A 72,089-nucleotide genomic window follows, 5' to 3' on the forward strand; every position below is an offset into this window, starting at 1 on the left:
GTTTCTGATTTTTTAATTAGTGCATGCGTTTAATCTTGTGTGTCTTGCGTTTCTGATTTCATTTAGTTTATGCTTCTAAGTTTGTTTAATTTGTGTTTCTGATTTCCGTTAACAATCATGAATTGGGACTTTATTTATTTGTTGCTGTTTTGTTTCTTTTATTTGTTTTATTTAATTATGTAGGTTAGTTATTCTATCTTGCATGTTAGTTGTAGGTCGATTAATGGATTTGCATGTTCTAACAAATCGTTTATCCGTCTCTAATATCAATGAATTGGTGTAATTAGTCATTAGAATTAGGTTATATTAGCTAGATTTCAGTTTTTGTTAATTTTTAGTTTTTAATAAATGCCATGCCTTTATATGCATTCTTTCTACTGATTGTGTGTTCTCTCTTGATTAGGTGTGTTTTATGAACCCTGAACTTGTTGCTAGGTTGGAGAGGCTCAAGGACGAAGCTTTAGGTGCATCACAAGTCAGCCCGCAACCTAGTGCATCAGATTCGAGTAGTGAAGAGACTGAGAGTGTCGACATGGCTGAAGCAAATGAGATAGTGCCGCAGCCCCTGAGCCACTTTTCAGCACCTTCGCTGCCCACTCAACCATCGTGCATTCGGTATGCCACCATAGCCACTGATTTCGAAATCAAGAGTGGTCAGATTCACTTGTTGCCGAGCTACCATGGGCTGAATGGGGAGGATCCGATCCACTTTTTGAAGGAGTTTTCTGGGGTTTGTGAAGCCGCACAATTGAGGGGCCTGAATGCCGATCAGTACCGTTTGAGGATGTTCCCTTTTGCGCTTAAGGACAAGGCAAAGAGGTGGTTGTATTCGCTGCCCAGTGGTTCCATTTCGACATGGGATGATCTTTCGAGCAAGTTTTTGAACAAGTTCTATTCCATTTCCAAGACTAATTCGATTCGGAAGGAGATCCTTGGATTTGTGCAGAAGGCGGACGAACCATTCCATGAGACTTGGGACAGATTCAATGAGTTACTTACTAGCTGCCCACACCACAACTTATCTCCTTGGTATGTGATTTGCTGTTTTTATCAGGGATTGTTGGAGAGAGACCAAGCCAAGGTGGATTCAGCATGTGGTGGTGCGTTTATGTCAAAAACGGAGGATGAGGCTACAGAATTGTTTGAGTCGCTTTCTTTGAGTTCTCAACAATGGGATTCCAATCGTGGAAGAGGAGGACCAAAGAGAGGGTTATATGAGGTGGCTGATGTGCCAAACACCATGGAGGGACAGATTATGGAAATCAAGACTATGGTGCAGAAGTTATCTTTGGCTCAAGAGAAGATGATGAGTGCGCAAGGACAAGGGGGTGACGTGGAACAAGTAAACCAGGTTGGGAGCTATCCTAGGGTGCCATATGATCCATTTTCTAACACTTATAACCCTGGATGGAAGAACAACCCGAATTTCAGATGGAGCAACAACAATGGACAGCAAGCTAGTGGGAGCACCAACAAGCCGTATGTGCACCCTAATGCCGAGAGGTCTAGTTTGGAGGACAAGATTGCTCAGATTGCTCAAAGCACCACTTCCCTTGCCCAAAGCACCAATGCCTTCATGAACCGTACCGAGCAGCAGATGCAAGCCAATTCGAAGGCTATTGCACACTTGGAGAGTCAAATGGGTCAGATTGCCACTACTTTGGGTCAGAGAGAGAAGGGGAAGTTGCCAAGTCAGCCCATCGTCAACCCGAAGAATGAGGAGCATGTAAATGCTATTTTGAGGACTACTGCGAGAAAAAGAGTTAGAGTGGTCAAGACTAAGGAGGTGAAGGAAGTGATTGAGATCAGTGATAGTGAGGAAGAGGAGGATCCAGAAATGATTGAAGAGGAAGCTGATACACGTGTGATTCCCCTCATTCCGGACATTGACATCACCAAATTTCCAGCAACCATGAGGGAGTTGAAGTCTATTGAGAAGAAGGTTGAGGAGCAAGGGCATAGTCACAATGTTCCTAGGGAGATTTGTGGTTATCTCTTTGCATCTTTTCCAAGCAAGAAGAAGGATCCGGGCTCGTTGGTCATATCATGCAGCATAGGGGAGCATAAGATCACCAATGCCTTAGTTGACAGTGGTTCAGCTATCAATGTCATGCCGCTGGTTGTGTTCGAGAGGCTTGGATTTAAGGAGGCTGATTTGCAACCATTTGATGTGGACATTCGTTTCGCCAACTCTTCAGCCCAAAAAGCTTGTGGTATGCTTGTGGATGTTTTGGTTAAATGTCGTAAATTACTAATCCCCTCTGATTTCATAGTGCTAGATATGCCGACAATTCCGGGCGATGTCTCTATTATTCTTGGAAGACCATTTTTGTGCACCTCTAACATGGAGTACAAAGCATTGGAGAGCGCCATGACAATTCGGCACTACACCAAGCGAGAGCTGTATGTGCTCACTTCCGAGATGCCAGAAAACGAGGAGGTCACTTTTTATGGAGAGGAGAAGTCCGAGATGGAGAGCTTCCTCAGTTCGTTCCTAGGGAATGCCGAGAGTAGCAATGGCAAGAGGAAGAGGAAAGGACGTAAGTAAAGGAGATGGCAATGTCAGGCTGAAGACAGAAAAACAAGCGCTTATTGGGAGGCAACCCAAGTTTTTGTTTCGAATAATGGAGGAGAAGTCATTGAGGACCAAGGAGGCCGCGCCTACCCTTGGAGTGTCCACGCTTGCGTACGCAAGTAAACAGTTTCTTTATTTCGCTTCATAAGACAATTTTTCATTTTGGTGTGTTTATTTGGTTTTGGATGTTTGCTATTTCCCGTTTCGCTTAATGTGATCATTCTTGCATTTATTTCATATACATTGAGGGCAATGTATCATTTAAGTGTGGGGGGAAGGGCAATTGTCATTTGTTAGTGTTTTTAGGTTAGAACAAGTGTTTAGAGTGTTTTAAGTGTTTTTGAGTGTTTTTAGAAAAAGAAAAAAAAAAATTTTCGTTTTTAGTGTTTTTAGGTTAGGAAAAAACTTTTTCTTTTGTTTTTAAACTTAGGGTGTCAAAACCCACATCAAAATGCACGTTTTCATGAGATCTCATTCACCTTAGTGATGGATGTGATTCTTTTGAAGTGTGCGACATCGTTTTAAAAACAAAAAGTTTTTGAGTCATTTTGGTTGTTTCAGGTCGTTTTGAGTCCCCAACTAATTGATTTGAGTGTGCATGATTGTTATGAACATGTTTTAGTATTGTGTGTATATTTGGTGTTCTTTTCATTCTAATAGTGTTCCATAGCATATCTTGCAATTCTATGTCATTTGGCCTTGTTGATATGAATTTAGGTTGTGATTAGCATTACTAATGATTATATGCATAATAGAGTAGACTTGCATGACCTAAGTGAGCTTTTGAGCCCTGTTCTTCAATTCTTGAGTGTTGCGCGCCACTCTGATTCTATCATTGTCATATAAGTCGTTGTTTTGATCTCATTGTCTTTCATTTGGTCATTTGCTTGGAATATGCATAATCTTGAATCAATGAGCTAGAACTCTTTTCTTGTGTACACAAAGCATGCCGTATTTGCATAACTCTTGAGAAATGAATTTAGCCCTGTTTGTATACCCCATAGCCTGAAAGCCTACCCATTACATGTTTTATCCTTAGTTACCCACTTTGAGCCGTTTAAGCCGTTTTCTTTGTTACCCCATACCAAACCCTAAGTTTGGGGGTGTACCACCCCTTTCATCCGTTTTACCCTTTGCATGGTATTGCAAGTTGTTTATATGTTGATTGAGGTGAAAAAGAAGTGAAAATGCACAGCTTATACAAAAATGTGCTAGAAAAGTATGTATGCCGTACCCAAAGAAAAAGAAAAAAGAAAAAGAAAAGAAATCAAAGAAAAGAGATGGGACGGTTTCAAAAGAAAAAAAAAAGAGAGAAGAAAAAAAAAAATGAGCAAAAAGAGTTCAAAGTAAGCTATGAAGTGCAAAGAAGCAAAGTGTACCTCAGAATGTGCTATTGATGCTTGCAATTCCATGAAATTAGCTCTTTGTGTTTCCTTTTCATTTCAATACCCTATCCTAGCCTAAGCCTTCATTATAACCCTATTAAAAGCCCTAGCTGATCTCAAGAGTGTGTATTATACTTATGTGGAGTCTATTCAAGAAAGGGAGCCTATGGCTATTGATTCTATTTCAAGCATTTGTATTCCTTTCATGAGATCAGTATTTCTTTCTAAATGTGCCTTTATTTCATGTACATATGTGAGCTAATTGCTTTTGTTATATATTTCCTCTCACATATACTTTTGAGTGCACATAACAACCCAATTCTTGAGTGTTTATCATTGAGAGTATGCCATAGTGAGGATTGGAGTTGAATCTATTATGTATGTACTGTTTTAGTCTTGTTTGTCTAAATACTTGGATTTGTGTCAAGGATGGCCTATATGACAATAGAGGAGCGAGGTATGTTATTTGAAATGTTATTAGAAGATGTTAGAGTCAGTCTTGAGTCTTTTCTTTCTTTTATTTGCTCGAGGACTAGCAAAATCTAAGTTTGGGGGTGTGATGAGTGTGCATTTTGCATCACTTTATGATACTAATTCCTTAACCTAGAGTGTTAGAACTCGCTATTTTGTGTTTCTTGTCTTGTTTTTGTGTTTTCAGGTCAAATGAAGCAGAAATGAGAAAAAGAAGCAAATGGAGCCATTTTGGGACATTTCCTGGTTAAACCAGGAAAAGTGCAGAAATCCTAGTCAAATGAGGATTCCTAGTCACACTAGGAAACATCAAGTCCAGAACCATCATTGCGGAGCCAGAAATGTGAAATCCTGATTCAAACAGGAAATCCTGGTTGAACTAGGAAACCTAACCCAACTAGGGAAAGGAGTCCTAGTGACACTAGGAGACCCCAGGGGCAATATGGTCATTACGAGAAGTCGAAATGGATAAGGAATCTCTCATTCTCAAGAAATCCTAGTTGCACCAGGAAATGTTTTTCAAGGTTCCAGAAGCTTCCAGAAGGTGGTGGACATCCATGGAAATGAATGGAGGGAAGAAATGAATTTGAATTCAAATGGAAATGAGGGGCAAAATGGGAAGTCAAAAGTGGAGGGCCCATGGGCCCTAGGGATGCCGAACCAAGTGGGTCATGCATGCACATGCATGGGCCCAAACCCTAGCAGCCCAAAAGCCACACGCAAGGAGGAAGATGGCAGCCCATGCATGCGCATGCATGCCATGCAAACCCTAGCAAGACAAGGGGCCATGCGCAAGCCCAAAGTGACAAGCCCAAGGTGGAAGCCCATGGAGTGAAACCCTAGCCCATCTTGTGCAAGCTACTGAAGCCCAACATGGAAGCCCAACATGCAAGCCCAAAGCCCAAGGCTACCAGCCCATGCGCCAAGGAGGGACCCTAGCTAGGCTAGGCGTGAGCAACTTAAGCCCAAAGGGGGAAGCCCATGCCGCAAGGCCCTAGTCAGCTAACCCTAGCTGAAGCCGCAAGGCACTAGGAAAAGGAAAACCCTATGCAGCCGCAAGTCTCTTCCTTGCCTCTCAAGGAAGGCTTCTCCTATTTAAACCCCCTCATTCAGACTTTTAGAGAACATTATTTTCTCTCCTCCTCCAGCCGAAATCACTCTCTCTCTCCCTCTTAGTTTTATTTTGCTGTTTTAGGGTTTTAGTTTCAGACTTTTATTCTTGTAAGGTGAGTCGAATTCAGAGAGAGGTTTAGGAAGAGGGTGGCGTGACAAGTGAGAGGGAAGGACCACCTGCTGCCGCAAGCCCAAGCTCACCTTGCCGTGAGCCAATTGCTTGTGCTAGGTGCTTCCTTCTTCCTCCCTCCTTGCCGCAGCCCCCATTTGTTGCACCTCTGATTTTTGTTTTCCTTTTCCTTCTAGTATCTATTCTTATTGTTGGATCATGTTACTGATTTTATTTAATTAGTTTGCTGTTTTATTTAGTTGTCTCTTTAATTCCTTTATAGCTTTGGTTCTGAAATTATTTAGCTATTTATGTTTATGCAATTTAATTTATGTGATCTCATTTAATTGTGTAGTTGTTCTAGTTGCTTTATGTTTCTGATTTTTTAATTAGTGCATGCGTTTAATCTTGTGTGTCTTGCGTTTCTGATTTCATTTAGTTTATGCTTCTAAGTTTGTTTAATTTGTGTTTCTGATTTCCGTTAACAATCATGAATTGGGACTTTATTTATTTGTTGCTGTTTTGTTTCTTTTATTTGTTTTATTTAATTATGTAGGTTAGTTATTCTATCTTGCATGTTAGTTGTAGGTCGATTAATGGATTTGCATGTTCTAACAAATCGTTTATCCGTCTCTCGGTCTGTTAGTTTGATGTTTGCGCATATTAAATTTCCACTATCTATTAAAACCCCCGTCACTAGTTGTTTGCATCCTTTGACTGGCCACCTTAGGGTAATTGCATCTAGTTTATCCGTTAGGTTTAGCTGTGAAATAGTCAAAGACACTAAACCACAAGTAACAAGGGAATAAGGGATTATTCTTGGTAGTGGGGTTGGGCGACCTCTATAAGGAAATAGTCAAAGCTTATATGTTGTGCATGTTTGACGTTCTCATAAAACTTAATGACTCCTGCATGGGTAACAGCTGCCCTAGCTTGAACTAGGGAACATGTAGGTTAACTAGCTAAGGAAGGCCCAAGAAGCTCTTAGTTTATGCATTAGGAGAACAATGGCGAGAAAGTAACTAGCCAAACCTTTTTAGCTGTCAAACTTTAATATGTTGTGTTCAAATTAACTGTCATTAGCCTTGGATGGTTATTGCATGCTTATCTGATTTGAAACTGAAAACTTAACATTGCAAGATAGAATAAAGTGTGTGTGCGTGTGGTGATGTGTGCGTGTGTTTCCATCTTCCAAAACCCCCCATTTAGTTATTCTAGTGATTAACTGCATTGATTTATTGTATATTAACCATTCCCTGTGGGATCGACCTCGTGCTTGTACGCTTTGCTACTGATGCGATTCGTGCACTTGCGAGTAAACTTAGAATGAGATAATTGTTTATTTTATTCTAAGAAAACACATCAACAAGTTTTTGGCGCCGTTGCCGGGGAATGGTGTCTAATATCAATGAATTGGTGTAATTAGTCATTAGAATTAGGTTATATTAGCTAGATTTCAGTTTTTGTTAATTTTTAGTTTTTAATAAATGCCATGCCTTTATATGCATTCTTTCTACTGATTGTGTGTTCTCTCTTGATTAGGTGTGTTTTATGAACCCTGAACTTGTTGCTAGGTTGGAGAGGCTCAAGGACGAAGCTTTAGGTGCATCACAAGTCAGCCCGCAACCTAGTGCATCAGATTCGAGTAGTGAAGAGACTGAGAGTGTCGACATGGCTGAAGCAAATGAGATAGTGCCGCAGCCCCTGAGCCACTTTTCAGCACCTTCGCTGCCCACTCAACCATCGTGCATTCGGTATGCCACCATAGCCACTGATTTCGAAATCAAGAGTGGTCAGATTCACTTGTTGCCGAGCTACCATGGGCTGAATGGGGAGGATCCGATCCACTTTTTGAAGGAGTTTTCTGGGGTTTGTGAAGCCGCACAATTGAGGGGCCTGAATGCCGATCAGTACCGTTTGAGGATGTTCCCTTTTGCGCTTAAGGACAAGGCAAAGAGGTGGTTGTATTCGCTGCCCAGTGGTTCCATTTCGACATGGGATGATCTTTCGAGCAAGTTTTTGAACAAGTTCTATTCCATTTCCAAGACTAATTCGATTCGGAAGGAGATCCTTGGATTTGTGCAGAAGGCGGACGAACCATTCCATGAGACTTGGGACAGATTCAATGAGTTACTTACTAGCTGCCCACACCACAACTTATCTCCTTGGTATGTGATTTGCTGTTTTTATCAGGGATTGTTGGAGAGAGACCAAGCCAAGGTGGATTCAGCATGTGGTGGTGCGTTTATGTCAAAAACGGAGGATGAGGCTACAGAATTGTTTGAGTCGCTTTCTTTGAGTTCTCAACAATGGGATTCCAATCGTGGAAGAGGAGGACCAAAGAGAGGGTTATATGAGGTGGCTGATGTGCCAAACACCATGGAGGGACAGATTATGGAAATCAAGACTATGGTGCAGAAGTTATCTTTGGCTCAAGAGAAGATGATGAGTGCGCAAGGACAAGGGGGTGACGTGGAACAAGTAAACCAGGTTGGGAGCTATCCTAGGGTGCCATATGATCCATTTTCTAACACTTATAACCCTGGATGGAAGAACAACCCGAATTTCAGATGGAGCAACAACAATGGACAGCAAGCTAGTGGGAGCACCAACAAGCCGTATGTGCACCCTAATGCCGAGAGGTCTAGTTTGGAGGACAAGATTGCTCAGATTGCTCAAAGCACCACTTCCCTTGCCCAAAGCACCAATGCCTTCATGAACCGTACCGAGCAGCAGATGCAAGCCAATTCGAAGGCTATTGCACACTTGGAGAGTCAAATGGGTCAGATTGCCACTACTTTGGGTCAGAGAGAGAAGGGGAAGTTGCCAAGTCAGCCCATCGTCAACCCGAAGAATGAGGAGCATGTAAATGCTATTTTGAGGACTACTGCGAGAAAAAGAGTTAGAGTGGTCAAGACTAAGGAGGTGAAGGAAGTGATTGAGATCAGTGATAGTGAGGAAGAGGAGGATCCAGAAATGATTGAAGAGGAAGCTGATACACGTGTGATTCCCCTCATTCCGGACATTGACATCACCAAATTTCCAGCAACCATGAGGGAGTTGAAGTCTATTGAGAAGAAGGTTGAGGAGCAAGGGCATAGTCACAATGTTCCTAGGGAGATTTGTGGTTATCTCTTTGCATCTTTTCCAAGCAAGAAGAAGGATCCGGGCTCGTTGGTCATATCATGCAGCATAGGGGAGCATAAGATCACCAATGCCTTAGTTGACAGTGGTTCAGCTATCAATGTCATGCCGCTGGTTGTGTTCGAGAGGCTTGGATTTAAGGAGGCTGATTTGCAACCATTTGATGTGGACATTCGTTTCGCCAACTCTTCAGCCCAAAAAGCTTGTGGTATGCTTGTGGATGTTTTGGTTAAATGTCGTAAATTACTAATCCCCTCTGATTTCATAGTGCTAGATATGCCGACAATTCCGGGCGATGTCTCTATTATTCTTGGAAGACCATTTTTGTGCACCTCTAACATGGAGTACAAAGCATTGGAGAGCGCCATGACAATTCGGCACTACACCAAGCGAGAGCTGTATGTGCTCACTTCCGAGATGCCAGAAAACGAGGAGGTCACTTTTTATGGAGAGGAGAAGTCCGAGATGGAGAGCTTCCTCAGTTCGTTCCTAGGGAATGCCGAGAGTAGCAATGGCAAGAGGAAGAGGAAAGGACGTAAGTAAAGGAGATGGCAATGTCAGGCTGAAGACAGAAAAACAAGCGCTTATTGGGAGGCAACCCAAGTTTTTGTTTCGAATAATGGAGGAGAAGTCATTGAGGACCAAGGAGGCCGCGCCTACCCTTGGAGTGTCCACGCTTCCGTACGCAAGTAAACAGTTTCTTTATTTCGCTTCATAAGACAATTTTTCATTTTGGTGTGTTTATTTGGTTTTGGATGTTTGCTATTTCCCGTTTCGCTTAATGTGATCATTCTTGCATTTATTTCATATACATTGAGGGCAATGTATCATTTAAGTGTGGGGGGAAGGGCAATTGTCATTTGTTAGTGTTTTTAGGTTAGAACAAGTGTTTAGAGTGTTTTAAGTGTTTTTGAGTGTTTTTAGAAAAAGAAAAAAAAAAATTTTCGTTTTTAGTGTTTTTAGGTGTTTTTAGGTTAGGAAAAAACTTTTTCTTTTGTTTTTAAACTTAGGGTGTCAAAACCCACATCAAAATGCACGTTTTCATGAGATCTCATTCACCTTAGTGATGGATGTGATTCTTTTGAAGTGTGCGACATCGTTTTAAAAACAAAAAGTTTTTGAGTCATTTTGGTTGTTTCAGGTCGTTTTGAGTCCCCAACTAATTGATTTGAGTGTGCATGATTGTTATGAACATGTTTTAGTATTGTGTGTATATTTGGTGTTCTTTTCATTCTAATAGTGTTCCATAGCATATCTTGCAATTCTATGTCATTTGGCCTTGTTGATATGAATTTAGGTTGTGATTAGCATTACTAATGATTATATGCATAATAGAGTAGACTTGCATGACCTAAGTGAGCTTTTGAGCCCTGTTCTTCAATTCTTGAGTGTTGCGCGCCACTCTGATTCTATCATTGTCATATAAGTCGTTGTTTTGATCTCATTGTCTTTCATTTGGTCATTTGCTTGGAATATGCATAATCTTGAATCAATGAGCTAGAACTCTTTTCTTGTGTACACAAAGCATGCCGTATTTGCATAACTCTTGAGAAATGAATTTAGCCCTGTTTGTGTACCCCATAGCCTGAAAGCCTACCCATTACATGTTTTATCCTTAGTTACCCACTTTGAGCCGTTTAAGCCGTTTTCTTTGTTACCCCATACCAAACCCTAAGTTTGGGGGTGTACCACCCCTTTCATCCGTTTTACCCTTTGCATGGTATTGCAAGTTGTTTATATGTTGATTGAGGTGAAAAAGAAGTGAAAATGCACAGCTTATACAAAAATGTGCTAGAAAAGTATGTATGCCGTACCCAAAGAAAAAGAAAAAAGAAAAAGAAAAGAAATCAAAGAAAAGAGATGGGACGGTTTCAAAAGAAAAAAAAAAAAGAGAGAAGAAAAAAAAAAATGAGCAAAAAGAGTTCAAAGTAAGCTATGAAGTGCAAAGAAGCAAAGTGTACCTCAGAATGTGCTATTGATGCTTGCAATTCCATGAAATTAGCTCTTTGTGTTTCCTTTTCATTTCAATACCCTATCCTAGCCTAAGCCTTCATTATAACCCTATTAAAAGCCCTAGCTGATCTCAAGAGTGTGTATTATACTTATGTGGAGTCTATTCAAGAAAGGGAGCCTATGGCTATTGATTCTATTTCAAGCATTTGTATTCCTTTCATGAGATCAGTATTTCTTTCTAAATGTGCCTTTATTTCATGTACATATGTGAGCTAATTGCTTTTGTTATATATTTCCTCTCACATATACTTTTGAGTGCACATAACAACCCAATTCTTGAGTGTTTATCATTGAGAGTATGCCATAGTGAGGATTGGAGTTGAATCTATTATGTATGTACTGTTTTAGTCTTGTTTGTCTAAATACTTGGATTTGTGTCAAGGATGGCCTATATGACAATAGAGGAGCGAGGTATGTTATTTGAAATGTTATTAGAAGATGTTAGAGTCAGTCTTGAGTCTTTTCTTTCTTTTATTTGCTCGAGGACTAGCAAAATCTAAGTTTGGGGGTGTGATGAGTGTGCATTTTGCATCACTTTATGATACTAATTCCTTAACCTAGAGTGTTAGAACTCGCTATTTTGTGTTTCTTGTCTTGTTTTTGTGTTTTCAGGTCAAATGAAGCAGAAATGAGAAAAAGAAGCAAATGGAGCCATTTTGGGACATTTCCTGGTTAAACCAGGAAAAGTGCAGAAATCCTAGTCAAATGAGGATTCCTAGTCACACTAGGAAACATCAAGTCCAGAACCATCATTGCGGAGCCAGAAATGTGAAATCCTGATTCAAACAGGAAATCCTGGTTGAACTAGGAAACCTAACCCAACTAGGGAAAGGAGTCCTAGTGACACTAGGAGACCCCAGGGGCAATATGGTCATTACGAGAAGTCGAAATGGATAAGGAATCTCTCATTCTCAAGAAATCCTAGTTGCACCAGGAAATGTTTTTCAAGGTTCCAGAAGCTTCCAGAAGGTGGTGGACATCCATGGAAATGAATGGAGGGAAGAAATGAATTTGAATTCAAATGGAAATGAGGGGCAAAATGGGAAGTCAAAAGTGGAGGGCCCATGGGCCCTAGGGATGCCGAACCAAGTGGGCCATGCATGCACATGCATGGGCCCAAACCCTAGCAGCCCAAAAGCCACACGCAAGGAGGAAGATGGCAGCCCATGCATGCGCATGCATGCCATGCAAACCCTAGCAAGACAAGGGGCCATGCGCAAGCCCAAAGTGACAAGCCCAAGGTGGAAGCCCATGGAGTGAAACCCTAGCCCATCTTGTGCAAGCTACTGAAGCCCAACATGGAAGCCCAACATGCAAGCCCAAAGCCCAAGGCTACCAGCCCATGCGCCAAGGAGGGACCCTAGCTAGGCTAGGCGTGAGCAACTTAAGCCCAAAGGGGGAAGCCCATGCCGCAAGGCCCTAGTCAGCTAACCCTAGCTGAAGCCGCAAGGCACTAGGAAAAGGAAAACCCTATGCAGCCGCAAGTCTCTTCCTTGCCTCTCAAGGAAGGCTTCTCCTATTTAAACCCCCTCATTCAGACTTTTAGAGAACATTATTTTCTCTCCTCCTCCAGCCGAAATCACTCTCTCTCTCCCTCTTAGTTTTATTTTGCTGTTTTAGGGTTTTAGTTTCAGACTTTTATTCTTGTAAGGTGAGCCGAATTCAGAGAGAGGTTTAGGAAGAGGGTGGCGTGACAAGTGAGAGGGAAGGACCACCTGCTGCCGCAAGCCCAAGCTCACCTTGCCGTGAGCCAATTGCTTGTGCTAGGTGCTTCCTTCTTCCTCCCTCCTTGCCGCAGCCCCCATTTGTTGCACCTCTGATTTTTGTTTTCCTTTTCCTTCTAGTATCTATTCTTATTGTTGGATCATGTTACTGATTTTATTTAATTAGTTTGCTGTTTTATTTAGTTGTCTCTTTAATTCCTTTATAGCTTTGGTTCTGAAATTATTTAGCTATTTATGTTTATGCAATTTAATTTATGTGATCTCATTTAATTGTGTAGTTGTTCTAGTTGCTTTATGTTTCTGATTTTTTAATTAGTGCATGCGTTTAATCTTGTGTGTCTTGCGTTTCTGATTTCATTTAGTTTATGCTTCTAAGTTTGTTTAATTTGTGTTTCTGATTTCCGTTAACAATCATGAATTGGGACTTTATTTATTTGTTGCTGTTTTGTTTCTTTTATTTGTTTTATTTAATTATGTAGGTTAGTTATTCTATCTTGCATGTTAGTTGTAGGTCGATTAATGGATTTGCATGTTCTAACAAATCGTTTATCCGTCTCTTGGTCTGTTAGTTTGATGTTTGCGCATATTAAATTTCCACTATCTATTAAAACCCCCGTCACTAGTTGTTTGCATCCTTTGACTGGCCACCTTAGGGTAATTGCATCTAGTTTATCCGTTAGGTTTAGCTGTGAAATAGTCAAAGACACTAAACCACAAGTAACAAGGGAATAAGGGATTATTCTTGGTAGTGGGGTTGGGCGACCTCTATAAGGAAATAGTCAAAGCTTATATGTTGTGCATGTTTGACGTTCTCATAAAACTTAATGACTCCTGCATGGGTAACAGCTGCCCTAGCTTGAACTAGGGAACATGTAGGTTAACTAGCTAAGGAAGGCCCAAGAAGCTCTTAGTTTATGCATTAGGAGAACAATGGCGAGAAAGTAACTAGCCAAACCTTTTTAGCTGTCAAACTTTAATATGTTGTGTTCAAATTAACTGTCATTAGCCTTGGATGGTTATTGCATGCTTATCTGATTTGAAACTGAAAACTTAACATTGCAAGATAGAATAAAGTGTGTGTGCGTGTGGTGATGTGTGCGTGTGTTTCCATCTTCCAAAACCCCCCATTTAGTTATTCTAGTGATTAACTGCATTGATTTATTGTATATTAACCATTCCCTGTGGGATCGACCTCGTGCTTGTACGCTTTGCTACTGATGCGATTCGTGCACTTGCGAGTAAACTTAGAATGAGATAATTGTTTATTTTATTCTAAGAAAACACATCAACATTGGGCGACCTCTATAAGGAAATAGTCAAAGCTTATATGTTGTGCATGTTTGACGTTCTCACGAATCTTAATGACTCTTACATGGGTAACAGCTGCCTTAGCTTGAACTAGGGAGCATGTAAGTTAACTGATTAAGGAAGGCCCAATAAGCTCTTAGTTTATGCATTAGGAGAACAATTGCGAGAAAGTAACTAGCCAAACCTTTTTAGCAGTCAAACTTTAATACAAATTAACTGTCATTAGCCTTGGATGGTTATTGCATGCTGTTGATGTGTTTTCTTAGAACAAAATAAATAATTACGTTATTCTAAGTTTACTCGCAAGTGCACGAATCGCATCAGTAGCAAAGCGTACAAGCACGAGGTCGATCCCACAGGGAATGGTTAATATACAACAAATCAGTGCAAATAATCACTAGAATAACTAAATGGGGGGTTTTGAAAGATGGAAACACACGCACACATCACCACACGCACACACACTTTATTCTATCTTGCAATGTTAAGTTTTCGGTTTCAAATCAGATAAGCATGCAATAACCATCCAAGGCTAATGACAGTTAATTTGAACACAACATATTAAAGTTTGACAGCTAAAAAGGTTTGGCTAGTTACTTTCTCGCCATTGTTCTCCTAATGCATAAACTAAGAGCTTCTTGGGCCTTCCTTAGCTAGTTAACCTACATGTTCCCTAGTTCAAGCTAGGGCAGCTGTTACCCATGCAGGAGTCATTAAGTTTTATGAGAACGTCAAACATGCACAACATATAAGCTTTGACTATTTCCTTATAGAGGTCGCCCAACCCCACTACCAAGAATAATCCCTTATTCCCTTGTTACTTGTGGTTTAGTGTCTTTGACTATTTCACAGCTAAACCTAACAGATAAACTAGATGCAATTACCCTAAGGTGGCCAGTCAAAGGATGCAAACAACTAGTGACGGGGGTTCTAATAGATAGTGGAAATTTAATACGTGCAAACATCAAACTAACAGACCAAGAGACGGATAAACGATTTGTTAAAGCATACGAATCCATTAATCAACCTACGACTAACATGCAAGATAGAATAACTAACCTACATAATTAAATAAAACAAATAAAAGAAACAAAACAGCAACAAATAAATGAAATCCCAATTCATGCTTGTTAACGGAAATCAGAAACGCAAATTAAACAAACTTAGAAGCATAAACTAAACAACTAATTTAAAGTGCATAAACTAAATGAAATCAGAAACGCAAGACACACAATATTAAACGCATGCACTAATTAAAAATCAGAAACATAACGCAACTGAAACAACTACACAATTAAATTAGATTACATAAATTAAATTGCATAAACATAAATAACTAAATAAATTCAGAATCAAAGCTATAAAAGAAATAAAGAGACAACTAAATAAAACAGCAAATTAATTAAATAAAATCAGTAACATAATCCAACAATAAGAATAGAAACTAGAAGGAGAAGGAAAACAAAAATCAGAGGTGCAACAAATGGGGGCTGCGGCAAGGAGAGAGGAAGAAGGAGGCACCCAACACAAGCAATTGGCTCGCGGCAAGGTGAGCTTGGGCTTGCGGCAGCAGGTGGTCCTTCCCTCTCACTTGTCACGCCACCCTCTCTCTAAGTCTCTCTCTGAATTTGGCTCACCTTACAAGAGAAATAAAAGCTGAAAATAAAACCCTAAAACAGAAAAATAAAACTAGGAGGGAGAGAGGTTTCGGCTGGAGTAGGAGGAAAAATAATGATTAAAAGGTTGTCTCTAAAAGTCTGAATGAGGAGGTTTAAATAGGAGAAGCCTTCCTTGAGAGGCAAGGAAGAGGAAACATGCGGCTGCTAGGTTTCCCTTTCCTAGTGCCTTGCGGCTTCAGCTAGGGTTATCTGACCCTTGGGCTTGCGGCATGGGCTGGTCCCTTTGGGCTTGAGTGGCTCACGCCTAGCCTAGCTAGGGTCCCTCCTTGGCGCATGGGCTGATAGTCTTGGGCTTCCATGTTGGGCTTCAGCTGCTTGCACAAGATGGGCTAGGGTTTCACTCCATGGGTTTCCATCTTGGGCTTGTCACCTTGGGCTTGCGCATGGCCCCTTGTCTTGCTAGGGTTTGCATGGCATGCATGCGCATGCATGGGCTGCCATCTTCCTCCTTGCGTGTGGCTTTTGGGCTGCTAGGGTTTGGGCCCATGCATGTGCATGCATGGCCCACTTGGTTCGGCATCCCTAGGGCCCATGGGCCCTCCACTTTTGACATCCCATTTTGCCCCTCATTTCCATTTGAATTCAAATTCATTTCTTCCCTCCATTCATTTCCATGGATTTCCACCACCTTCTGGAAGCTTCTGGAACCTTGAAAAACATTTCCTGGTGCAACTAGGATTTCTTGAGAATGAGAGATTCCTTATCCATTTCGACTTCTCGTAATGACCATATTGCCCCTGGGGTCTCCTAGTGTCACTAGGACTCCTTTCCCTAGTTGGGTTAGGTTTCCTAGTTCAACCAGGATTTCCTGTTTGAATCAGGATTTCACATTTCTGGCTCCGCAATGATGGTTCTGGACTTGATGTTTCCTAGTGTGACTAGGAATCCTCATTTGACTAGGATTTCTGCACTTTTCCTGGTTTAACCAGGAAATGTCCCAAAATGGCTCCATTTGCTTCTTTTTCTCATTTCTGCTTCATTTGACCTGAAAACACAAAAACAAGACAAGAAACACAAAATAGCGAGTTCTAACACTCTAGGTTAAGGAATTAGTATCATAAAGTGATGCAAAATGCACACTCATCACATGCTTATCTGATTTGAAACTGAAAACTTAACATTGCAACATAGAATAAAGGGTGTGTGCGTGTGGTGATGTGTGCGTGTGTTTCATCTTCTAAACCCCCCCCCCCCCCATTTAGTTATTCTATTGATTATTTGAATTGATTTGTTGTTTACTAACCATTCCCTGTGGGATCGACCTCGTGCTTGTACGCTTTGCTACCGATGCTATTCGTGCACTTGCGAGTATACTTGGAATGAAATAGATGTTTATTTTGTTCTACGAAAACATTCAACAGGTAGCCCATTGCATAGTATATCAACTTCAGAATGAGCCTCGCTTCCAGCCAGCCACCCAAAGGTAATGGGGAAAGAAAGCAATTAGCCTACAGACCTCTGACTTCCCTAATGATGGAATTGAATCCTTAGAATCTTGTTGCAACATCATTTTCAAATAAAAACAAAGTTTAGAGTCTTTTTGTTTTAATTGTGGTTTTAGAGTCCCCAACAAGTTGATTGATTGTTTATGGTCATTGAGAAGCATGTTTAGCATTGAGTTTATGATATGTATTCTTCTTTTTCTAATAGTGTTCCATAACCTATTTTATGATTCTATGTGATTAGGTCTTGTTTTCAAAAACTTGAGTTGTGATTTGCATGATTTAGTGAATCATATACATCTTAGAGTAGACTTATGTGACCCATGTAAAATTTTGAGCATTGTCCTTCATTTCGCGAGTGTTGTACATGACTCTATTCTTTTCTTGTCATTTAAGTCGTTGTATGATCTCATTGTTTTTGATCAAAAACTTGAAATTTATATATATTTTTTAATCAATGAACTAGAACTTCTTTCTTATTCTAGGCAAAGCATGTTTATAACTACATGAATCTTAGAAGATGATTTTAGGCCATGTTTGTTTTACCTATAGCCGAAAAGCCTACCCATTATTTGTTTTATCCTTAGTAACCCATTTTGAGCCTTTTTAAGCCGTATTCTTTGTTGCCCCACACCAAACCCTATGTTTGGGGGTGCTATACCCATTCTACCCGTTTACCCTTATCTATGGTTTTGCATTAATTAAGATTGAGGTTGTAAATAAATGATTATGATTAGCTTGAAGGAGAAGAAAATGAAATGTGCTTAATTGTATATGTCGTGCCCTAAGAAAAAAAAATAATAAATTAAAAAAAAAAAAAAAAAAGAAAGGAGTAGGGACGGTTTCAAAAGAAGAAGTAAGCAAAAGCATTCAAGCTCAAGCTATGATGTGTTAAAAAGCAAGGTATGCCTCAGAATGATCTATTGTTCTTGCAATTCTATAGTTTATAGCCCTTTGTTTATCCCTTTCATTTCAATATCTTACCTTACCCTAAGCCTTCATTATAACCCCTATGAAGCCCTAATTGATTTTAGGAGAAGTGTAGTTCTTAATGTGGAGTCTAGGAGAGAAGGGAGCTTATGGTTATTGATTTTATTTCAAGTATTTTGATTTTCCTTTCCATGAGATCGTGTTCCCTTTCGAATGTGCCTTTGTTTCATGCTAATATGTGAGCTATTTGTCTTTGATTACATATTTCCTCTCACATATCCTTTTGAGTGCACAAATCAATCCAATTCTTGAGTGCTTTATTGTTGAGAGTATGCCTTGGTAAGGATTGGAGTTGAATCTACACTACTACAGAAAGTGTCATAGATGACACCCAATATTTAGATATAATGACTCATCTTTTTTAATAAGTCATTAAACCCTTTTTATGACAGTTCAGTCCACACTTAAAACATATTTCACTTGAAAAAGTGAAATATTTTTTCACTTTCCCCCGCAACCCCATATCTCTCTCTTCTCTTTCTTCTCTCTCCTCTCTCTCTCTCCCCGAGTTCTCTCTTCAATCTGCAACAGTTCTGCAGCGGCTGGCAACGGGACCGGCACCAGGCTGCTTGCCTCCTCCTCCCCTTCTCCCTCTGGTCTTCGTCTCCTCGACCACCCAGCCAAGGACCCGATTTGAACCCAAACAGCGTCAAACCCCTTTCTAGCGATCCACCGTTTTCGGCGACGGCAAGGTGTCGCGCCACCACCAACCTTCTCTCCTCGGTGCCCTGAACCTCCTAATACATTTCTTTTGTTCCGACGACGACGCATGGCGGCGCATCGAAACAAAGAAGCTCGTGGGTTTTCCGGCGAGTTTACAGCGACTCCGGCAGCTGTTGGCCTCAACCCAGGTATCAATCTTGGTCCCATCTTTTTTCTCTACATCTCTGTGTACTGGGATTGATCTGAAATTTAAAGGAATGAAAAACCCTAAATCCGAACCCACAACTACTGCGAGCTTTGTCGTGATGTATGGTTTTGATATGTGTGTGGATAATTGGTTTAAGTTTTCTCTCTCAATTCACTATCAGTCATTGTTTATAAAATATCTATTTATGTTCTCCATGAATTTGATATTGGGTTGGGGGTGATTAGTATTTCTGTATGTCTTGGTGAATCTGATATTGGGTTTTTCAATATTTGATATTCTCATAATCTAGGTTAATTTGATTTTTTTTTCTTCTTATAAATCTACTTATCCTCTCTAATTAGAGTTTATAAATTTCTGCCTTATGTAGTAATCTTCGTGCTTATCTGTTGAATTATTGAGAAGAAGCAGTACTCTATGGATATCTCTTCTAAGTTGGAATCAGTTTCTCTTTGGTGCCTTCCATCATTGTGGTGGTCAGTCTTCTGCCATTGTCTCTGTTTTCTAATTAATCAGCAATCCCTAATCAACCTTCTTAAATTATTGGCTATTGTTAGTTTTAGCTGAATGAATCCTATATCAAGAGAATTAGTTTATTTGATTTCAGCTTCTGTTCTAAAGCTAATATAATCTAAGGTTAAAACTTTGCAGGCGGTGTGCATCCTCATGGCTATGATTGCAACCCTGCCACACATAATTCCGCTGCAAATTATAACCTGAAGTTTCAGATTTTGATATGTTTCCCAAGTTCCTAATTATAGACCTGAAGTTTCAAATTTTGATATGTTTCCCAAGTTCCTAATTATTTGTCTAAAACTATCAGATTCCTAGTATATATTAATCTAAAATTTTTAAACATGACACTCGTACCTCTACAACATGGGCTCCTGAGGGTCAGTCATTATGTATCAAACATTTTATAACTTTGTATTTAGAATTTATTCTGTCTTTGTAGGTAAAAAAAAATGACTTTGCGGATCCAATTTTTATGACTTTGTATTTAAATTCTTTCCTTTTTGGTCTGTTTCTTAACTCACTATAGTGCAAGTGAGTGAATGATGGCAACAGAGAAGGTGGTGAAGACAGTGATAGTGGGAAATTATGTGGAGATGGAGACTGAAGGGAAGCCCAAGAGCTTCAGGACTAAGCTCTCCAAGTTCTTTTGGGATGGTGGCTCTGCTTATGATGCTTGGTTCAGCTGTGCTTCAAATCAAGTAATTTGAAATGGGTCATCTTTGTTTTGTTCATTATGTGTTTGTTTTTTGGTGGGTTCTAATGGATTGAATGTGTGTGATCAAGTGGCTCAAGTTTTGCTTACTCTGCCATACTCATTCTCACAGCTGGGGATGCTCTCAGGCACACTTTTTTTAGCTCTTCTATGGCTTGTTGGGAAGCTGGACAGCTTACCTCATTAGCACACTCTATGTAGATGAATACAGAACAAGAAAAGAAAGAGAACAAGTTGATTTTAGAAACCATGTCATCCAGGTTAGTTTAACACTTTAACTCACCCTCTAACCCCACAACTTCGTACTGAATGACATACCTGACTGATGATTAGCATATATATATAATAATGTTCTTTTAATATCTGATTGCATTGTTTATATACATATGTTATATGTGGTTTTGCAATTTGATTTAGCTAAGTTCTGACATGCACTAGCTACTACAAAAAAGCTTAATAGAGGAGCAGTTATTCTTACTAACATGATTGGTCTTGGAAACAAGGCATGCAGCAAACAAGGTAAGTCTTATTTCATTAATTTCCTTCCCTATATCTTTTTTGAGGTCTTTCGTTTACTTGTTGCTATGTCGTTCAAATGGTATGTAGGTATGCAAGTACCTATTATCAATTCTCAAGAGTGGTTCTTTTTATTTTTTACTATCTAAATTTATGAATTTAAAACTGGGGATGAGACAAGTCTTCCATTCTTAGATTTTGGTTTCCATTGAACAAGGTTTCCATTGAACAAGTCTTATGTCTTTGTAGGTAAAGAAATCTGTCTTTGGAGGTCCAATTTTTATGACTGTGTATTTAAAATTTTGTTTTTTTGGTATGTTTCTTAACTTAGTTGTATCTTGATGATTGTCAAGGTAGGGCTGTCTACATACGTGACCAAGTAAATTGCACAGTTTGGACTCTCAAGGTTTTTCCAAAGTTTTACAACCTTTTTCTTCTAGCTATATGTATTTCTTTTTATTGGTTATATGGTTTGTTGGTATCAGTTGTCTTAGGTTGCTTGATTTTCACTGATGTTTGCTTTTTTTTTTTTTTTTTTTTTAAGTACTTAAAGTTGTGTTATGTTTAATTTTTGTTTGTTGCTTGGGCACAGGTACTCTGTTATTGGCTAGGGTGATTGCAGTGTGACCTTAGCTAGGGTGATTGCAGTGACTTGTACCATCAGCCATGCTTTAGTAATATTTTGTTTATTTATTTCTTTAACAACAAATTACTTGTTTAATTGTAATTTGTTCATTTAGTAAATTCGAAATTGGTTTTGTATTCCTATTCATAGTATTTTGGTCACTAATATATAAGTTTTGGCTAGTAATACCTTTTTGTGGTGTGTATTCGAAGGATGTTATTTTATTTTATTTTTTGGATAATTTTAAAGTTTCAATGACTCATTTTAGCTGTCATCTTTGCTATAAAATGACTCTTTTTTGGGTTTTAATGACTCTTTTTATTTGTCATCTTTTAGATTTAATGACACATTTATAAGATTTAATGACACATAAATTGTGTCATCGAAGACTTTTAATGACACTTTTTGCGTGTCATGTTTATAGAATTTTAATGACACCCACATAGATGACTCATTTCATATGTGTCATAAAATGAATTAGATGACACGGTTTCAGTGTCATCTTTGACGATTTTTGTAGTAGTGCTATTTTGTATATGTTGATCAATTTCTTGCTTGTCTAACACTTGGGTTATGAAGAGAATGACCTATATGCACAATGGAGGAGTAAGTATGTTGTTTCAAGCATTATTAGAATTTGAAGAATGAATATTATATATGTCTTGCTCTACTATGTTTTTGTTGGTGTAACAACCCGACCCAAATTTCTCAGAAATTTAAAATTTTTATTCTACTTTGTTCATTTTAAGAGATTTTATAAGGAAATGAAATGTGAAAGACCTCCGAAATGTTTTTTTTCAAAGAATTATTTTAAATATTTTGATAACTTACTTTAAGGATTTTGGGATTTATTTGGAAAATAAAAAGGGTTTTGGTTTAATTTTTAATTTTTGTTTTAAACTAGGCTTGACCCGAAAGTTGACTTTTAAAATTAGTGGGTTCTCAATTTTGACTTTGGGTCTGTTGGAAAGGTCTCGAGTCCACGAGTTTGTAGACACGCGGCATGCGTCAATCGGAGCTATGGTTTGAAAGATACGGGCTTTTGAAGTGAGTGGCAAACTTGTAATTTATACAAAAGTGAGTTTTTAAAACCCAAAAAGTCAGAAACCCCTCTCTCTCTCCTCATTTCTCTCTCCCTCCCGTGCATTCTCTCTCTCTCTTCCCGAATTCTCTTCTCTCTCATCCTCTCCTCTTGACCAAACTTTGACCGGCCATAACTCTCGCTCCCGACCTCCGATTCAGGCGTTCTTGGTGGCGTTGGAAAGCTATCGACGATACCTTTCTATTGGTTGTCTCGGATCAACCATCCGACCACCCACGACAGCGCAGCAAGCCAGCAAAGTTGCGGCTGCACCACCGTGATTTCACAGTTCCGGCAGAAATTGGATGGCCGGACCTACTGGGCTTTGTTCCCCTCGTCATGGTGAGTCTAGCCATGGTCTCCGTTTGTTCATACGATGCTCTACGACGGAGCAATGAGCTCGGGAAACCAAATCTCCACCATCGGCCACACCGCCGATTTTGGCTGTTTCCGGCGACTTTTGGCCGTCGGTCCAGTTGTCAAAAACGATCCTCGAGGTTAGGCTACCCCTGCCACCTTTGATTTCCGCCACTCGTGGTGGCGGGTTGAATAGTTTTCGCGCCAATCAGCTTCCCCGGGACTCTCAGAGACAAAATCCAGGCTCCGTTGTGTTTTGGGTGGATGGAGCTTCGTCTTTTGGCTATTTCTAGTGACGAACAATAAGAGATCGTGAGATGAGAACGTATTCCGAAATGGATTAGACGTTGATCGGTTAAACTGTGAGTGGACTCTTATTTCTTTAAATATTTATGAAATTCGTTATCTATTTTTGATATGTCAATTTTTAGTTGAGAAATTGAAGTTTAAAATAGACTTTTGGTTTTTCTAAGAGTTTTTGGAAATATCACCAATTAATTTATATTTAATGTTTTGAAGTTGATTTTGGGATTTGATTAATGGTATTAAATTTTGGATTACAAATGCTACTACAAATAAATTTCTTCTTGTTGGATGTTGAAACTAGTTTCTTATTTTTACACGTATGGGTTATTTCATATTTTAGTATATGAACGAAAGATTTGATTTGTTTTATGTTTTTGAATGTGATTTTATTGAGGACTGTTTTACTAGTTGTTTTTATGCATTTGTTTTGAGGATTTTTAAGTTTTGGAAATGTTATAAAAATGTTCTTTATTGGAGGAAAAAGACATTATGTTTGGTTATGGGAAAAATAGTTTAAAATCGCCTTTCAGTGCCCTCCAGGTTATCAGATTGAATAGGTCTTTGGGACCCATTGCGGCACACACATAGGCTTTGGACCGTGTGTCGTGATGCTTGACCCTTTGGGGGTTGGCTCTGCGTGCACGTATGACAGAATTTTTGGCTCTGCATGCGTACGACAGATTCTTGGCTCTGCGCGTGTATGACAGATTTTATGGGTAACTGACTGGTGTGTTTTTTCAGTTTGCTAAGTATTTTAAGTGTGAGTTTATGGCGGCAAAGGTTTTAAGTATGACAGTTTTAGTTTAGCAGTTTTATTGATTTTCTATATATTGAGAATGTTTAAGAAGAAAGTTTTCAGCTTAAATTATTTATTTATAAATTAACCGTATCGATTTCAGTTTAAGAACTTGTTATTTTCAAAGACTGATTTTCAGCTTCAGATTTTATTATTTTACTGGGAAATGATTTTTAGTTTGGGACTTGTTTTGTTTGAGCATAATATGTTTTCAAAGTTTGTATTTACAGTTAATTGATTTACATAAAAGATTTGCATATAATGAGTTTCTTTTTGTTACTGCATGACTTTCTTTTAAGGTTCTCACACATTTATTATTCTATGAGTTTTCTTATGCATTGGGCATTCTGAGGATTTGAAATAGTTTCATGTTCATATATTTTTCTCATACTCTAAGCATGATCATGGTTTACAAGGAGATTTTGAAATAGACTTGTGAAATGGTTTTAAACTGGGGGATTTCAAAGAGTGATGTGAGGTCTTAGAGGAGATTTGATTTTAAAGGAATTTGAAAGGATGAATAACTTAACGTTTTGTTTTAATATTTTGTCCACTCACGGAGAGTTATCTCACGTTTTCTTTATTTTGTTTATAACATTTTCCCCCCCCCCAGGTGTTATAGATCGCTGAGGTTGAGCCGTACCACGTCGAGGCAGGACTTTCAGCTCTTCAGCGTTATTTCCCTTTAGTTGTAGAATTAACTTTTACTTTGTAAATGAAGTTTAGTTATGCTCTGATTATCATGTGCTTTGGTGAATAAGAACTATTCGGTTTTGGCTTTGTGAGTGAGTTTGAGACTCGTTTTGTTTGTGGTAGAGGTGGCTGAAGAAATCTAGAAGTGTTTAACAGGTTTATAATTTCTGGGTTAGTCCATTTTCAGGGGAGGTTCTGCCGAATTTTCAGCAGGATTTTCCTTGATTTTGGATTCCCGCAGGACCTCTCCGGGTTTCAGGGTGGAATCCGGGGGCGGTCCTGTCAGTTGGTTGTTGAATGTTTTCTTAGAACAAAATAAACAATTATCTCATTCTAAGTTTACTCGCAAGTGCACGAATCGCATTAGTAGCAAAGCGTACAAGCACGAGGTCGATCCCACAGGGAATGGTTAATATACAACAAATGTCTGCAATTAATCACTAGAATAACTAAATGAGGGGTTTTGGAAAGATGGAACACACGCACACATCACCACACGCACACACCCTTTATTCTATGTTGCAATGTTAAGTTTTCAGTTTCAAATCAGATAAGCATGCAATAACCATACAAGGCTAATGACAGTTAATTTGTATTAAAGTTTGACTGCTAAAAAGGTTTGGCTAGTTACTTTCTCGCAATTGTTCTCCTAATGCATAAACTAAGAGCTTATTGGGCCTTCCTTAATCAGTTAACTTACATGTTCCCTAGTTCAAGCTAAGGCAGATGTTACCCATGTAAGAGTCATTAAGATTCGTGAGAACGTCAAACATGCACAACATATAAGCTTTGACTATTTCCTTATAGAGGTCGCCCAACCCCATTACCAAGAATAATCCCTTATTCCCTTGTTACTTGTGGTTTAGTGTCTTTGACTATTTCACAGCTAAACCTAACAAATAAACTAGATGCAATTACCCTAAGGTGGCCAGTCAAAGGATGCAAACAACTAGTGACGGGTTCTAATAGATAGTGGAAATTTAATATGTGCAAACATCAAACTAACAGACCAAGAGACGGATAAACGATTTGTTAGAACATGCAAATCCATTAATCAACCTACAACTAACATGCAAGATAGAATAACTAACCTACATACTTAATTTAAATAAATAAAAACAGAAACCAACAATAATGAAATCCCAATTCATGCTTAACACTTAAAATCAGAAACGCAAAATTAAAGACATAAACTAAACAACTAAATTAAATTGCATAAACTAAAAGAAATCAGAACCATGCACTAAATAAATTCAGAAACTTAATTAAATAAATTCAGAAGCTTAATCCAACAATAAAATAGAAAACTAGGACGAAAATCAAAAGAAACAAGGGGAAGGGGCTGTGGCAAGACAAGGAAGAGAAGGCACCTTGCACAAGCAATTTGGCTCACGGCTATGGTGAGCTAGGGCTTGCGGCTTAAGGGTGTCCTTCCTTGCAGCCACGCCACTCCTCTCTCTCTCTCTACCTTCGGCTAGCCCTCACAAGAATTAAACTAAAATAATAACCTAGAAAATAAAACTAAAGACCTAAGAGAATTTCGGCTGGAGTAGGAGGTGAGAAAAAGTCCTCTAGGGTTCTGAATGAAGGAGATATATATAGAGGTGCATTCCTTGAGAGGCAAGGAGAAGGAAACATGTGGCTGCTAGGGTTCCTTGTCCTTGTTGCTTGCGGCATCAGCTAGGGTTAGGGTGCAATGGGCTTGCGGCATCAGCTTGTCCTCTTGGGCTTAAGTGGCGCATGCAAGTCAGCTAGGGCCCCCTCCCTTGCGCATGGGCTGCTGGTCTTGGACTTTGATGTGCTTTGGGCTCACATGTGTTGGGCTGAGGTGGCTTGCACAAGATGGGCTAGGGTTTCGCTCCATGGGATTCCACCTTGGGCTTGCATCTTGGGCTTGCGCATGGGCCCCCCTTGGCTGCTAGGGTTTGCATGGCATGCATGCGCATGCATGGGCTGCCATCTTGCTCCTTACGCATGGCCTTTGGGCTGCTAGGGTTTGGGCCCATGCATGTGCATGCATGGCCCATCTTGGTTCGGCATCACTACGGCCCATGGGCCCTCCACTTTTGACTTCCCATTTTGCCCCTCATTTCCATTTGAATTCAAATTCATTTCTTCCCTCCATTCATTTCCATGGATGTCCACCACCTTCTGGAAGCTTCTGGAACCTTGACCAACATTTCCTGGTGCAACTAGGATTCCTTGAAAATGAGAGATTCCTTATCCATTTCGACTTCTCGTAATGACCATATTGCCTCTGGGGTCTCCTAGTGTCATTAGGACTCCTTTCCCTAGTTGGGTTAGGTTTCCTAGTTCAACCAGGATTTCCTTTTCGAATCAGGATTTCACATTTCTGGCTCCGCAATGATGGTTCTGGACTTGATGTTTCCTAGTGTGACTAGGAATCCTCATTTGACTAGGATTTCTGCACTTTTCCTGGTTTGACCAGGATTTCACTTGTTTTCCTGGTTTGACCAGGAAATGTCCCAGAATGGCTCCATGTGCTTCTTTTTCTCATTTCTGCTTCATTTGACCTGAAAATACAAAAACAAGACAAGAAACACAAAATATCGAGTTCTAACACTCTAGGTTAAGGAATTAGTATCATAAAGTGATGCAAAATGCACACTCCTCACACCCCCAAACTTAGATTTTGCTAGTCCTCGAGCAAATAAAGGAAAGAAAAGACTCAAGACTGACTCCAACATCCCAACAACTGAATTCATGCCCACAACCATTAATCACATAGGAAAGCAAGGCATATAAATTGTATTCTCCGAATTCTAATAACATTTCAAATAACATACCTCGCTCCTCTATTGTCATATAGGTCATCCTTGACACAATTCCAAGTATTAGACAAACAAAACTAAATCAATACATACATAATAGATTCAACTCCAATCCTCACTATGGCATACTCTCAATGATAACACTCAAGAATTGGGTTGATATGTGCACTCAAAAGTATATGTGAGAGGAAATATGTAACAAAAACAATTAGCTCACATATGTACATGAAATAAAGGCACATTTTAAAAAGAATACTGATCTCATGAAAGGAATACAAATGCTTGAAATAGAATCAATAACCCTAGGCTCCCTTCTCAAATAGACTCCACATAAGTATAATACACACCTCTTGAGATCAGCTAGGGCTTTAATAGGGTTATAATGAAGGCTTAGGCTAGGATAGGGTATTGAAATGAAAAGGAAACACAAAGGGCTAAATTCATGGAATTGCAAGCATCAAAAGAACATTCTGAGGTTTACTTGCTTCTTTGCACTTCATAGCTTGATTTGAACTCTTTTTGCTCATTTTTTTTTTCTTTTGAAACCGTCCCATCTCTTTTCTTTGATTTCTTTTCTTTTTCTTTTCTTTGGGCACGGCATACATACTTTCTAACATTTTTTTTGTATAAGCTATGCATTTTCACTTCTTTTTCACCTCAATCAACATATAAACAACTTGCAATACCATAAAAAGGGTAAAATGGGTGAAAGGGGTGTAACACCCCCAAACTTAGGGTTTGGTATGGGGTAACAAAGAAAACGGCTTAAAAGGCTCAAAATGGGTAACTAAGGATAAATCATGTAATGGGTAGGCTTTCAGGCTATGGGGTACACAAACAGGGCCTAAATTCATTTCTCAAGAGTTATGCAAATACGACATGCTTTGTGTACACAAGAAAAGAGTTCTAGCTCATTGATTCAAGATTATGCATATTCCAAGCAAATGACCAAATGAAAGACAATGAGATCAAAACAATGACTTATATGACAATGATAAAATCAGAGTGGCGCGCAACACTCAAGAATTGAAGAACAGGGCTCAAAAGCTCACTTAGGTCATGCAAGTCTACTCTATTATGCATATAATCATTAGTAATGCTAATCACAACCTAAATTCATATCAACAAGGCCAAATGACATAGAATTGCAAGATATGTTATGGAACACTATTAGAATGAAAAGAACACCAAATATACACTCAATACTAAAACATGCTCATAACAATCATGCACACTTAAATCAATTAGTTGGGGACTCAAAACGACCTGAAACAACCAAAATGACTCAAAAACTTTTTGTTTTTAAAACAATGTCGCACACTTCTAAAGAATCACATCCATCACTAAGGTGAATGAGATCCAACGAAAACGTGCATTTTGATGTGGGTTTTGACACCCTAAGCTTAAAAACAAGAGAAAAAGTTTTTTCCTAACCTAAAAACACCTAAAAACACTATAAATGAAATTTTTTTTTTTTCTTTTTCTAAAAACACTCAAAAACACTTAAAACACCCTAAACACTTGTTCTAAGCTAAAAACACTAACAAATGACAATTGCCCTTCCCCCCACACTTAAATGATACATTGCCCTCAATGTATATGAAATAAATGCAAGAATGATCAAATTAAGCGAAACGGGAAATTGCAAATATCCAAAACCAAATAAACACACCAAAATGAAAAATTGTCTTATGAAGCGAAATAAAGAAACTGTTTACTTGCGTACGCAAGCGTGGACACTCCAAGGGTAGGCGCGGCCTCCTTGGTCCTCGACGACTCCTCCTCCATTATTCGAAACAAAAACTTGGGTTGCCTCCCAATAAGCGCTTGTTTTTCTGTCTTCAGCCTGACATAGCCTTCTCCTTTACTTGCGTCCTTTCCTCTTCTTCTTGCCACTGATACTCTCGGCACTCCCTAAGAACGCACTGAAAAAGCTCTCCATTTCTGACTTCTCCTCTCCATAAAAAGTGATCTCCTCGCTTTGTGGCATCTCGGGAGTGAGCAAATACACCTCTTGCTTGGTGTAGTGCCGAATCTTCATGGTACTCTCCAATGCTTTGTACTCCATGTTAGAGGTGCACAAAAATGGTCTCCCAAGAATAATCGAAACGTCGCCCGGAAGTCTCGGCACATCTAGCACTATGAAATCAGAGGGAATTAGTAATTTACGACATTTAACCAAAACATCCACAAGCATACCACGGGCTTTCTCGACTGAAGAGTTGGCGAAGCGAATGTTCAAATCAAACGGTTGCAAATCAGCCTCCACAAATCCAAGCCTCTCGAACACAACCAGCGGCATGACATTGATAGCTGAGCCATTGTCAACTAAGGCATTGGCGATCTCATACTCTCCTATGCTGCATGGTATGACCAACGAGCCCGGATCCCTCTTCTTGCTCGGAAAAGATGCAAAGAGATAACCACAAATCTCCCTAGGAACGTTGTGACTATGCCCCTGCTCTTCAACCTTCTTCTCAATAGACTTGAACTCCCTCATGGTTGCTGGAAATTTGGTGATGTCAATGTCCGGAATGAGGGGAATCACACGTGTATCAGCCTTCTCCTCAATCATTTCCGGATCCTCCTCTTCCTCACTATCCATGATCTCAATCACCTCCTTAGTCTTGACCACTCTTACTCTCTTTCTTGAAGTAGTCCTCAAAATAGCATTTACATGCTCCTCATTCTTAGGGTTGACGATGGGCTGACTTGGCAATTTCCCCTTCTCTCTCTGACCCAAAGTAGTGGCAATCTGACCCATTTGACTCTCCAAGTGTGCAATAGCCTTCGAATTGGCTTGCATCTGCTGCTCGGTACGGTTCATGAAGGCGTTGGTGCTCTGAGCAGGGGAAGTGGTGCTTTGAGCAATCTGAGCAATCTTGTCCTCCAAAGTAGACCTCTCGGCATTAGGGTGCATATACGGCTTGTTGGTGCTCCCACTAGCTTGCTGTCCATTGTTGTTGCTCCACCTGAAATTAGGGTTGTTCTTCCATCCAGGGTTATAAGTGTTAGAAAATGGATCATATGGCACCCTAGGATAATTCCCAACCTGATTCACGTGTTCCACATCACCTCCTTGTTCTTGCATACCCATCATCTTTTCTTGAGCCAAAGATAACTTTTGCACCATAGTCTTGATTTCCAAAATCTGTCCCTCCATGGTGTTTGGCACATCAGCTACCTCATACAACCCTCTCTTTGGTCCTCCTCTTGCACGATTGGAATCCCATTGTTGAGAACTCAAAGAAAGCGACTCAAACAAATCTGTAGCCTCATCCTCCGTTTTTGACATAAATGCACCACCACATGCCGAATCCACCTTGGCTTGGTCTCTCTCCAAGGAGATAGGTTATGGTGTGGGCAGCTAGTAAGTAACTCATTGAATCTGTCCCAAGTCTCATGGAATGGCTCGTCCGCTTTCTGCACAAATCCAAGGATCTCCTTCCGAATCGAATTTGTCTTGGAAATGGAATAGAACTTGTTCAGGAACTTGCTCGAAAGATCATCCCATGTCGAAATGGAACCACTGGGCAGCGAATACAACCACCTCTTTGCCTTGTCCTTAAGCGCAAAAGGGAACATCCTCAAACGGTACTGATCGGCATTCAGACCCCTCAATTGTGCGGCTTCACAAACCCCGGAAAACTCCTTCAAAAAGTGGATCGGATCCTCCCCATTCAGTCCATGGTAGCTCGGCAACAAGTGAATCTGACCACTCTTGATTTCGAAATCAGTGGCTATGGTTGCATACCGAATGCACGATGGTTGAGTGGGCAGCGAAGGTGCTGAAAAATGACTCAGGGGCTGCGGCATCATCTCATTTGCTTCAGCCATTTCGACACTCTCAGTCTCTTCACTACTCGAATCTGATGCACTAGGTTGCGGGCTGACTTGTGATGTACCTAAAGCTTCGTTCTTGAGCCTCTCCAACCTTGCAACAAGCTCAGGGTTCATAAACACACATAATCAAGAGAAAAACACACAATCAGTAGAAAGAATGCAAATAAAGGCATGGCATTTATTAAAAACTAAAAATTAACAAAAACTGAAATCTAGCTAATATAACCTAGTTCTAATGACTAATTAAACCAATTCATTGATATTAGACACCATTCCCCGGCAACGGCGCCAAAAACTTGTTGATGTGTTTTCTTAGAACAAAATAAACAATTATCTCATTCTAAGTTTACTCGCAAGTGCACGAATCGCATTAGTAGCAAAGCGTACAAGCACGAGGTCGATCCCACAGGGAATGGTTAATATACAACAAATCACTGCAATTAATCACTAGAATAACTAAATGGGGGGTTTTGGAAAGATGGAACACACGCACACATCACCACACGCACACACACTTTACTCTATCTTGCAATGTTAAGTTTTCAGTTTCAAATCAGATAAGCATGCAATAACCATCCAAGGCTAATTACAGTTAATTTGAACACAACATATTAAAGTTTGACAGCTAAAAAGGTTTGGCTAGTTACTTTCTCGCCATTGTTCTCCTAATGCATAAACTAAGAGCTTCTTGGGCTTTCCTTAGCCAGTTAACCTACATGTTCCCTAGTTCAAGCTAAGACAGCTGTTACCCATGCAGGAGTCATTAAGTTTTATGAGAACGTCAAACATGCACAACATATAAGCTTTGACTATTTCCTTATAGAGGTCGCCCAACCCCACTACCAAGAATAATCCCTTATTCCCTTGTTACTTGTGGTTTAGTGTCTTTGACTATTTCACAGCTAAACCTAACAAATAAACTAGATGCAATTACCCTAAGGTGGCCAGTCAAAGGATGCAAACAACTAGTGACGGGTTCTAATAGATAGTGGAAATTTAATATGTGCAAACATCAAACTAACAGACCAAGAGACGGATAAACGATTTGTTAGAACATGCAAATCCATTAATCAACCTACAACTAACATGCAAGATAGAATAACTAACCTACATACTTAATTTAAATAAATAAAAACAGAAATCAACAATAATGAAATCCCAATTCATGCTTAACAATTAAAATCAGAAACGCAAAATTAAATACATAAACTAAACAACTAAATTAAATTGCATAAACTAAAAGAAATCAGAACCATGCACTAAATAAATTCAGAAACTTAATTAAATAAATTCAGAAGCATAATCCAACAATAAAATAGAAAACTAGGACGAAAATCAAAAGAAACAAGGGGAAGGGGCTGCGGCAAGACAAGGAAGAGAAGGCACCTTGCACAAGCAATTTGGCTCACGGCTATGGTGAGCTAGGGCTTGCGGCTTAAGGGTGTCCTTCCTTGCAGCCACGCCACTCCTCTCTCTCTCTCTACCTTCGGCTAGCCCTAACAAGAATTAAACTAAAATAATAACCTAGAAAATAAAACTAAAGACCTAAGAGAATTTCGGCTGGAGTAGGAGGTGAGAAAAAGTCCCCTAGGGTTCTGAATGAAGGAGATATATATAGAGGTGCATTCCTTGAGAGGCAAGGAGAAGGAAACATGCGGCTGCTAGGGTTCCTTGTCCTTGTTGCTTGCGGTATCAGCTAGGGTTAGGGTGCAATGGGCTTCGGCATCAGCTTGTCCTCTTGGGCTTAAGTGGCGCATGCAAGTCAGCTAGGGCCCCCTCCCTTGCGCATGGGCTGCTGGTCTTGGACTTTGATGTGCTTTGGGCTCACATGTGTTGGGCTGAGGTGGCTTGCACAAGATGGGCTAGGGTTTCGCTCCATGGGCTTCCACCTTGGGCTTGCATCTTGGGCTTGCGCATGGGCCCCCCTTGGCTGCTAGGGTTTGCATGGCATGCATGCGCATGCATGGGCTGCCATCTTGCTCCTTACGCATGGCCTTTGGGCTGCTAGGGTTTGGGCCCATGCATGTGCATGCATGGCCCATCTTGGTTCGGCATCCCTAGGGCCCATGGGCCCTCCACTTTTGACTTCCCATTTTGCCCCTCATTTCCATTTGAATTCAAATTCATTTCTTCCCTCCATTCATTTCCATGGATGTTCACCACCTTCTGGAAGCTTCTGGAACCTTGACCAACATTTCCTGGTGCAACTAGGATTCCTTGAAAATGAGAGATTCCTTATCCATTTCGACTTCTCGTAATGACCATATTGCCCCTGGGGTCTCCTAGTGTCATTAGGACTCCTTTCCCTAGTTAGGTTAGGTTTCCTAGTTCAACCAGGATTTCCTGTTCGAATCAGGATTTCACATTTCTGGCTCCGTAATGATGGTTCTGGACTTGATGTTTCCTAGTGTGACTAGGAATCCTCATTTGACTAGGATTTCTGCACTTTTCTTGGTTTGACCAGGATTTCACTTGTTTTCCTGGTTTGACCAGGATTTCACTTGTTTTCCTGGTTTGACCAGGAAATGTCCCAGAATGGCTCCATTTGCTTCTTTTTCTCATTTCTGCTTCATTTGACCTGAAAATACAAAAACAAGACAAGAAACACAAAATATCGAGTTCTAACACTCTAGGTTAAGGAATTAGTATCATAAAGTGATGCAAAATGCACACTCATCATTGGTCATACTCATGATATCATTTGTTGGGAAAGTAAGTTAGTTTGTTTTTTAGTCTCTGAGTCTTTTCTTTATTTTCTTTGATCGAGGACTAGCAAAGTCTAAGTTTGGGGGTGTGATGAGTGTTCAATTTACGTTATTCTATGATACTAACTCTCTAACCTAGAGTGTTAGAACTCGATACTTTTTGTGTCTGTTGTCTTGTTTTTGTGTTTTTGGGTCTAATGAAGCATAAATAGGAAATAGAAGCAAATGGAGCAGTTTTGAGACATTTCCTGGTCAAACTAGGAAAAAAGGAGAAATTCTAGTCAAATGAGGATTCCTAGTCATACGAGAGAACATCAAGCCGAGAACCATCATTGTCAAGCCAGAAATGAGAAATCCTAATTAGATCAGGAATTCCTGGTTGAACTAGGAAATCTAACCCTACTAGGGAAATGAGTCCTAATGACATTAGGAATTACTAGGGGCAATATGGTCATTATGAGAAATTGAAATGGATAAGGAATCCTACATCTACAAGAAATCTTAGTGGGACTAGGAAAGGTTGGTCAAAGTCAACTCAATCAAGTCAAGGTTCCAGAAGCTTGTAGAAGGTATTGGACATCCATGGAAACAAATGGAGGGAAGAAATGAATTCGAATCCAAGGGGAAATTGGAAGTCAAAGTCAATGGTCAAGGTTTAACTATGTCATGTCATAAAGTCAATTGGGCTTTGGGCCTAGGTGAAGTCGAAATGCACAAGCAAGTGAGGTGGCAGCCCAATACACCATTTGCATTCAACCCATCACGCCACTTTTAGCCCATTCCAAGAAGCCATGCGCCAACCCTAGAGCCCAAGTCATGCAGCCCACATACGCAAGCCCAAGGAAACCCTAACCCATCACACCTATGATGAGTGTGCATTTTGCATCACTTTATGATACTAATTCCTTCACCTAGAGTGTTAGAACTCGATATTTTGTGTTTCTTGTCTTGTTTTTGTATTTTCAGGTCATATGAAGCAGAAATAGGAAAAGGAAGCAAATGGAGCCATTTTGGGACGTTTCCTGGTCAAACTAGGAAATCGAGTGAAATTCTGGTCAAACCAGGAAAAGTGCAGAAATCCTAGTCAAATGAGGAATCCAAGTCACACTAGGAAACATCAAGTCCAGAACCATCATTGCGGAGCCAGAAATGAGAAATCCTGATTGGAACAGGAAATCTTGGTTGAACTAGGAAACCTAATCCTACTAGGGAAATGAGTCCTAATGACACTAGGAGACCCTAGGAGCAATATGGTCATTACGAGAAGTCGAAATGGATAAGGAATCCTTCATTTACAAGAAATCCTAGTTGCACTAGGAAATGTTGGTCAAAGTCAACTCTACAAAGTCAAGGTTTCAGAAGCTTCTAGAAGGTGGTGGACATCCATGGAAATGAATAGAGGGAAGAAATGAATTCAAATTCAAATGGAAATGAGGGGCAAAATGGGAAATCAAAGTCAATGGTCAAAGGTCAACTAGGGCAAGTCAACAAGTCAAATGGGCTTTGGGCCTAGGTCATGCCGAAGTCAAGAGGAGCCATGCATGCATGCATGCGCTTAACCCTAGCAGCCTAAGCCCAATGCGCATGGTCCAAGGTGGCAGCCCATGCATGCACATGCATGCCATGCAAGCCACTTCAGCCAAGATGCAAGCCCAATGTGTAAGCCTCAAGGTGGCAGCCCATGAAGTGAAACCCTAGCCCACAATGTGCAGGCCCAATGCGCCAAGACCAGCAGCCCAAGCTAGCAGCCCATGCGCAAGGAAGAGGGAACCCTAGCTGGCCCTCGCGTGTGTCACTTAAGCCCAAAAGGCCTTGCCTTTGCCGCAAGCCCAATAGCTCCTAACCCTAGCTGCTGCCGCAAGTAACCTATCCTTGCCTCTCAAAGATTACACATCTATAAATATATCTTATACCTTCAGACCTCAAGACCCTTCTCCTAGTTTATTTTTCAGTTTTCATTAGTTTTAATTTTCAGAAAGTTAGAGAGAGAGAGAGCCGAAATTCAGAGAGAGAAAGAGAGAGTGGCGTGACAAGCAAGAGAGAGAAGGAACCAGCCCTTGCCACAAGCCTTAGCTCACCTTGCCGTGGGTTCCTCCAGCTTGCTAGGTGCTTCCTTCTTCTTCTCTTCTTGCCGCAGCCACCATTGTGATGTATCTCTGATTTTTGTTTTTCTTTACATCTAGAATTCTGATTTTATGTTTAGTTTATGCTTCTGATTTTATATTAGTTTGTGTTTCTGAATTTTGCATCAATATGAATTGGGATTTTGTAATTAGTTGCTGTTTTCATTTATTTAATTTAATTATGTAGGTTTATTTATTCTATCTTGCATGTTAGTTGTAGGTTGATTAATAGATTTGCATGCTTTAACAAATCGTTTATCCGTCTCTTGATCGATTAGTTTGATGTTTGCATGTATTAAATTTCCATTATCTATTTGAATCTGTCACTAGTTGTTTGCATCCTTTGACTGGCCACCTTAGGGTAATTGCATCTAGTTTCTTTGTTAGGTTTAGCTGTGAAATAGTCAAAGACACTAAACCACAAGTAACAAGGGAATAAGGGATTATTCTTGGTAATGGGGTTGGGCGACCTCTATAAGGAAATAGTCAAAGCTTATATGTTGTGCATGTTTGACGTTCTCACGGATCTTAATGACTTACATGGGTAACAGTTGCCTTAGCTTAGAACTAGGGAACATGTAAGTTAACTGATTAAGGAAGGCCCAAGAAGCTCTTAGTTTATGCATTAGGAGAACAATTGTGAGAAAGTAACTAGCCAAACCTTTTTAGCAGTCAAACTTTAATACATTGTGTTTGAATTAATTGTCATTAGCCTTGGATGGTGTTGAGTGCTCATTTTACACTACTTTATGATACTAACTCCCTAACTCAGAGTGCAAGAACTCGATATTTTGTGTGTTGTTAGTTTGTTTCTGTTCTTATAGGATAAAATGAGCAAAGAAGAGAAAATGATCCGAAAGAGCCATTTTTAGACGTTTCCTAGTCAAACTAGGAAAACGAGTGAAATCCTGGTCAAACCAGGAAAAGTGCAAAAATCCTAGTCAAATGAGGATTCCTAGTCACACTAGGAAACATCAAGTCCAGAACCATCATTGCAGAGCCAGAAATGAGAAATCCTGATTGAACTAGGAAACCTAACTGTACTAGGGAAAGGAATCCTAATGACACTAGGAGACCCCAGGGGCAATATGGTCATTACAAGAAGTCGAAATGGATAAGGAATCCTTCATTTACAAGAAATCCTAGTTGGACTAGGAAATGTTGGTCAAAGTCAACTGTACAAAGTCAAGGTTCCAGAAGCTTCTAGAAGGTGGTGGACATCCATGGAAATAAATGGAGGGTAGAAATGAATTCAAATTCAAATGGAAATGAGGGGCAAAATGGGAAGTCAAAGTTAATGGTCAAGGGTCAACTATGACAAGTCAACAAGTCAAATGGGCCATGGGCCTATGCAATGCCGAAATCTGAGGGGCCATGCATGCATGCATGCGCTAGCCCAAGATGAAGCCCAATGCCCCTAGGAGGCTGGCGTGTGACACTTAAGCCCAAAGCCAAAGCCCTTGCCGCAAGCCCAATGCTTCTCCTAACCCTAGCTGCTGCCGCACCTTGTCTTTTCCTTGCCTCCCAAGGATTCCTCTCCTACTGATCTCTATAAATACATCTCTACAATTCAGAAAAAGGGTTCTCTCCTCTTTTATTTTTCAGAAGCCCAAGCTAGTCTCTTTTTTCCTTGCCGCACACCCTTGCTCTCTGTTCTCTCCTCTTTTATTTTTCTGAAGCAAACCCTAGCAGCCATCACCATCTCTCCTCTTTTCTTGCCGCAGCCACCATCATCTTCTTTGCTCCTCTTTATTTTTCTGCTACAGCCCTCCCCCTATGCACCTTTGTTTTCTTTTATTTGTGGGCTGAACCGAAGAAGGAGGAGGAAGCCTTGCCGCAGCCACGCCATCACCACCTTGCTGCCACCTTGCCGAGCACCTCAGCCACCTTGCCGTGGAGCCCAAGGCTGAGCAGCACCATCGTGCCACCACCCTTGCAGCAGCACCATCTCATGCTGCCATCTCGCCTCCACCTTGTTGCCTTGGCTTGATTTCTTTTCCCCTCTTTTGATTTTATTTGTTTTCTTTAGTTATTTAGTTTCTTCTTACTTTCATTATGGATTCAATGATTATAATGGAAGTTAGATCTTTTATTTTCTTTTCTATGTTTTGAGTTTTTATTGCTTTGCTAAGTTGGATGATAAAACTTTAATTGTGAGTTATGCAATGGTGACACTTGTGATTTAATTTGATGTATGTAGTAAATCCTTGATCTCTAGTAAAATTGATTCTATTTGTTTGCACCCTTTGACTAGCTACCTTTAGGTAATTGCGTCTAGATTATGTTGTGAAATTAAATAAGCTCAAAAGGATGATAATTTCAATTGGCAGCAAGTGAGTATCCTAAGAACGTACTCATGAGAAAAGGGATCATTGGATGTTCATAGGTTACATTAAGGTGGGTCTATGCTCCATGTGTTTACCGTTTTCACAAAACTTAATGACTCTTGCATGGTTAACATGCGCCTAAGGAATGCCTAACAAAGCTCTTAGGACACATGCAAGTTAACTGACTAGGGGAGGCCTAAGAAGCTCTTAGTTTATGCATAAGGAGAACAATAGTTAGTAGTGTCCTCAAAAAGGCCTTCAGCTGGTAAACTTTATTACATTTATGCATTATCTTGAATTGCTTGGTTGTATTTCCATCAATTGGTGGTGGATTCTGAATTCTTAGCATTGCAATTGTTTGTTTGTGTGTGTGTGTGTATGTGTATGTGGTGTGCATGAGTTTCACAATTTACAAACCCCCTGCCGTGTGTGTGTGTTTGGTGATTCTAATTGGTAAGTTGAATTGGTTTGATGTATATTTACCTATTCCTCGTGGGATCGACCTCGTACTTATACACTATGCTTACATGAGCGATTCGTATACTTGCGAGCTACAACTTGGTATTCGTTTCTAAATTTCAAGCAAAAAAAGTTGTACAAAAAGGAGCAACATGTTAGGATTAACGTTCTATACCTATTGAACCACATTTGGTGCTAAGATCGCAAGAAAACGTCATTTAAGTGCATACTTGGTTCAATTTCATCCAAATTTCTCCAAAACGTTCCCAGCTGGCAAGAATTGCATGGGGAAAGACTTTCTCATGTTAGGATTACCGTTCTAGACCTATTGAACCACATTTCGTGTTAAGAACGCACGAAAAGGTCATTTCGGTGCATACTTGGTCTAATTTTCTCCAAATTGCACCAAAACAATCCTGGTTGGCAAGAAACACATGGCGAAACACTTTTTCAGGTTAGGATTAGAATTTTAGATCGATTGAACCATATTTGGTGTTAAGAACGCACGAAAACCTCATTTCAGAGCTTACTTGGTCCAATTTCGTCCAAATTGCTCTAAAACGTGCACATTTGGTAAGAAAGACATAGGGAAGTACTTTCTCATGTTAGGATTATCGTTCTAGACCAATTCAATTGAATTTGGAGGTAAGATCGCACAAAAACATCATTTCATTACTTGCTTGGTCGAATTTCGTCAAAATTGCTCCACAACGTGCCCATTTGGCACGGAAGGAATGGGGAAGCACTTTCTCATGTTAGGATTAACGTTCTAAACCTATTGAACCACATTTTTTGCTAAGAACGCACGAAAACGTTATTTCGGTGCATACTTGGTTCAATTTCGTCCAAATTGGTCTAAAACATTCCCAATTGGCAAGAATGAGATGGGGAAACACTTTCTCATGTTAGGATTAGCTTTCCGGACCTATTGAACCATATTTGGTGTTAATAACGCACGAAAGCGTTATTTCTTTGCATACCTGGTCAAATTTCTTCCAAATTGCACCAAAACGTTCCTGGTTGACAAAACAGACATGGGGAAGCACTTTCTCAAGTTAGAATTATTGTTGTACACCTATTGAACCACATTTGGTGCTAAGAACGCACAAAAACCTCATTTTGGTGCACACTTGGTCTAATTTCGTCTCAATTGCTCGAAAACGTGCCCATTTGGTAAGAAAGACATGGGGAAATACTTTTTTTCGTTAGGATTAGCGTTTAAGACCTATTGAACCATATTTGGTGTTAAGAATGCACGAAAACGTCATTTAAGAGTTTACTTGGTCCAATTTCGTCTGAATTGCTCCAAAACGTGCCCATTTGGCAAGAAAGACTTTGGGAAGCACTTTTGCATGTTAGGATTAGAGTTCTAGACCTATTGAACTACATTTAGTGTTAATAACGCATGAAAACGTCATTTCGGTGCTTACATGGTCCAATTTCGTCCTAATTTCACCAAAACGATCCCAGTTGGCAAGAAAGACGTGGGGAAGCACTTTTGCATCTTAAGAATAGCATTCTAGACCTATTGAATCATATTTGAGGCTAAGAACGCACAAAAACGTCATTTCAATGCATACTTGGGCCAATTTCGTACAAATTGCACCAAAACGTTCCTGGTTGGCAAGAAAGACTTGGAGAAGCACTTTCTCATGTTAAGATTAGCGTTCTAGACCTATTGAACCATATTTGGTGTTAAGAACGCTCGAAACGTGATTTTGGTACATACTTGATCCAATTTCGTCCAAATTGATCTAAAACGTGCCTATTTGGCAAAAAAGACATGGGGGAATCACTTTCTCATGTGAGGATTAGCGTTCTAGACCTAGTGAACTACATTTGGAGATAAGAACGCACGAAAACGTCATTTCGGTGCTCGCTTGGTCCAATTTCGTCCAACTTACTCTAAAATGTGCCCATTTCGCAAGAAAGATATGGGAAAACACTTGCTCCTGTTAGGATTATCGTTTTAGACCTATTGAACCACATTCTGTACTAAGAACACACGCAAACTTCATTTTGGTGCACACTTAGTCCAATTTCCTCCAAATTGCATCTAAACGTTCCTGGTTGGCAAGAAAAAGTTTGGGAAGCAGTTTTTAATATTAGGATTAGCGTCATTTTGGTGCATACTTGGTTCAGTATCGTCCAAATTTCTCCAAAACAGTCCTAGATCGCAAGAATGACATGGGCAAGCACTTTCTCATCTTAGGATTTGCATTCTAGACCTATTGAACTATATTTGCTGTTAAGAACGCACAAAAACGTAATTTCAGGGCATATGTTGAATGTTTTCTTAGAACAAAATAAACATCTATTTCATTCCAAGTATACTCGCAAGTGCACGAATCGCATTAGTAGCAAAGCGTACAAGCACAAGGTCGATCCCACAGGGAATGGTTAATACACAACAAATCAATTCAATTAATCAATAGAAGAACTAAATGGGGGGTTTTGGAAGATGGAAACACACGCACACATCACCACACACACACACCCTTTATTCTATCTTGCAATGTTAAGTTTTCAGTTTCAAATCAGATAAGCATGCAATAACCATCCAAGGCTAATGACAGTTAATTTGAACACAACATATTAAAGTTTGACTGCTAAAAAGGTTTGGCTAGTTACTTTCTCGCAATTGTTCTCCTAATGCATAAACTAAGAGCTTCTTGGGCCTTCCTTAGCCAGTTAACCTACATGTTCCCTAGTTCAAGCTAAGGCAGCTGTTACCCATGCAGGAGTCATTAGGATTTGTGAGAACGTCAAACATGCACAACATATAAGCTTTGACTATTTCCTTATAGAGGTCGCCCAACCCCACTACCAAGAATAATCCCTTATTCCCTTGTTACTTGTGGTTTAGTGTCTTTGACTATTTCACAGCTAAACCTAACAAATAAACTAGATGCAATTACCCTAAGGTGGCCAGTCAAAGGGTGCAAACAACTAGTGACGGGTTCTAATAGATAGTGGAAATTTAATACGTGCAAACATCAAACTAACAGACCAAGAGACGGATAAACGATTTGTTAAAGCATGCAAATCCAATAATCAACCTACAAATAACATGCAAGATAGAATAAATAAACTTACATAATTAAAATAGAAAAGGAAATCAGAATAATATAAATAAATTCCCAATCCATGTTGGAAAGCAAACTAATTAAACAAAAAAATTAAAAACTAGAATTCCAAAAGAAAAACAAAGAGAACATCCTTAGAGAATGGCAGCGGCGACGGCACAAGCTGGCAGCGGCGACGGCACAAGGTGGCAGCAGCGGCGGTACAAGGTGGCAGCGGCGGCGGCACAAGGTGGCAGCGGCGGCACAAGGTGGCAACGGCGGCACAAGGTGGCACCGGCTCGACTCCTTCCTCCTCCTTCGGTTCAGCAGAAAAATAAAGAAAGAGAGATGATGGTGGCTGCGACAAGGGAAGGGAAATAATGGGGGCTGCTAGGGTTCCTAGGCTGCGTGAGAAAAGAAAAAGAGAGAAAGGAGGCTAGGGTATTGGCGGCTACAAGAGAAAGAGAGAGAGAACAGCTAGGGTTTCAGAAATTTCAGAGAGAAGATCCCTCTCTTTGAGCTATAAAGATATATTTATAGAGGAGAGTGGGGCTGAGATTTCTCTTTCTCTTCAATGTGGGATAAGTGCATTCCTTGCACACCAAGACTTATAATTTTCGGCCAAACATGGGCCTTGGGCTGATTTGGGCTCTTTTTGGGCGTAACTCCCTTTTCAGCTCGCGGAACTGCTGCGCTACCTCCACTAAAATGACCATATCTTGCGCTAGAAAACTCGGAATCGAAATCCGTAAAATTCTCTGCGAAGCTAACATCCGTATCTTTCCAACCATATATGGCATGCTACCTGATTCGTTCTGGAGAATTACAGAATTGCTGTCGAAATTGGTGCTCTATTTTCCAGGGTTTTGACTTCTTTTTCAGCTAGGATTTCTTGGGCTTTCTCTTTGTAGGCGTGATGGGCTAGGGTTTCCTTGGGCTTTGGCATGTGGGCTGCATGACTTGGGCTCTAGAGTTGGCGCATGGCTTGCATGGCATGCGCATGCATGCATGGGCTGCCACCTCACCATTCTTGTGGATTTCGACTTCACCAAGGCCCCAAGCCCAATTGACTTCATGACATGATATGGTTGACCCTTGACCATTGACTTTGACTTCCAATTTTACCCCTCTCTCCCTCTTGGATTCGAATTCATTTCTTCCCTCCATTTGATTACATGAATGTCCACCACCTTCTAGAAGCTTCTGGAACCTTGATTTGATTGAGTTGATTTTGACCAACCTTTCCTAGTCTAACTAGGATTTCTTGTAGATGAAAGATTCCTTATCCATTTTGACTTCTCGTAATGACCATATTGCCCCTGGGGTCTCCTAGTGTCATTAGGACTCCTTTCCCTAGTAGGGTTAGGTTTTCTAGTTCAACCAGGAATTCCTTTTTCAATCAGGATTTCTCATTTCTGGCTCGACAATGATGGTTCTGGACTTGATGTTTCCTAGTGTGACTAGGAATCCTCATTTGACTAGGATTTCAGCTCTTTTCCTGGTTTGACCAAGAATTGACCCATTTTCCTAGTTTGACCAGGAAATGTCTCAAAACGGCTCCATTTGCTCATTTTTCCTATTTATGCTTCATTTGTCCTAAAAACACAAAAACAAGACAACAGACACAAAAAGATCGAGTTCTAACACTCTAGGTCAGGGAGTTAGTATCATAAAATAGCGTAAAATGAACACTCATCAGCATACTTGGTCCAATTTCGTCCAAATTGCTCCAAAACGTGCTCATTTGGCAAAAAATAGATAGTGAACTGTAACGACCCGACCCAAATTTCACTAAAAATTTAAAATTTTTATTTTTATTTAATTTGACTTTACAAGGCTTTAAAGGAAATTGGTTTGTGGGACCTCGGAAAAATTTTCAAAATTACTTTGGGAATTTCTGGACTTTAATTATTTTTATAAGAGACTTATTTGAATTTCATAATTTTATTTAGAAGCATATAAGACATTGAGACGGTGTGCAGTTCAAATTTATTTTTGATAGCCTGTTTTATGTTTTCACCAAAAAATGAATCTGACAGAAATTAGATTATTCTTTTTAAACATTTTAAATTTTGTAATTTACAAAAGTTTCACCCAAATGTTGACTATCATATTTAATTGGTTTTCGATCTCAGTTTTGGGCTTGTTGGAAAGGTCTCGAGTCCACGAGTTCATAGACACGAAGCATGCGTAAATTGGAGTTACGGTTTAGATTTTTCGGACGTTCAAGTGAGGGGAATTTGGTAAAATTACATTTAATGGGTTTTAAATACCAAATCAGTTTTTTTGAAAAAAAAACACACATTTCTCTCTCTCCCTCTCCTGATTTCTCTCTCTCCCCGACCCTTCCCTGAGTTCTCTCTCTCTCTGGCCTCCCTCCTTCATCGTCCGGCCAGGAGGCGGCGATGCCACCGCTTCAGCCCCCTCCTTCTAGCTCTCTCTCCTCCCCCGGTCTCTCTCTTTCTCTCTCTCTCTCTCTCTCTCTCTCTCCATGACAGTTCTCTCTCTCTCTTCCCTTTCCTCTGTGTGCGCGCGGCCTCACCACTGGAGGCAGTGGTCCGGCCACTTTCCCGACGGCGCGAGGCCACCGGCTTGACCCCCAGGGGCCGGTCGTCTTTCCCCCGAGCCGCCCTTGACCGGTCACCTCCCCTGCGTGCAGAAATAGCTCGGAAAAGCCAAGCTCCACCGCTGGCTCCCGCCGCTGATTTCGGCGATAATTGGCCGTCGATCCAGTTTCGAAAATTGATCCTCTAGGCAATATCAATGAGGCTCAAGACAATCCGATGAAGGATCGACGTTGATTTCCCACTGTAGTAGCGATGGTAGGGGTCGAGCCATACACGTCTAGGCATATTTTTCCCTTCCCATTCCTCGGACCTCGTAGGCGTCATTTCCACTCAGAGTGTTTCTTTAATTTTATTGTAAAACTTGTTGTAATAGTGGCTCTGATAACTGTACTTGGACCTTCTGATTTGCTTTGTTTTATGTGTTGAGTCCGAGACTCCTTATTGGTTGTGGTAGAGGTGGTTGCTGAATATTAGAAGTGTTTTCTACAGGTTTCATAAATTTTGAGTTAGTCCATTTTCAGAGCAGGTTCTGCCGAATTTTTGGTAGGATTTTGCTTAACTTTGGATCCCACAGGACCACTCCTGGTTTCAGGGTGGAATCCGAGGCGGTCCTGTCATGAACCTTTTTCTCATGTTAGAATTATCGTTCTAGACCTATTGAACCACATTTGAAGGTAAGAACGCACGAAAACGTCATTTCGGTGCATTCTTGGTCTAATTTCGTCCTAATTCCACCAAAACGATCGCAGTTGGCATGAAATATGTTGGGAAGCACTTTCTCATGTTAGGATTAGCGTTCTAAAACTATTGAAGAATAGTTGGTGCTAAGAAGAGATTAATCAAATGGGCAACACTCAAGTTTCAGCCAAAACTTCTTTTACCAAAAAAGATTGATTACTTAAAGTAGGAAAGGTGAGTTGAGTTTGTAGATGAAAAAGTGAGTGAGATTGTGATTATTCAAAAGAAAGATTAATCAAAGGAAGTTGCATGTGTGAGAGAAAATGAGAGAGATAGAAGAAAGCTAGCTAGGCTTTCGGTTTGCGTGTAGGAAAGAGAGAGAGAGTCATGAAATATGAGATGTTAAAGTGATCAAGCCAATTGATCAATTGGTTGACTTTAAACAATTAATTCCACCGACTCTGATGAGTGTTCATTTTACGCTATTTTATGATACTAACTCCCTAACCTAGAGTGTTAAAACTCGATCTTTTTGTGTCTGTTGTCTTGTTTTTGTGTTTTTAGGTCAAATGAAGCATAAATAGGAAATAGGAGCAAATGCAGCCGTTTTTGGACATTTCCTGGTCAAACTAGGAAAATGGGTCAATTCCTGGTCAAACTAGGAAAAGAGCTAAAATCCTAGTCAAATGAGGATTCCTAGTCACACTAGGAAACATCAAGTCCAGAACCATCATTGTCGAGCCAGAAATGAGAAATCCTGATTGGAACAGGAATTCCTGGTTGAACTAGGAAACCTAACCCTACTATGGGAAGGAGTCCTGATGACACTAAGAGACTCCAGGGGCAATATGGTAATTACGAGAAGTCAAAATGGATAAGGAATCTTCATTTACAAGAAATCCTAGTTGGACTAGGAAAGGTTGGTGAAAGTCAACTCAATCAAGTCAAGGTTCCAGAAGCTTCTAGAAGGTGGTGGACATCCATGGAATCAGATGGAAGAAATGAATTCGAATCCAAGAAGGAGAGAGGGGTAAAATTGGAAGTCAAAGTCAATGGTCAAGGGTCAACCATATCATGTCATGAAGTCAATTGGGCTTTGGGCCTAGGTGAAGTCGAAATCCACAAGAATGGTGAGGTGGCAGCCCATGCATGCATGCGCATGCCATGCAAGCCATGCGCCAACTCTAGAGCCCAAGCCATGCAGGCCATGCATCCCTAAAGCCCATCACGCCACTTGCTTGTTGCAGCCAGCCCATGTTCTTTTAAAGGAAACCCTAGCCCATCACGCCTACAAAGAGAAAGCCCAAGGAATCCTAGCTGAAAAAGAAGTCAAAACCCTGGAAAATAGAGCACCAATTTCGACAGCAATTCTGTAATTCTCCAGAACGAATCAGGTAGCATGCCATATATGGTTGGAAAGATACGGATGTTAGCTTCGCAGGGAATTTTACGGATTTCGATTCCGAGTTTTCTAGCTCAAGATATGGTCATTTTAGTGGAGGTAGCGCAGCAGTTCCGCGAGCTGAAAAGGGAGTTACGCCCAAAAAGAGCCCAAATCAGCCCAAGGCCCATGTTTGGCCGAAAATTATAAGTCTTGGTGTGCAAGGAATGCACTTATCCCACATTGAAGAGAAAGAGAAATCTCAGCCCCACTCTCCTCTATAAATATATCTTTATAGCTCAAAGAGAGGGATCTCCTCTCTGAAATTTCAGAAACCCTAGCTGTTCTCTCTCTCTATCTTGTAGCCGCCAATACCCTAGCCTCCTTTCTCTCTCTTTCTTTTCTCACGCAGCCTAGGAACCCTAGCAGCCCCCATTATTTCTCTTCCCTTGCCGTAGCCACCATCATCTCTCCCTCTTTATTTTTCTGCTGAACCGAAGGAGGAGGAAGGTGTCGGGCCGCTGCCACCTTGTGCCGCTGCTGCCACCTTGTGCCGCCGCTGCCACCTTGTGCCGCTGCTGCCACCTTGTGCCGCTGCTGCCACCTTGTGCCGCCGCTGCCACCTTGTGCCTCCGCTGCTGCCACCTTGTGCCGCCACCGCTGCCACTCTCTAGGGATGTTCTTTTATTTTTGTTTTGGAATTCTTATTTCTTTTGTTTAATTCTAGTTTTTAATTGTTTTGTTTAATTAGTTTGCTTTCCAACATGGATTGGGAATTTATTTATATTATTATGATTTTCTTTTCTATTTTAATTATGTAGGTTTATTTATTCTATCTTGCATGTTAGTTGTAGGTTGATTATTGGATTTGCATGCTTTAACAAATCGTTTATCCGTCTCTTGGTCTGTTAGTTTGATGTTTGCACGTATTAAATTTCCACTATCTATTAGAACCCGTCACTAGTTGTTTGCATCCTTTGACTGGCCACCTTAGGGTAATTGCATCTAGTTTAATTGTTAGGTTTAGCTGTGAAATAGTCAAAGACACTAAACCACAAGTAACAAGGGAATAAGGGATTATTCTTGGTAGTGGGGTTGGGCGACCTCTATAAGGAAATAGTCAAAGCTTATATGTTGTGCATGTTTGACGTTCTCACAAATCTTAATGACTCCTACATGGGTAACAGCTGCCTTAGCTTGAACTAGGGAACATGTAGGTTAACTGGCTAAGGAAGGCCCAAGAAGCTCTTAGTTTATGCATTAGGAGAACAATTGCGAGAAAGTAACTAGCCAAACCTTTTTAGCAGTCAAACTTTAATATGTTGTGTTCAAATTAACTGTCATTAGCCTTGGATGGTTATTGCATGCTTATCTGATTTGAAACTGAAAACTTAACATTGCAAGATAGAATAAATGGTGTGTGCGTGTGGTGATGTGTGCGTGTGTTTTCATCTCTTAAAACCCCCCATTTAGTTATTCTATTGATTAATTGAATTGATTTGTTGTGTATTAACCATTCCCTGTGGGTTCGACCTCGTGCTTGTACGCTTTGCTACTAATGCGATTCGTGCACTTGCGAGTATACTTGGAATGAAATAGATGTTTATTTTGTTCTAAGAAAACATTCAACAAGTTTTTGGCGCCGTTTCCGGGGAATGATGTCTAATATCAATGAATTGATTTGATTAATCATTAGAATTAGGATATCTTAGTTAGATTTGTTTTTGTTTAGTTTTTAGTTTAAATAAATGCTGTGACTTTACAAGCATATTTTCTACTTATTTGGTGTTTGCTTTTGTAGATGCCGAGAGCAACAATGGGAGAAAGAGGAAGAGAAGACGCAAGTAGTGGAATGGCAATGTCAGGCTGAAAGACAGTAAATCAAGCGCTGATTGGGAGGCAACCCAAGCTTTTTCAAGAATCCAAGAGATCAGTATAGACCAAGGAGGCCGTGCCTACACTTGGAGTGTCCCACTTGCATCTGCAAGTAAACAATTCCTCTATTCTTGCTTCATTTGACCATCTTATTTCATTTGTGTATTTATTTGGTTGCAATTTCCCTATTGCTTATTTTGAGCATTCATGCATTTAATTTGTATACATTGAGGGCAATGTATCATTTAAGTTTGGGGGGAAAGCAATGGTGTCGTAGCTTGTTTATTAGGTTTTTAGTTTTTAAATTTTGAAAAAAAAAAAAAAATTTCGTTTTGGCTTTAGAGGTCCGGTCCTCTAGGGCATTTTTCAAAAAAAAAAAAAAAAAGTTTTGTTTCTTTTGTTTTTAAACTTAGGGAGTCAAATCCCACATCAAAATGCAATCTTCTAAAATTCATTTCACCCTAATGATGGAATTGAATCTTTAGAACCTTGTTGCAACATTGTTTTTAAAGTGATTTGAGTCTTTTGTGTGTTTTGGTTAGTTTTTGAGTCCCCAACAAGTTGATTGATTAGCATTGTGTGTATGATATGTATTCTTCTTTTTCTAATATTGTTCCATAACCTATTTTATGATTCTATGTGATTGGACCTTATTTTCATGAACTTGAGTTGTGATTTGCTTGATTTAGTGATTCATATGCATCTTAGAGTAGACTTATGTGACCCATGTGAAGTTTTGAGCCTTGTCCTTCATTTCGCGAGTGTTGTACATGACTCTATTCTTTTCTCGTTATTTAAGTCGTTGTATGATCTCATTGTTTTTGATCAAATGCTTGAAATGTATATATTTTTTTTATCAATGAACTAGAACTTCTTTCTTATTCTAGGCAAAGCATGTTTATAACTACATGAATCTTAGAAGATGATTTTAGGCCATGTTTGTTTTACCTATAGCCTAAAAAGCAAACCCTTATGTGTTTTATCCCTAGTTAACCCTTTTGAGCCTTATAGCTTTTTTGTTTACCCATACTATATACCCAAACCCTAAATTTGGGGGTGCTATACCCCTTCTACCCGTTTACCCTTATCTATGGTTTTGCATTAATTAAGATTGAGGTTGTAAATGAATGATTATGATTAGCTTGAAGGAGAAGGAAATGAAATGTGCTTAATTGTATATGCCGTGCCCTGAAAAAAAAAAAAAAAAAAAAAAAAAAAAAAAGAAAGAAAGAAAGAAAGAAATCGTAGGGACGGTTTCAAAAGAAGAAGTGGACAAAAGTGTTCAAGTTCAAGCTATGATGTTCAAAGAAGCAATGTATGCCTCAGAATGTTCTATTGTTCTTGCAATTCCATAGTTTATAGCCATTTGTTTATCCCTTTCATTTCAATATCATACCTTACCCTAAGCCTTCATTATAACCCCTATGAAGCCCTAATTGATTTTAAGAGAAGTGCAGTTCTTAATGTGAAGTCTAGGAGGGAAAGGAGCTTATGGTTATTGATTTTATTTCAAGTGTTTTGATTTTCCCTTCCTTGAGATCTTGTTTCCTTTCAAATGTGCCATCTTTCATGACAATATGTGAGCTATTTTTCTTTGATTACATAAATTCTCTCACATATACTTTGAGTGCACAATTCAACCCAATTCTTGAGTGCTTTATTGTTGAGGGTATGCCTTGGTGAGGATTGGAGTTGAATCTATTTTGTATATGTTGATTTATTTCTTGCTTGTCCAACACTTGGGTTATGAAGAGAATGACCTATATGCACAATGGAGGAGTAAGGTATGTTATTTGAAGCAGTATTAGAATTTGAAGAATGAATATTATATATGCCTTGCTCTACTATGTTATTGTTGGTCATACTCATGATGTCATTTGTTGGGAAAGTTAGTTAGTTTATTTTGAGTTTTTGAGTCTTTTTCTTTATTTTCTTTGCTCGAGGACTAGCAAAGTCTAAGTTTGGGGGTGTGATGAGTGTTCATTTTACGCTATTTTATGATACTAACTCCCTAACCTAGAGTGTTAAAACTCGATCTTTTTGTGTCTGTTGTCTTGTTTTTGTGTTTTTAGGTCAAATGAAGCATAAATAGGAAATAGGAGCAAATGGAGCCGTTTTTGGACATTTCCTGGTCAAACTAGGAAAATGGGTCAATTCCTGGTCAAACTAGGAAAAGAGCTAAAATCCTAGTCAAATGAGGATTCCTAGTCACACTAGGAAACATCAAGTCCAGAACCATCATTGTCGAGCCAGAAATGAGAAATCCTGATTGGAACAGGAATTCCTGGTTGAACTAGGAAACCTAACCCTACTATGGGAAGGAGTCCTGATGACACTAGGAGACTCCAGGGGCAATATGGTAATTACGAGAAGTCAAAATGGATAAGGAATCTTCATTTACAAGAAATCCTAGTTGGACTAGGAAAGGTTGGTGAAAGTCAACTCAATCAAGTCAAGGTTCCAGAAGCTTCTAGAAGGTGGTGGACATCCATGGAATCAGATGGAAGAAATGAATTCGAATCCAAGAAGGAGAGAGGGGTAAAATTGGAAGTCAAAGTCAATGGTCAAGGGTCAACCATATCATGTCATGAAGTCAATTGGGCTTTGGGCCTAGGTGAAGTCGAAATCCACAAGAATGGTGAGGTGGCAGCCCATGCATGCATGCGCATGCCATGCAAGCCATGCGCCAACTCTAGAGCCCAAGCCATGCAGGCCATGCATCCCTAAAGCCCATCACGCCACTTGCTTGTTGCAGCCAGCCCATGTTCTTTTAAAGGAAACCCTAGCCCATCACGCCTACAAAGAGAAAGCCCAAGGAATCCTAGCTGAAAAAGAAGTCAAAACCCTGGAAAATAGAGCACCAATTTCGACAGCAATTCTGTAATTCTCCAGAACGAATCAGGTAGCATGCCATATATGGTTGGAAAGATACGGATGTTAGCTTCGCAGGGAATTTTACGGATTTCGATTCCGAGTTTTCTAGCTCAAGATATGGTCATTTTAGTGGAGGTAGCGCAGCAGTTCCGCGAGCTGAAAAGGGAGTTACGCCCAAAAAGAGCCCAAATCAGCCCAAGGCCCATGTTTGGCCGAAAATTATAAGTCTTGGTGTGCAAGGAATGCACTTATCCCACATTGAAGAGAAAGAGAAATCTCAGCCCCACTCTCCTCTATAAATATATCTTTATAGCTCAAAGAGAGGGATCTCCTCTCTGAAATTTCAGAAACCCTAGCTGTTCTCTCTCTCTATCTTGTAGCCGCCAATACCCTAGCCTCCTTTCTCTCTCTTTCTTTTCTCACGCAGCCTAGGAACCCTAGCAGCCCCCATTATTTCTCTTCCCTTGCCGTAGCCACCATCATCTCTCCCTCTTTATTTTTCTGCTGAACCGAAGGAGGAGGAAGGTGTCGGGCCGCTGCCACCTTGTGCCGCTGCTGCCACCTTGTGCCGCCGCTGCCACCTTGTGCCGCTGCTGCCACCTTGTGCCGCTGCTGCCACCTTGTGCCGCCGCTGCCACCTTGTGCATCCGCTGCTGCCACCTTGTGCCGCCACCGCTGCCACTCTCTAGGGATGTTCTTTTATTTTTGTTTTGGAATTCTTATTTCTTTTGTTTAATTCTAGTTTTTAATTGTTTTGTTTAATTAGTTTGCTTTCCAACATGGATTGGGAATTTATTTATATTATTATGATTTTCTTTTCTATTTTAATTATGTAGGTTTATTTATTCTATCTTGCATGTTAGTTGTAGGTTGATTATTGGATTTGCATGCTTTAACAAATCGTTTATCCGTCTCTTGGTCTGTTAGTTTGATGTTTGCACGTATTAAATTTCCACTATCTATTAGAACCCGTCACTAGTTGTTTGCATCCTTTGACTGGCCACCTTAGGGTAATTGCATCTAGTTTAATTGTTAGGTTTAGCTGTGAAATAGTCAAAGACACTAAACCACAAGTAACAAGGGAATAAGGGATTATTCTTGGTAGTGGGGTTGGGCGACCTCTATAAGGAAATAGTCAAAGCTTATATGTTGTGCATGTTTGACGTTCTCACAAATCTTAATGACTCCTACATGGGTAACAGCTGCCTTAGCTTGAACTAGGGAACATGTAGGTTAACTGGCTAAGGAAGGCCCAAGAAGCTCTTAGTTTATGCATTAGGAGAACAATTGCGAGAAAGTAACTAGCCAAACCTTTTTAGCAGTCAAACTTTAATATGTTGTGTTCAAATTAACTGTCATTAGCCTTGGATGGTTATTGCATGCTTATCTGATTTGAAACTGAAAACTTAACATTGCAAGATAGAATAAATGGTGTGTGCGTGTGGTGATGTGTGCGTGTGTTTTCATCTCTTAAAACCCCCCATTTAGTTATTCTATTGATTAATTGAATTGATTTGTTGTGTATTAACCATTCCCTGTGGGTTCGACCTCGTGCTTGTACGCTTTGCTACTAATGCGATTCGTGCACTTGCGAGTATACTTGGAATGAAATAGATGTTTATTTTGTTCTAAGAAAACATTCAACAAGTTTTTGGCGCCGTTGCCGGGGAATGATGTCTAATATCAATGAATTGATTTGATTAATCATTAGAATTAGGATATCTTAGTTAGATTTGTTTTTGTTTAGTTTTTAGTTTAAATAAATGCTGTGACTTTACAAGCATATTTTCTACTTATTTGGTGTTTGCTTTTGTAGATGCCGAGAGCAACAATGGGAGAAAGAGGAAGAGAAGACGCAAGTAGTGGAATGGCAATGTCAGGCTGAAAGACAGTAAATCAAGCGCTGATTGGGAGGCAACCCAAGCTTTTTCAAGAATCCAAGAGATCAGTATAGACCAAGGAGGCCGTGCCTACACTTGGAGTGTCCCACTTGCATCTGCAAGTAAACAATTCCTCTATTCTTGCTTCATTTGACCATCTTATTTCATTTGTGTATTTATTTGGTTGCAATTTCCCTATTGCTTATTTTGAGCATTCATGCATTTAATTTGTATACATTGAGGGTAATGTATCATTTAAGTTTGGGGGGAAAGCAATGGTGTCGTAGCTTGTTTATTAGGTTTTTAGTTTTTAAATTTTGAAAAAAAAAAAAAAATTTCGTTTTGGCTTTAGAGGTCCGGTCCTCTAGGGCATTTTTCAAAAAAAAAAAAAAAGTTTTGTTTCTTTTGTTTTTAAACTTAGGGAGTCAAATCCCACATCAAAATGCAATCTTCTAAAATTCATTTCACCCTAATGATGGAATTGAATCTTTAGAACCTTGTTGCAACATTGTTTTTAAAGTGATTTGAGTCTTTTGTGTGTTTTGGTTAGTTTTTGAGTCCCCAACAAGTTGATTGATTAGCATTGTGTGTATGATATGTATTCTTCTTTTTCTAATATTGTTCCATAACCTATTTTATGATTCTATGTGATTGGACCTTATTTTCATGAACTTGAGTTGTGATTTGCTTGATTTAGTGATTCATATGCATCTTAGAGTAGACTTATGTGACCCATGTGAAGTTTTGAGCCTTGTCCTTCATTTCGCGAGTGTTGTACATGACTCTATTCTTTTCTCGTTATTTAAGTCGTTGTATGATCTCATTGTTTTTGATCAAATGCTTGAAATGTATATATTTTTTTTATCAATGAACTAGAACTTCTTTCTTATTCTAGGCAAAGCATGTTTATAACTACATGAATCTTAGAAGATGATTTTAGGCCATGTTTGTTTTACCTATAGCCTAAAAAGCAAACCCTTATGTGTTTTATCCCTAGTTAACCCTTTTGAGCCTTATAGCTTTTTTGTTTACCCATACTATATACCCAAACCCTAAATTTGGGGGTGCTATACCCCTTCTACCCGTTTACCCTTATCTATGGTTTTGCATTAATTAAGATTGAGGTTGTAAATGAATGATTATGATTAGCTTGAAGGAGAAGGAAATGAAATGTGCTTAATTGTATATGCCGTGCCCTGAAAAAAAAAAAAAAAAAAAAAAAAAAAAAAAGAAAGAAAGAAAGAAAGAAATCGTAGGGACGGTTTCAAAAGAAGAAGTGGACAAAAGTGTTCAAGTTCAAGCTATGATGTTCAAAGAAGCAATGTATGCCTCAGAATGTTCTATTGTTCTTGCAATTCCATAGTTTATAGCCATTTGTTTATCCCTTTCATTTCAATATCATACCTTACCCTAAGCCTTCATTATAACCCCTATGAAGCCCTAATTGATTTTAAGAGAAGTGCAGTTCTTAATGTGAAGTCTAGGAGGGAAAGGAGCTTATGGTTATTGATTTTATTTCAAGTGTTTTGATTTTCCCTTCCTTGAGATCTTGTTTCCTTTCAAATGTGCCATCTTTCATGACAATATGTGAGCTATTTTTCTTTGATTACATAAATTCTCTCACATATACTTTGAGTGCACAATTCAACCCAATTCTTGAGTGCTTTATTGTTGAGGGTATGCCTTGGTGAGGATTGGAGTTGAATCTATTTTGTATATGTTGATTTATTTCTTGCTTGTCCAACACTTGGGTTATGAAGAGAATGACCTATATGCACAATGGAGGAGTAAGGTATGTTATTTGAAGCAGTATTAGAATTTGAAGAATGAATATTATATATGCCTTGCTCTACTATGTTATTGTTGGTCATACTCATGATGTCATTTGTTGGGAAAGTTAGTTAGTTTGTTTTTGAGTTTTTGAGTCTTTTTCTTTATTTTCTTTGCTCGAGGACTAGCAAAGTCTAAGTTTGGGGGTGTGATGAGTGTTCATTTTACGCTATTTTATGATACTAACTCCCTAACCTAGAGTGTTAAAACTCGATCTTTTTGTGTCTGTTGTCTTGTTTTTGTGTTTTTAGGTCAAATGAAGCATAAATAGGAAATAGGAGCAAATGGAGCCGTTTTTGGACATTTCCTGGTCAAACTAGGAAAATGGGTCAATTCCTGGTCAAACTAGGAAAAGAGCTAAAATCCTAGTCAAATGAGGATTCCTAGTCACACTAGGAAACATCAAGTCCAGAACCATCATTGTCGAGCCAGAAATGAGAAATCCTGATTGGAACAGGAATTCCTGGTTGAACTAGGAAACCTAACCCTACTATGGGAAGGAGTCCTGATGACACTAGGAGACTCCAGGGGCAATATGGTAATTACGAGAAGTCAAAATGGATAAGGAATCTTCATTTACAAGAAATCCTAGTTGGACTAGGAAAGGTTGGTGAAAGTCAACTCAATCAAGTCAAGGTTCCAGAAGCTTCTAGAAGGTGGTGGACATCCATGGAATCAGATGGAAGAAATGAATTCGAATCCAAGAAGGAGAGAGGGGTAAAATTGGAAGTCAAAGTCAATGGTCAAGGGTCAACCATATCATGTCATGAAGTCAATTGGGCTTTGGGCCTAGGTGAAGTCGAAATCCACAAGAATGGTGAGGTGGCAGCCCATGCATGCATGCGCATACCATGCAAGCCATGCGCCAACTCTAGAGCCCAAGCCATGCAGGCCATGCATCCCTAAAGCCCATCACGCCACTTGCTTGTTGCAGCCAGCCCATGTTCTTTTAAAGGAAACCCTAGCCCATCACGCCTACAAAGAGAAAGCCCAAGGAATCCTAGCTGAAAAAGAAGTCAAAACCCTGGAAAATAGAGCACCAATTTCGACAGCAATTCTGTAATTCTCCAGAACGAATCAGGTAGCATGCCATATATGGTTGGAAAGATACGGATGTTAGCTTCGCAGGGAATTTTACGGATTTCGATTCCGAGTTTTCTAGCTCAAGATATGGTCATTTTAGTGGAGGTAGCGCAGCAGTTCCGCGAGCTGAAAAGGGAGTTACGCCCAAAAAGAGCCCAAATCAGCCCAAGGCCCATGTTTGGCCGAAAATTATAAGTCTTGGTGTGCAAGGAATGCACTTATCCCACATTGAAGAGAAAGAGAAATCTCAGCCCCACTCTCCTCTATAAATATATCTTTATAGCTCAAAGAGAGGGATCTCCTCTCTAAAATTTCAGAAACCCTAGCTGTTCTCTCTCTCTATCTTGTAGCCGCCAATACCCTAGCCTCCTTTCTCTCTCTTTCTTTTCTCACGCAGCCTAGGAACCCTAGCAGCCCCCATTATTTCTCTTCCCTTGCCGTAGCCACCATCATCTCTCCCTCTTTATTTTTCTGCTGAACCGAAGGAGGAGGAAGGTGTCGGGCCGCTGCCACCTTGTGCCGCTGCTGCCACCTTGTGCCGCCGCTGCCACCTTGTGCCGCTGCTGCCACCTTGTGCCGCTGCTGCCACCTTGTGCCGCCGCTGCCACCTTGTGCCTCCGCTGCTGCCACCTTGTGCCGCCACCGCTGCCACTCTCTAGGGATGTTCTTTTATTTTTGTTTTGGAATTCTTATTTCTTTTGTTTAATTCTAGTTTTTAATTGTTTTGTTTAATTAGTTTGCTTTCCAACATGGATTGGGAATTTATTTATATTATTATGATTTTCTTTTCTATTTTAATTATGTAGGTTTATTTATTCTATCTTGCATGTTAGTTGTAGGTTGATTATTGGATTTGCATGCTTTAACAAATCGTTTATCCGTCTCTTGGTCTGTTAGTTTGATGTTTGCACGTATTAAATTTCCACTATCTATTAGAACCCGTCACTAGTTGTTTGCATCCTTTGACTGGCCACCTTAGGGTAATTGCATCTAGTTTAATTGTTAGGTTTAGCTGTGAAATAGTCAAAGACACTAAACCACAAGTAACAAGGGAATAAGGGATTATTCTTGGTAGTGGGGTTGGGCGACCTCTATAAGGAAATAGTCAAAGCTTATATGTTGTGCATGTTTGACGTTCTCACAAATCTTAATGACTCCTACATGGGTAACAGCTGCCTTAGCTTGAACTAGGGAACATGTAGGTTAACTGGCTAAGGAAGGCCCAAGAAGCTCTTAGTTTATGCATTAGGAGAACAATTGCGAGAAAGTAACTAGCCAAACCTTTTTAGCAGTCAAACTTTAATATGTTGTGTTCAAATTAACTGTCATTAGCCTTGGATGGTTATTGCATGCTTATCTGATTTGAAACTGAAAACTTAACATTGCAAGATAGAATAAATGGTGTGTGCGTGTGGTGATGTGTGCGTGTGTTTTCATCTCTTAAAACCCCCCATTTAGTTATTCTATTGATTAATTGAATTGATTTGTTGTGTATTAACCATTCCCTGTGGGATCGACCTCGTGCTTGTACGCTTTGCTACTAATGCGATTCGTGCACTTGCGAGTATACTTGGAATGAAATAGATGTTTATTTTGTTCTAAGAAAACATTCAACAGACTCCACTCTCCACTAGCTTCTGAATTAATCCACTAGCTCACTTCCACTCACGTGATCAGCCAAACAAACCAATCAATTGATTTGGTTCAAAAAGCTTCCACCGACTTCTACACTTATCACCCACTTTCCACAAGTTTCTCAAACTCTCCACTCACTTCCACTCTCACGTGGTCAACACTAGTTTCATTCCCTTTAATTAATCAAAAATAAAGGGTATAGATGATGCCACATGTCCACCTCTCATTTTCCAATAACTTCAACAAATCACCAAAAATACATCCGGGCTCCGAAAAATACCCCGAAAAATAATACGTGCTCGTAACAACAAATACCAATTTCCTATTGGCTTACTGATGAGTGTGCATTTTGCATCACTTTATGATACTAATTCCTTAGCCTAGAGTGTTAGAACTCGATATTTTGTGTTTCTTGTCTTGTTTTTGTATTTTCAGGTCAAATGAAGCAGAAATAAGAAAAGGAAGCAAATGGAGCCATTTTGGGACATTTCCTGGTCAAACCAGGAAAAGTGCAGAAATCCTAGTCAAATGAGGATTCCTAGTCACACTAGGAAACATCAAGTGTAGAACCATCATTGCGGAGCCAGAAATGAGAAATCCTGATTGGAACAGGAAATCCTGGTTGAACTAGGAAACCCAACCCTACTAGGGAAATGAGTCCTAATGACACTAGGAGACCCCAGGGGCAATATGGTCATTACAAGAAGTCGAAATGGATAAGGAATCCTTCATTTACAAGAAATCCTAGTTGCACTAGGAAATGTTGGTCAAAGTCAACTCTACAAAGTCAAGGTTCCAGAAGCTTCTGTTGAGTGCTCATTTTACACTATTTTATGATACTAACTCCCTTACTTAGAGTGCAAGAACTCGATATTTTGTGTGTTGTTAGTTTGTTTTTGTTTTTGTAGGATAAAATGAGCAAAGAAGAGAAAAGAAGCCAAAAGGACCATTTTCAGACATTTCCTAGTCAAACTAGGAAAACGAGAGAAATCCTGGTCAAACCAGGAAAAGTGCAGAAATCCTAGTTGAATGAGGATTCCTATTCACACTAGGAAACATCAAGTCCAGAACCATCATTGCGGAGCCAGAAATGAGAAATCCTGATTGAAACAGGAAATCCTGGTTGAACTAGGAAACCAAACCCAACTAGGGAAAGGAGTCCTAATGACACTAGGAGACCCCAGGGGCAATATGGTCATTATGAGAAGTCAAAATGGATAAGGAATCCTTCATTTACAAGAAATCCTAGTCACACTAGGAAATGTTGATCAAAGTCAACTCTACACAATCAAGGTTCCAGAAGCTTCTAGAAGGTGGTGGACATCCTTGGGAATAAATGGAGGGAAGAAATGAATTCGAACTCAAATGGAAATGAGGGGCAAAATGGGAAGTCAAAGTTAATGGTCAAGGGTCAACTATGACAAGTCAACAAGTCCAATGGGCCATGGGCCTATGCAAATGCCGAAATCTGAGGGGCCATGCATGCATGCATGCACCAGCCCAAGATGAAGCCCAATGCGCAAGCCTAAAGGTGGCAGCTATGAAGTGAAACCCTAGAGGGCTGGCGTGTGGCACTTAAGCCCAAAGCCAAAGCCCTTGCCGCAAGCCCAAAGCTTCCCCTAACCCTAGCAGCAGCCGCACCTTCTCTCTTCCTTGCCTCCCAAGGATTCCTCTCCTACTGATCCCTATAAATATATCTCTAAAAATCAGAAAAAGGGTCTGAAGTTTTGTCTCTTCTCTTTTATTTTTCAGAAACCCTAGTTAGCTTCTTTTTCTTATTCTCTTGCCGCAGCCCACACTCTCTCCCTTCTCTTTATTTTTCTTTCTTTTATTTTTCTGACGAAAACCCTAGCAGCCACCATCTCTTTTCTTTTCTCTGGCCGCAGCCCCCCATCATCTCCTTCTCTTTTCTTTATTTTTCTGCTGCAGCCCCTATCTCTTTGCACCTTTGTTTACTTTTATTTTTGCACTCATTTGAGCAGGAGGAACAAGTCTTGCCGCAGCCACCAGCACCCACCTACGCTCCCACCTTGCTGCCACCTTGCCGAGCATCTCAGCAACCTTGCCGTGGACTCCAAGGCCGAGCAGCAGCCCACCATGCCATCTTCTTCCAGCCGCCTCTACTTTGCTGCCTTGGCTTGATTTCTTTCTCCTTTCCTTTTATTTTAATTGTTTTATTATGCTTTGTTTGTTTATGAATTTAATCATGTGTAGCTGAATATTGGGCTAGGGCTAGGATGAAGCCCTAGCATTGCTGTTCACTTTTACTATGGATTATTAATATTTTGATTGTTTATATGTTGACAAATCTTGGATCTCTGTTTAAATTGAATCTATTTGTTTTGCATCTTTGACTGATCACCTTAGGTTGCATGCATCTAGAATTATGTTGTGAAACTAAATAAGCTCGAAAGGATGATAGTTTCAATAGGCAACAAGTGGGTATCCTAAGATAATATTTATGAGAAAAGAGATCATAGAGGACATAGGGTACATTAATTTGGAGCTATGCGCTATGTGTTTGTCACTCTCACAGATCGTAACGCCTCTTGCATAGGTAACAGCTGCCTTAGCTTAGAACTAGAGAACATGCAAGTTAACTGGCTAAGGAAGGCCCAAGAAGCTCTTAGTTTATGCACAGTAAGGGGAGTAATTGCTAAAAGTGACTAGCCAAACCTTTTAGTAGACGAACTTTGTCAACATGTTTACTTATTGATTGTTAATACCCATAGTGAAGTGAATGGTATGTTAGTGGTGGATTCTGACCCCTAGTGTTTCTTTAATATTATTTTACCCGAAATCTTTCAGTTGTCATTTTAAAGTTTGTAATTTCTCTGTTTGTTTAGTTTAGCCTTAAAAACCAATCAAAACCCCCCATTTGCGTGTGTGAGTTAGAGTTGAGTTAATTGAATTTAATTGAGTTAGTAATCGTACACTAGTACAATTCCCTGTGGGATCGACCTCGTATTTGTAAGCTTTGCTACTTAGCGATTCGTGCACTTGCGAGTTAACCTAGAGCTCAGAAAAGGTTATTTAATTTGCTCTAGGAAAACATACAACAGCTTCCAGAAAGTAGTGGACATCCATGGAAATGAATAGAGGGAAGAAACAAATTCAAATTCAAATGGAAATGAGGGGCAAAATGGGAACTCAAAGTCAATGGTCAAGGGTCAAAGATGACAAGTCAACAAGTCAAATGGGCCTTCGGCCTAGGTCATGCCGAAAGTCAAGAGGGGCCATGCATGCATGCATGCGCCTAACCCTAGCAGCCCAAGCCCAATGCGCATGGTCCAAGGTGGCAGCCCATGCATGCGCATGCATGCCATGCAAGCCATTTCAGCCCAACATGCAAGCCCAATGTACAAGCCTTAAGGTGATAGCCCATGGAGTGAAACCCTAGCCAACATTGTGCAAGCCCAATGCGCCAAGACCATAGCCCAAGACCAGCAGCCTGATGAGTGTTCATTTTACGTTATTTTATGATACTAACTCCCTAACCTACAGTGTTAGAACTCGATACTTTGGTGTCTGTTATCTTGTTTTTGTGTTTTTAGGTCTAATGAAGCAAAAATAAGAAATAGGAGCAAATGGAGCCGTTTTAGGACATTTCCTGGACAAACTAGGAAACGAGCAGAAATCCTAGTCAAATGAGGATTCCTAGTCACAAGAGGAAACATCAAGCCCAGAACCATCATTGCCAAGCCAGAAATGAGAAATCCTAATTGAAGCAGGAATTCCTGGTTGAACTAGGAAACCTAATCCTACTAGGAAAATGAGTCCTGATGAGACTAGGAGTCACTAGGGGCAATATGGTCATTATGAGAAGTTGAAATGGACAAGGAATCCTACATCTACAAGGAATCCTAGTGGGACTAGGAAAGGTTGGTCAAAGTCAACTCTATCAAGTCAAGGTTCCAGAAGCTTCTAGAAGGTGGTGGACATCCATGGAAATGAGGGGCGAAATGGAAAGTTAAAGTCAATGGTCAAGGGTCAACTATGACATGTCATCAAGTCAAATGGGCCATGGGCCTATGTGGAAGTTAATGGCAAGGTGGCAGCCCATGCATACATGCGCATCCCATGCAAGCCCATGCGCCTAAACCTAGCAGCCCAAGTCCATCACGCCATGCAAGGTGGCAGCCCATGCACTGAAACCCTAGGGCCTATGTGCAACCCATTCAGCCCAAGTCATGCAGCCATGCGCAAGCTAGAAGGGAGGAAGCCCATCACGTCACTTGCAGCAGCCCAAGTCCATCACGCCATGCAAAGAGAAAGCCCAAGGAATCCTAGCTGAAAAAGAAGTCAAAACCCTGAAAAATAGAGCACCAATTTCGACAGCAATTCTGTAATTCTCCAGAGAGAACCAGGTAGCATGCCATATATGGTTGGAAAGATACGGATGTTAGCTTCGCAGGGAATTTTACGGATTTCAATTCCGAGTTTTCTAGCTCAAGATATGGCCATTTTAGTGGAGGTAGCGCAGCAGTTCCGCGAGCTGAAAATAAGTTACGCCCAAAAAGAGCCCAAATCAGCCCAAGGCCCACTTTTGGCCGAAAATTAGAAGTCTTAAGGAGCAAGAAATTCACTTAAGCCCATGTTCTTTTAATGAAACCCTAGCCGCACCTTGTCTTCTCCTTGCCTCCAAAGGAATCCTCACCTCACCTCTATAAATATATCCTATTCTCTCATTGTTTAGGGTTCCCATATTTTTATATTTTCAGAATTCAGAGAGAGAGGGGGGGCCGAATTTCAGAGAGAGAGAGTGAGAGGGTGGCGCCACTTGAGGGAGAATGAGAGACCATGTGCCGCAGCCCTAGCTCACCTTTGCTGTGAGCCTCCTTGCTGCTATGTCTCTCCTCTTCTTCTCTCTTGTGCCGCTGCCACCCTCTTGTGATGTTCTTTGTTTTTCTTTTGATTCTCTTCTTTTTCTTTAGTTAATTAGTTGTTCTTGCTTTCATTGTGGATTTAATTATTATAATGGAAGTTAGATCTTTTATTTTCTTTATTATTATGTTTTGAGTTTTTTATTGCTTTGCTAAGTTGGATGATGAAACTTTAATTGTGAGTTATGCAATGGTGACACTTGTGATTTAATTTGATGCATGTAGTAAATCCTTGATCTCTATTTAAATTGACTCTATTTGTTTTGCATCTTTGACTGATCACCTTAGGTTGCATGCATCTAGATTTATGTTGTGAAACTAAACAAGCTCGAAAGGATGATAGTTTCAATAGGCAACAAGTGGGTATCCTAAGATAATATTCATGAGAAAATGGATCATAGATGACATACAGTACATTAATTTGGAGCCATGCGCTATGTGTTTGTCACTCTCACAGATCGTAACGACTCTTGCATGGGTAACAGCTGCCTTAGCTTAGAACTAGGGAACATGCAAGTTAACTGGCTAAGGAAGGCCCAAGAAGCTCTTAGTTTATGCACAGTAAGGGGAGTAATTGCTAAAAGTGACTAGCCAAACCTTTTAGTAGATGAACTTTATTACATTTATGCATTATCTTGAATTGCTTGGTTGTATTTCCATCAATTGGTGTGGATTCTGAATTCTTAGCATTGCAATTGTGTGTGTGTGTGTGTATGTGGTGTGTGTGAGTTTAACAATCTACAAACCCCCCTGCCGTGTGTGTGTGTTTGGTTATTCTAGTGGTAAGTTGAATTGGTTTGATGTGTATTTACCTATTCCTCGTGGGATCGACCTCGTACTTATACGCTATGCTTACATGAGCGATTCGTATACTTGCGAGCTACAACTTGGTATTCGTTTCTAAATTCCAAGTAAAACAAGTTGTACAAAAAGGAGCAACACAGCCCATGCGCAAGGAAGAGGAACCCTAGCTGGCCCTTGCGTGAGTTGTGAGACCCGGAAATTTCCAAATTTATTTTGGAATTTTTCCTTATTTTTCTAGAATTTTTATAGAATTTATTTATCGGAAAATCTAATTTTTCCACCTTGAGCTTTAATTGTTTGACCAACTTTGACTAGGGTTTTAACCCAAGTTAGACCTTTAAAAGGTAGTACTTTTACTCACGAACCCAACGGTGCAAGTCTCGTATTATTCCGAGTCAGAGATTATTTTATGAATTTCCCAAAATCTCTTTTTCTTTAAAGCATTTTATCTTAGTTTGTGGAGCTTGAAATTTTTCAAATTTTTCTAAAGGGCAAATTGGTAATTTGACCTCATAGTTAATTAGTACTAGTCGATACGAGTCTGTAGTATTTTTCGGGGTATTTTTCTGAGTCTCGAGCTATTTTTAATTAATTTTTGAAGTTGGGGAATATATGAAAAAGAAAAATAAAATAGGAAATCACCAGATCGCGCCACGTGGCACGATCTGGAGCGTCCATCGCTGCATGGCAGCAAGATCTGATGGTTGCATGTGCAGCCAAGTGTTAGTGCACATGCCACGTGTCACTTCCTCATTGGCCCATTTTGTGACGGTTGACTTGAGTCAACCCAGTCAACTCGGATGAGTCAACCGAGTTGACTCACTCACTCTCTCCTCCTATAAATAGTGCCGCACATCCCAGCTGATCCCTCACCAATTCAGCCGCACGTTTCCCAAGAGAGAGCTTCTCTCTCCTCCCTCCTCATTTCTCTCTCTTCTTCAATCTTGTTTTGAGTTTATCTTGAGTTCTGGAGCTCCGATCGACGATCCGATTTCGCCTACGCGATCGTGGCGACGAGCTCTTCAATTCTAGTAGTGTGAAGGCTATGTTTTGGTGAAGTTTTAAAAAAATCATTTATGAGCTCCATAGGTAATTTCTTGATCCCTGTCGAACTTCTGCTAAAATTTTGATAAATCTCTTATTCATTAGGCTCTTTTAATCTTGTTATTTAGCAAGTCTAGTAGTACCGAGACTCTGCCCGTGGGAAGTCTTCAACAGGTATACCCTCAACCCAGCTTATTTAACCTGCTGTTATTTAAGTTGTGGTTTTAGACAGAACGCTGTTTAACTGTTGTTATCAAATGAACTTAATAAATATTGAGGCCATATCAGTGGTAACCAAATAACGTGATGACTAAGGTCAGTCCATGAGCATGCAGGCGTTGGGTACTGAGCCAGAGCTCCCTCAGTTTCTCCATGCACTGACCTGGTCACTTTGTAGGTTCATATCTGATCAACCTCCTCGACAATGAATTAAAATAGATATAGAAACCACACGGTCTGACATGACTGTTTGCCTCAGGGTGCAAGGTCATATCGGATTAAGAATTCAGAGAAGCCTAGCAGTTACGCTAGTGCCAAACCTCTGAATTATACCTGGTCTTAACAGACAAGGTCATCGATTTACGTGAAGACCGTTTTTAACACCAGTTGTTGTCAAACTAGGAACTCCAGTTACCTAAAAGAGATCGTTGCGACGTGGCAAATTGTGATTTGTACTCGAAAACAAGCAAAAGCTTTGGACGCTAGGTAGGGGGACAACACACTCTGACTAGTGGATTGATGAGTGTACATTTTGCATCACTTTATGATACTAATTCCTTAACCTAGAGTGTTAGAACTCGCTATTTTGTGTTTCTTGTCTTGTTTTTGTGTTTTCAGGTCAAATGAAGCAGAAATGAGAAAAAGGAGCAAATGGAGCCATTTTGGGACATTTCCTGGTCAAACCAGGAAAACGAGTGAAATCCTGGTCAAACCAGGAAAAGTGCAGAAATCCTAGTCAAATGAGGATTCCTAGTCACACTAGGAAACATCAAGTCCAGAACCATCATTGCGGAGCCAGAAATGTGAAATCCTGATTCGAACAGGAAATCCTGGTTGAACTAGGAAACCTAACCCAACTAGGGAAAGGAGTCCTAGTGACACTAGGAGACCCCAGGGGCAATATGGTCATTACGAGAAGTCGAAACGGATAAGGAATCTCTCATTTGCAAGAAATCCTAGTTGCACCAGGAAATGTTTTTCAAGGTTCCAGAAGCTTCCAGAAGGTGGTGGAAATCCATGGAAATGAATGGAGGGAAGAAATGAATTTGAATTCAAATGGAAATGAGGGGCAAAATGGGAAGTCAAAAGTGGAGGGCCCATGGGCCCTAGGGATGCCGAACCAAGTGGGCCATGCATGCACATGCATGGGCCCAAACCCTAGCAGCCCAAAAGCCACACGCAAGGAGGAAGATGGCAGCCCATGCATGCGCATGCATGCCATGCAAACCCTAGCAAGACAAGGGGCCATGCGCAAGCCCAAGGTGACAAGCCCAAGATGGAAGCCCATGGAGTGAAACCCTAGCCCATCTTGTGCAAGCAGCTGAAGCCCAACATGGAAGCCCAAGACTATCAGCCCATGCGCCAAGGAGGGACCCTAGCTAGGCTAGGCGTGAGCCACTCAAGCCCAAAGGGACCAGCCCATGCCGCAAGCCCAAGGGTCAGATAACCCTAGCTGAAGCCGCAAGGCACTAGGAAAGGGAAACCTAGCAGCCGCATGTTTCCTCTTCCTTGCCTCTCAAGGAAGTCTTCTCCTATTTAAACCCCCTCCATTCAGACTTTTAGGCATTCATTCTTTTCACCCACACTCCAGCCGAAATCACTCTCTCCCTCCTAGCTTTATTTTTCTGTTTTAGGGTTTTAGTTTGAGACTTTTATTTTCTTGTAAGGTGAGCCAATTTCAGAGAGAGGTTTAGAGAGAGGGTGGCGTGACATTGAGAGGGAAGGATCACCCGCTGCCACAAGCCCAAGCTCACCTTGCCGTGAGCCAATTGCTTGTGCTAGGTGCCTCCTTCTTCTTCTCTCCTTGCCGCAGCCCCCATTTGTTGCACCTCTGATTTTTGTTTTCCTTTTCATTCTAGTTTCTATTCTTATTGTTGGAGTATGTTACTGATTTTATTTAATTAATCTGCTGTTTTATTTAATTGTCTCTTTATTTCTTCTATAGCTTTGGTTCTGAATTTATTTAGCTATTTATGTTTATGCAATTTCATTTATGTAATCTAATTTAATTGTGTAGTTATTTCAGTTGCTTTATGTTTCTGATTTTTAATTAGTGCATGCGTTTAATCTTGTGTGTCTTGCGTTTCTGATTTCATTTAGTTTATGCACTTTAAATTAGTTGTTTAGTTTATGTTTCTAATTTTGTTTAATTTGCATTTCTGATTTCCTTTTGCAATCATGAATTGGGATTTCATTTATTTGTTGCTGTTTTGCTTCTTTTATTTGTTTTATTTAATTATGTAGGTTAGTTATTCTATCTTGCATGTTAGTCGTAGGTCGATTAATGGATTCGTATGCTTTAACAAATCGTTTATCCGTCTCTTGGTCTGTTAGTTTGATGTTTGCACATATTAAATTTCCACTATCTATTAAAACCCCCGTCACTAGTTGTTTGCATCCTTTGACTGGCCACCTTAGGGTAATTGCATCTAGTTTATCCGTTAGGTTTAGCTGTGAAATAGTCAAAGACACTAAACCACAAGTAACAAGGGAATAAGGGATTATTCTTGGTAGTGGGGTTGGGCGACCTCTATAAGGAAATAGTCAAAGCTTATATGTTGTGCATGTTTGACGTTCTCATAAAACTTAATGACTCCTGCATGGGTAACAGCTGCCCTAGCTTGAACTAGGGAACATGTAGGTTAACTAGCTAAGGAAGGCCCAAGAAGCTCTTAGTTTATGCATTAGGAGAACAATGGCGAGAAAGTAACTAGCCAAACCTTTTTAGCTGTCAAACTTTAATATGTTGTGTTCAAATTAACTGTCATTAGCCTTGGATGGTTATTGCATGCTTATCTGATTTGAAACTGAAAACTTAACATTGCAAGATAGAATAAAGTGTGTGTGCGTGTGGTGATGTGTGTGTGTGTTTCCATCTTTCAAAATCCCCCATTTAGTTATTCTAGTGATTATTTGCACTGAATTGTTGTATATTAACCATTCCCTGTGGGATCGACCTCGTGCTTGTACGCTTTGCTACTGATGCGATTCGTGCACTTGCGAGTAAACTTAGAATGAGGTAATTGTTATTTTATTCTAAGAAAACACATCAACAAGTTTTTGGCGCCGTTGCCGGGGAATGGTGTCTAATATCAATGAATTGGTGTAATTAGTCATTAGAATTAGGTTATATTAGCTAGATTTCAGTTTTTGCTAATTTTTAGTTTTTAATAAATGCCATGCCTTTATATGCATTCTTTCTACTGATTGTGTGTTTTCTCTTGATTAGGTGTGTTTTATGAACCCTGAACTTGTTGCTAGGTTGGAGAGGCTCAAGGACGAAGCTTTAGGTGCATCACAAGTCAGCCCGCAACCTAGTGCATCAGATTCGAGTAGTGAAGAGACTGAGAGTGTCGACATGGCTGAAGCAAATGAGATAGTGCCGCAGCCCCTGAGCCATTTTTCAGCACCTTCGCTGCCCACTCAACCATCGTGCATTCGGTATGCCACCATAGCCACTAATTTCGAAATCAAGAGTGGTCAGATTCATTTGTTGCCGAGCTACCATGGGCTGAATGGGGAGGATCCGATCCACTTTTTGAAGGAGTTTTCCGGGGTTTGTGAAGCCGCACAATTGAGGGGCCTGAATGCTGATCAGTACCGTTTGAGGATGTTCCCTTTTGCGCTTAAGGACAAGGCAAAGAGGTGGTTGTATTCGCTGCCCAGTGGTTCCATTTCGACATGGGATGATCTTTCGAGCAAGTTTTTGAACAAGTTCTATTCCATTTCCAAGACTAATTCGATTCGGAAGGAGATCCTTGGATTTGTGCAAAAGGCGGACGAACCATTCCATGAGACTTGGGACAGATTCAATGAGTTACTTACTAGCTGCCCACACCACAACTTATCTCCTTGGTATGTGATTTGTTGTTTTTATCAGGGATTGTTGGAGAGAGACCAAGCCAAGGTGGATTCGGCATGTGGTGGTGCGTTTATGTCTAAAACGGAGGATGAGGCTACAGAATTGTTTGAGTCGCTTTCTTTGAGTTCTCAACAATGGGATTCCAATCGTGCAAGAGGAGGACCAAAGAGAGGGTTGTATGAGGTAGCTGATGTGCCAAACACCATGGAGGGACAGATTATGGAAATCAAGACTATGGTGCAGAAGTTATCTATGGCTCAAGAGAAGATGATGAGTGCGCAAGGACAAGGGGGTGACGTCGAACAAGTGAACCAGGTTGGGAATTATCCTAGGGTGCCATATGATCCATTTTCTAACACTTATAACCCTGGATGGAAGAACAACCCTAATTTCAGGTGGAGCAACAATAATGGACAGCAAGCTAGTGGGAGCACCAACAAGCCGTATGTGCACCCTAATGCCGAGAGGTCTAGTTTGGAGGACAAGATTGCTCAGATTGCTCAAAGCACCACTTCCCTTGCCCAAAGCACCAATGCCTTCATGAACCGTACCGAGCAGCAGATGCAAGCCAATTCGAAGGCTATTGCACACTTGGAGAGTCAAATGGGTCAGATTGCCACTATTTTGGGTCAGAGAGAGAAGGGGAAGTTGCCAAGTCAGCCCATCGTCAACCCGAAGAATGAGGAGCATGTAAATGCTATTTTGAGGACTACTCCAAGAAAAAGAGTTAGAATGGTCAAAACTAAGGTGGTGAAGGAAGTAATTGAGATCAGTGATAGTGAGGAAGAGGAGGATCCAGACATGACTGAAGAGCATAAGGATACACGTGTGATTCCCCTCATTCCGGACATCGACATCACCAAATTTCCAGCAACCATGAGGGAGTTGAAATCTATTGAGAAGAAGGTTGAGAAGCAAGGGCATAGTCACAATGTTCCTAGGGAGATTCGTGGTTATCTCTTTGCATCTTTTCCAAGCAAGAAGAAGGATCCGGGCTCGTTGGTCATATCATGCAGCATAGGGGAGCATAAGATCACCAATGCCTTAATTGACAGTGGTGCAGCTATCAATGTCATGCCGCTGGTTGTGTTCGAGAGGCTTGGATTTAAGGAGGCTGATTTGCAACCAGCTGATGTGAACATTCGCTTCGCCAACTCTTCAGCCCAAGAAGCTTGTGGTATGCTTGTGGATGTTTTGGTTAAATGTCGTAAATTACTAATCCCCTCTGATTTCATAGTGCTAGATGTGCCGACAATTCCGGGCGATGTCTCTATTATTCTTGGGAGACCATTTTTGTGCACCTCTAACATGGAGTACAAAGCATTGGAGAGCGCCATGACGATTCGGTACTACGCCAAGCGAGAGTTGTATGTGCTCACTTCCGAGATGCCAGAAAACGAGGAGGTCATTTTTTATGGAGAGGAGAAGTCCGAGATGGAGAGCTTCCTCAGTTCGATCCTAGGGAATGCCGAGAGTAGCAATGGCAAGAGGAAGAGGGAAGGACGCAAGTAAAGGAGATGGCAATGTCAGGCTGAAGACAGAAAAACAAGCGCTTATTGGGAGGCAACCCAAGTTTTTGTTTCGAATAATGGAGGAGGAGTCATCGAGGACCAAGGAGGCCGCGCCTACCCTTGGAGTGTCCACGCTTGCGTACGCAAGTAAACAGTTTCTTTATTTCGCTTCATAAGACAATTGTTTCATTTTGGTGTGTTTTTGTGATTTTGGATGTTTGCAATTTCCCGTTTCGCTTAATTTGATCATTCTTGCATTTATTTCATATGCATTGAGGGCAATGTATCATTTAAGTGTGGGGGGAAAGGCAATTGTCAATTGTTAGTGTTTTTAGGTTAAAACAAGTGTTTAGGGTGTTTTAAGTGTTTTTGAGTGTTTTTAGAGAAAAAAGAAAAAAAATTTCGTTTTTAGTGTTTTTAGGTGTTTTTAGGTTAGGAAAAAACTTTTTCTTTTGTTTTTAAACTTAGGGTGTCAAAACCCACATCAAAATGCGCGTTTTCATTAGATCTCATTCACCTTAGTGATGGATGTGATTCTTTTGAAGTGTGCGACATTGTTTTAAAAACAAAAGGTTTTTGAGTCATTTTGGTTGTTTCAGGTCGTTTTGAGTCCCCAACTAATTGATTTGAGTGTGCATGATTGTTATGAGCATGTTTTAGTATTGTGTGTATATTTGGTGTTCTTTTCATTCTAATAGTGTTCCATAACATATCTTGCAATTCTATGTCATTTGGCCTTGTTGATATGAATTTAGGTTGTGATTAGCATTACTAATGATTATATGCATAATAGAGTAGACTTGCATGACCTAAGTGAGCTTCTGAGCCCTGTTCTTCAATTCTTGAGTGTTGCGCGCCACTCTGATTCTATCATTGTCATATAAGTCGTTGTTTTGATCTCATTATCTTTGATTTGGTCATTTGCTTGGAATATGCATAATCTTGAATCAATGAGCTAGAACTCTCTTCTTGTGTACACAAAGCATGCCGTATTTGCATAACTCTTGAGAAATGAATTTAGGCCCTGTTTGTGTACCCTATAGCCTGAAAGCCTACCCAATACATGTTTTATCCTTAGTTACCCATTTTGAGCCTTTTAAGCCGTTTTCTTTGTTACCCCATACCAAACCCTAAGTTTGGGGGTGTACCACCCCTTTCATCCGTTTTACCCTTTTTATGGTGTTGCAAGTTGTTTATATGTTGATTGAGGTGAAAAAGAAGTGAAAATGCATAGCTTATACAAAAATGTGTTAGAAAAGTATGTATACCGTGCCCAAAGAAAAGGAAAAGAAAAGAAATCAAAGAAAAGAGATGGGACGGTTTCAAAAGAAAAAAAAAAAAAAAAAAAAAAAAAAAAAAAAAAAGAGCAAAAAGAGTTCAAAGTAAGCTATGAAGTGCAAAGAAGCAAAGTGTACCTCAGAATGTTCTATTAGTGCTTGCAATTCCATGAAATTAGCCCTTTGTGTTTCCTTTTCATTTCAATACCCTATCCTAGCCTAAGCCTTCATTATAACCCTATTAAAGCCCTAGCTGATCTCAAGAGTGTGTATTATACTTATGTGGAGTCTATTCAAGAAAGGGAGCCTATGGCTATTGATTCTATTTCAAGCAATTGTATTCCTTTCATGAGATCAGTATTCTTTCTAAAAATGTGCCTTTATTTCATGTACATATGTGAGCTAATTGTTTTTGTTACATATTTCCTCTCACATATACTTTTGAGTGCACATATCAACCCAATTCTTGAGTGTTTATCATTGAGAGCATGCCATAGTGAGGATTGGAGTTGAATCTATTATGTATGTATTGATTTAGTTTTGTTTGTCTAATACTTGGATTTGTGTCAAGGATGGCCTATATGACAATAGAGGAGCGAGGTATGTTATTTGAAATGTTATTAGAATTTGAAGAATACCATTTATATATGCCTTGCTTTCTTATGTGATTAATGGTTGTGCGCATGAATTCAGTTGTTGGGATGTTGGAGTCAGTTTTGAGTCTTTTCTTTCCTTTATTTGCTCGAGGACTAGCAAAATCTAAGTTTGGGGGTGTGATGAGTGTACATTTTGCATCACTTTATGATACTAATTCCTTAACCTAGAGTGTTAGAACTCGCTATTTTGTGTTTCTTGTCTTGTTTTTGTGTTTTCAGGTCAAATGAAGCAGAAATGAGAAAAAGGAGCAAATGGAGCCATTTTGGGACATTTCCTGGTCAAACCAGGAAAA

At 40.1% G+C, this 72,089-nt stretch overlaps 1 long non-coding RNA gene and 3 other non-coding genes across 4 annotated transcripts; 1 reads left to right on the forward strand and 3 right to left on the reverse strand.

Moving 5' to 3' along the window:
* Positions 1 to 914: 914 nt before the first annotated feature.
* On the reverse strand, positions 915 to 1,020 carry LOC147283526 (small nucleolar RNA R71). The gene has a single exon (XR_015122706.1). It is a non-coding gene; the product is annotated as a small nucleolar RNA R71 (small nucleolar RNA).
* Positions 1,021 to 7,706: 6,686 nt separating this feature from the next.
* On the reverse strand, positions 7,707 to 7,812 carry LOC147283527 (small nucleolar RNA R71). The gene has a single exon (XR_015122707.1). It is a non-coding gene; the product is annotated as a small nucleolar RNA R71 (small nucleolar RNA).
* A 10,706-nt stretch (positions 7,813 to 18,518) lies between these two features.
* On the forward strand, positions 18,519 to 21,700 carry LOC147283528 (uncharacterized). Its single transcript, XR_015122413.1, has 7 exons — positions 18,519 to 18,804; positions 19,192 to 19,297; positions 19,864 to 20,035; positions 20,162 to 20,309; positions 20,467 to 20,568; positions 20,919 to 20,971; positions 21,158 to 21,700. It is a non-coding gene; the product is annotated as an uncharacterized LOC147283528 (long non-coding RNA).
* Positions 21,701 to 68,230: 46,530 nt separating this feature from the next.
* Positions 68,231 to 68,336, reverse strand: LOC147283529 (small nucleolar RNA R71). Its single transcript, XR_015122712.1, has one exon. It is a non-coding gene; the product is annotated as a small nucleolar RNA R71 (small nucleolar RNA).
* Between the last annotated feature and the right edge of the window lie 3,753 nt (positions 68,337 to 72,089).

Source organism: Dryas octopetala, chromosome 5, assembly GCF_963921425.1.
Source record: "Dryas octopetala chromosome 5, drDryOcto1.1, whole genome shotgun sequence".
Classification (NCBI taxonomy): Eukaryota; Viridiplantae; Streptophyta; class Magnoliopsida; order Rosales; family Rosaceae; genus Dryas; species Dryas octopetala.